Source organism: Hibiscus syriacus, unplaced genomic scaffold, assembly GCF_006381635.1.
Source record: "Hibiscus syriacus cultivar Baekdansim isolate YM2019G1 unplaced genomic scaffold, ASM638163v2 tig00116962_pilon, whole genome shotgun sequence".
NCBI classification, from domain to species: Eukaryota; Viridiplantae; Streptophyta; class Magnoliopsida; order Malvales; family Malvaceae; genus Hibiscus; species Hibiscus syriacus.
Window position 1 is genome coordinate 5548550 of NW_024063488.1, and position 69990 is coordinate 5618539.

General features: G+C 34.4%; 7 protein-coding genes and 1 non-coding gene across 9 annotated transcripts; 5 read left to right on the forward strand and 3 right to left on the reverse strand.

The window, feature by feature from the left end:
- Positions 1 to 6971: 6971 nt before the first annotated feature.
- LOC120189988 (ER lumen protein-retaining receptor A) lies at positions 6972 to 10669 on the forward strand. The gene is made up of 6 exons (XM_039193125.1): positions 6972 to 7185; positions 7535 to 7800; positions 8789 to 8904; positions 9903 to 9976; positions 10074 to 10137; positions 10218 to 10669. Exons 1-6 carry the CDS (start codon positions 7095 to 7097, stop codon positions 10252 to 10254), a joined length of 648 nt encoding a protein of 215 aa, XP_039049056.1. The 5' UTR covers positions 6972 to 7094; the 3' UTR covers positions 10255 to 10669.
- A 924-nt stretch (positions 10670 to 11593) lies between these two features.
- On the forward strand, positions 11594 to 14979 carry LOC120190533 (protein transport protein Sec61 subunit alpha-like). Its single transcript, XM_039193602.1, has 8 exons — positions 11594 to 11675; positions 12580 to 12934; positions 13106 to 13118; positions 13214 to 13441; positions 13527 to 13881; positions 13959 to 14086; positions 14219 to 14354; positions 14623 to 14979. Exons 2-8 carry the CDS (start codon positions 12595 to 12597, stop codon positions 14860 to 14862), a joined length of 1440 nt encoding a protein of 479 aa, XP_039049533.1. The 5' UTR covers positions 11594 to 11675; positions 12580 to 12594; the 3' UTR covers positions 14863 to 14979.
- A 3474-nt stretch (positions 14980 to 18453) lies between these two features.
- LOC120190146 lies at positions 18454 to 19938 on the forward strand. The gene is given in 2 exon segments (XM_039193272.1): positions 18454 to 18773; positions 18775 to 19938. Coding segments are annotated over 2 exon segments (1440 nt in total). The 5' UTR covers positions 18454 to 18465; the 3' UTR covers positions 19907 to 19938.
- A 271-nt stretch (positions 19939 to 20209) lies between these two features.
- LOC120190145 (probable alpha,alpha-trehalose-phosphate synthase [UDP-forming] 7) lies at positions 20210 to 38451 on the reverse strand. 2 transcript variants are annotated; one of them, XM_039193270.1, is made up of 5 exons: positions 38447 to 38451; positions 28581 to 28586; positions 21487 to 23483; positions 21134 to 21407; positions 20210 to 20911 (listed from the first exon to the last, which is right to left on the reverse strand). In XM_039193270.1, exons 3-5 carry the CDS (start codon positions 23472 to 23474, stop codon positions 20600 to 20602), a joined length of 2574 nt encoding a protein of 857 aa, XP_039049201.1. In that variant the 5' UTR covers positions 23475 to 23483; positions 28581 to 28586; positions 38447 to 38451; the 3' UTR covers positions 20210 to 20599. The 2 variants fall into 2 exon arrangements, with proteins under 2 accessions (XP_039049201.1, XP_039049200.1); XM_039193269.1 differs by lacking the exons at positions 28581 to 28586; positions 38447 to 38451 and adding an exon at positions 23816 to 24048 and having other exon boundaries at positions 21487 to 23598.
- A 6737-nt stretch (positions 38452 to 45188) lies between these two features.
- Positions 45189 to 47805, forward strand: LOC120190065 (ras-related protein RABA1c-like). Its single transcript, XM_039193191.1, has 2 exons — positions 45189 to 45522; positions 47218 to 47805. Exons 1-2 carry the CDS (start codon positions 45302 to 45304, stop codon positions 47651 to 47653), a joined length of 657 nt encoding a protein of 218 aa, XP_039049122.1. The 5' UTR covers positions 45189 to 45301; the 3' UTR covers positions 47654 to 47805.
- A 1192-nt stretch (positions 47806 to 48997) lies between these two features.
- On the reverse strand, positions 48998 to 50183 carry LOC120190534 (probable WRKY transcription factor 65). The gene is made up of 3 exons (XM_039193603.1): positions 49911 to 50183; positions 49691 to 49837; positions 48998 to 49556 (listed from the first exon to the last, which is right to left on the reverse strand). Exons 1-3 carry the CDS (start codon positions 50057 to 50059, stop codon positions 48998 to 49000), a joined length of 855 nt encoding a protein of 284 aa, XP_039049534.1. The 5' UTR covers positions 50060 to 50183.
- A 5587-nt stretch (positions 50184 to 55770) lies between these two features.
- Positions 55771 to 56846, reverse strand: LOC120190091. The gene is made up of 3 exons (XM_039193220.1): positions 56664 to 56846; positions 56418 to 56564; positions 55771 to 56344 (listed from the first exon to the last, which is right to left on the reverse strand). The coding sequence occupies exons 1-3, from the start codon at positions 56736 to 56738 to the stop codon at positions 56090 to 56092; spliced, it is 477 nt and encodes a 158-aa protein (XP_039049151.1). The 5' UTR covers positions 56739 to 56846; the 3' UTR covers positions 55771 to 56089.
- TRNAE-UUC lies at positions 55773 to 55844 on the forward strand. The gene has a single exon. It is a non-coding gene; the product is annotated as a tRNA-Glu (tRNA).
- Positions 56847 to 69990: the final 13144 nt, after the last annotated feature.

Here is a 69990-nt window from a genome sequence, read left to right on the forward strand (position 1 = left end):
AGTGCCTTAGGAATACCATTGACTATGGACTCTTTTACTGCTAATAAAGCTAGACTGAATTTTGCTAGAGTCTGTATAGAGGTTGGTGCAACGGAAGAAATTCCAGAAACAATAGAAGTTTTGCTTGCTAATGGTCTTTCCACTACTGTTTACGTTGAAGTCCCTTGATACCCTCCTAGATGTGCTAAATGTAAATCCTTTGGACATACAAAAAAAGGTTGTAAAGCCAATAATTCACTTGTTCCTCAAACCTCGAAAATATAGAGAAAAAAATTATCTCAAATGATTTAAACCCAATCCCTCCTTCCAACTTGAATCTACTAAATACGAGTGAGTCTGCTGAGTTTCAATCATTTGCAGAAAATTCCAATGATCAAAATTCACCTCACCGTGATGTTCCTGCTGAAGGTGAAAAACCAGCCCTATCTCACATAGCAAATGACGAAGATAATGGAACCCCTGCTCCTCCTAAACGAGGCAGAGGTAGACCGATAAAAATTAAAGCTAAAACTGTGTCGAGAGCACAACAAACATATTTTATATCCTAAACACTGTTGATGAGAACTCTTCTTTAAACGAGGTTCAAATAAAAAAAACAAAGACCTGTTGCTGCTGGAGTTGCTAAATTGATTAAGGAATTAAAATCAAAAAAGAAAGAAAAAATCTCCAAGATCTCTAGTACCTCAGATTTAGTTTTAGAGGACCAAACTGTTCCCCTTCCACAATGATTATCTGCTTTTGGAATATAAGAGGATTTAACAATCCTCAAAAACAAAAAAAAAGGTCCTCAACAGAGCTAATATTTTCAATGTTGATGTCTTATGCCATTTAGAAACTCGTGTTAAACCTGAAAACTCCGATAAAATTATAAATTCTACCTTTGCGAGCTGGAATGCCTTTACTAACTACGAGTTCACCCCAAACGGAAGAATTTGGTTCCTTTGGAAGAAAGGAATTGATATTTCTTTCTGCCATTCGTCTGCCCAAAGTATCACTGTTAACTTGTAACATCCCAAAATACGGGATAGTGACCAAAATTGTAAAATTTTAGAATATGGTGATGAAAGTGTAATAGTTTAATAGTTTAATGATTTGTTCTGAAATATTTCCTAAAAGTTTATTGTAATTATCTAAAGAATTAAAGGGCAAAATGGTCATTAGACTTGAAATTATAATTAAATGATATATATATGGATAAGGATGGAGATTTTTCCAGAAAAATCTCTTCTCTCTTTTCCTTCTTCATTTTCTCTTCTCCACGTGTGAAGCCAAGCAAAGGTAAGTTGTCTCTTGAGTTGATTATGTGCTGAAATTTAAGTTTAGTTTTGATTATTAGATGCTAAGTAAGATTAAGGAATGGTTACTTTGCTTTAAAACAACAAAATGAAGAGGTTATGAGGATTTAAAGATTATGAGTTTTTGAATGAAATATTGAAATAAAGTGTATATTGAGAATTGAAAGTTGAATTTGACTTGTCATCAAGTTAATTAAGGGATAGGAAGTGTTAGAATAGGAATTTGAACATGTTGCAAAACTAGTAGAATTTTTGTAATTACATAGGAATGACTAGATTTGAAGTTAAAGAAGTGATTATGGAATAGAAATAAGTTTATGTATGTGTATTAAAGTTAGGAGTATTAAAGGAAGTAAAATAGGAAGGTTTGAGTTGAAAATTGATGATTTTCGAGCTTAGAATGCAATTTCTGGGCAGAGGGAACCGATACCCTATGAATGGGAATCGATTCCCCCTCTTGAACGAAAAATTCCAGATTGTTCAGGGGGTATCGATTCCCCTGGGGGGGGTATCGATTCCCCCCTAAATGAAAATATAGAATTCGATTTATTAAATCGGTTTAAGTTATTAACATCAAGTTTAAAGTTTAGGCTTCTGATAGTTGTTTTGAAATGATATATTTATGTAGATATTGAGCCTAAACAAGTTCCGGAATAATCGAATCAAAGCAAGGCTAAGGTGAGTGCAATTTAAATTGTACTTATGTGATTGATCAAACATTGGCTTGCGATGAGTCAATGATAGAGTTACTATGGTAAGAAGTAACTTATATAATGTTATGTGATTACTCTGTATGCATTAGTACATAGAAATGGATGTATGTTTATATGTTACATGATTTACATGCTTACATGAAAATGCAACATATGATATTAGATATGTGTTTACACATACATTTGGTATGTGATAGAAGAGAAGGAACATGTGATTATGAGATCAAGGATTACACGTATATGTAATACGTGACTGAAAAGAAACGATATGTGTTTATAAGAGTAAGAATATGAATAAGTAATGTGAACGGTCATAAATGATAATGCCCATGTTATGTGATATGAGAGCTAGGGGTATAGTTGGCATGCCAAGGGTCGAGGGTTACCTATGTTCTTCGGGACATATGGACTGTTTACCTATGTTCTTCGGGACATATGGACTGTTTACCTATGTTCTTCGGGACATATGGACTGTTTACCTATGTTCTTCGGGACATATGGACTGTTTACCTATGTTCTTCGGGACATATGGACTGTTTACCTAGGTTCTTCGGAATCTATGGACTGGTCCTTCGGGACATTGATCGAGCTGTTGTGACAGCATAGTGGTGCACAACCTCAATGTACTCACATACCTTGAGTTCTCAAAAGTATACATGGGCTAATACATGGTCTTTACAGAGAGTAAATAAATAAATTGATTTGCTACTATGTATGTTTTGTTGTGAAGTAGTATATGTGTTACATGGTATGTAAAGGAATGTTCGATATATGTATTTATACGATAAAAAGGTATGAAAAGTACTTATATTATCTCAGGTTATCATGTATACTGAATTATATGAGACTCGATTGAATTCATATATTGAATGTTTATATTTATGAAAAATGCATTATTGTTATTCTGTTTTTTTTTTTGCTTCACTAAGTCTATGACTTAGCGTGTAAGTGATTTACACGTAGGTACTGAGAAGCAGAAGGATCAAAGCTAAGTTCAAAGTAACAACATATCTCTGCCCAAAGACCAGATCAGAAGTAAATTACACAGTATGTATTATTATGATAAATAGGTTGGCATGTAATTAAAGTAGGTAAATTAGGTATTATGCTCTGATCGAGTTTTGTAATCTTTTAAACATATATATATAAGTACAAATGCAAAGAAATGAACTGTTAAATTTTTACGAGTGTTATGTACAATTTACGAAAAATCACTGTAGCAGGTTACTGTATTACTGTTCATATCGTATTTCACCGTTCATAAAAACGTTTTTATCTCAAATTTTTATACAACACACAATTGAATAATATTTGACTGTATTTTCTTAATATAAATTCAAATGTTCAGTACTTTTACAAGAGTAAAGGTTTTGAAAAATGTCAATGTGACATCTCGGACCCGTATTCAAGTCGGGTACGGGTTGGGGTGTTACATAACTGCTCTTATAATGACTCTCACTTCATCATTACTGCTATCTATGGCAGCAACTTTGGTCCTACTCGTAGAACTCTTTGGCAAACTCTTAAAGACATTGACCATAAGTTTGGCTCATTGGATCCTAGGAGGGGACTTCAATACTTTTCTTGACTCCAAAGAAAGTTAAAACTCTGATCTCCTAGGTCCTTACATTTCTCCTGATATGATTGATTTTCAAAATGTCATTCAAGACCTTTCCTTACAAGATCATCAGTTTTTTGGTCCTACCTTCACGTGGAGCAACAAACAAAAAGAATCTTACCTTGCAAGGAAACTTGATAGAGTTCTCATCAATTCTCTTTGGGCTACCACTTTTCATAACTCTTTTGTTGAATTCACTGCCCCTGGGCCTTCAGATCAATGTATGGTCTTGCATAGGTCAACAAACAGATTCAAATCAACAAACCCAAACCTTTTAAAATTTTCAACTTCTGGTCTACCCACTCAAGCTTTCTTGAAGTTGTTCAACAGTCTTGGCATCAGCCTTCCCATGGTAACCCCATGCAGAAATTATTTAATAAGCTCAAACGTCTAAAACCTTGTTTTTAGAATCTAAACCACGATCATTTCAGTAACATATCCGCTAGGGTTAAACAAAAGAAGGCTGAGCTGGATCATATTCAAATTGAAACTCTTAAAGGTACCACCTCTATTGATAAATAATTGATTGCTCAAAAGGAGCTGAAGGATCTTGAGGACTTTGAGCATATGTTCCTTAAGCATAAATCCAAAATTCAGTGGATTAAAGATGATGATAAATGCACTAAACTTTTCTACTCTGGCATTGCTTCTAAAAACAAGAGAGATACCATCAGAGTTCTTGTTAACAATGATGGTAAAAGGCTTGATTCTTATGATGCTATCACCTTTGAAATCATTGATTTTTTTCGAACATCAATTAGGTACTACAGATCCTAATGTTCAAAATATTGATCTTTCCTACTTGAAAAATCTGCTCCATGTTAACTTACCTAGTGACACTAAATCGGATCTTATTAAAAATGTCACTACTGATGAGATTAAAGAGGCTTTCTTCAATCAAGGAAACGACAAAGCTCCTGGCCCTGATGGTTACACCCCTTTATTTTTTAAAATGTCCTGGACCGTGGTAGGAGATGACGTTATCAATGTTATTAAATATTTCTTTAAAGAGGCTCACATAAGCCCTGCTTTCAATTCCACAATAATAGCTTTGATTCTAAAAATTCTTAACCCTAGTAAAATAAAAAACTATAGACTTATTTCTTATTGTTTTGTGGTGTATAAAACTGTCACTAAAATCCTTGTCAAAAGATTGAATATTCTTCTACCTGATCTTATATCCCTAAATCAAACAGCTTTTGTGAAAGGTAGATCTATAATTGACAACACTCTCCTCACTTAAGAATTGGTGAAAGGTTATGGTAGGAATAACATTTCCCCTAGATGTGCCCTAAAAATTGACATCCGAAAAGCCTTTTATTCCCTTCATTGGGACTTTCTTTCTTCTATTCTTCATGCAATAGGGCTGCCCATAACTTTTATTAAGTTGATTGAAGCTTGTTTCAGGGAATCTAGGTATTCCATCTCCTTTAATGGGAGTCTGATAGGCTATTTTAAGGGTCAAAGAGGCATAAGACAATGTGACCCCTTATCACCAATCCTATTTGTTCTTGCAATGAATATTCTTTCTAAGTTACTTAACATAGCTGCTACCAGAGGAATATTCGGTTACCACCCAAAGTGCAAAAAAATTGGCATTACTCACTTATCTTTTGCAGATGATCTTCTAATTTTTTGCAAATGAAATCTTGAGTCAATTGTTGGTGTCATGACTGTCCTTAATCACTTTTATGATCTGTCTGGTTTAAAGCTAAACGTTTGCAAGACAGAATTATTTTCTGCTGATATCTCATCTCGAAATCTGGAAACCATCAAATCTGCTACAGGATTCAAACAAGGTTTCCTACCTGTTATATACCTTGGTGTTCCTCTTGTTACCAGAAAGTTAACTGCCAAAGATTGTCTGTCTCTTATTGAAAATATCAAACAAGGGCTTCATAATTGGTCTGGGAAATTATTGAGTTATGCAGGTAGACTTGAGCTTATTAAAACTGTCATACACAATGTCGTTAACTACTGGAGCAGGCAGTTTTTACTCCCGCAGAAAATCCTTAACCGATTGGACCAACTCTGTTCTAGATTCTTTTGGAAAGGATCAGGCAAGGCTGCTACAAGAGCTAGAATCAGTTGGGAGAATTTATGCAGCCCCAAATCCGAAGGCGGTCTTGGCTTAAAAAATCTCAAAACTTGGAATAAAACCTGCATGGTTCAACTCATCCGAAAAATTCTTGCAGGAATAGGATCCTTGTGGGTCGCTTGGATTCATTACTATGTGATTAAATGCAATAACTTCAATGATATAAATGAAAGATATTCTTATAGCTGGTGCTCAGGAAACTTATTAAACTCTGAAGCGAAGCATTTCCTATTCTACGCACTGGAATTTCGAAGACAAGAAACTTATGGGAGGAAATCAGAATCCATAAAGCAAAGGTATCGTGTCACAAAGTTATTTGGTTTCCTCTACACATTCCGAAATTGAGTATTATTTCTTGGATGGCTATTCTAGATCGTCTTCCAACTAGGGACAGACTATTTAGAATTGATATTTTTTTTAGATGATTTATGTATCCTATGTCATGAATCGCCTGAAACAAGAAATTACTTGTTCGTTGATTGCTCTTTTTCTACCTCTCTATGGAACTCTATCATGAGCCTCACTAATATGTATAACACCCATAATACTTGGGATTCAAGGATTCGTTGGGATTCGCAGGAATGGAAAGGTAAATCTCTTCTATCCACCATACTGAAACTTTCTTGGACAGCTTACATATACTCGATCTGGGATGAAAGGAATCGTCGAATCTTCAGAAGAGAAACAAGATCAACTGATCAAGTTCTCAAGACCATCTAGGACTATGTTCGAATCAAACTAAGTGATAGAAGCATCAATAGAACAGACTTTGCTAATGTAAATTTATGTAATTATTGGGGTATAGAATGATTTTTGTTGTAATTGATTTTTAACCCAATTGGGACGTTTTGATGTATCTTTCTACTTTGGATATTAATAAAATTTGCTTATCCAAAAAAAAATTATGGTACCATATAATAAGACTCGCTCGGTTGACGTTAGTTCTGTAAGTTGAGGGATAAATTTGCTTCATTTTCGGTGTTTAAAGGAATACTTAAAGAATTAGGTAACACCATAAATTTTTTACATAATTAGGTAGCGATCACGTGAAAAGAAGAAGATGAAAACAATAAAACGGCAATACCACGCAAAGGGAAAGAAGGTTCATGAAGATTTCAATGAAACCGCGTTGCATGGGAACAAAACCCGCTCACCCCGTCTCCGCGGTGAAAGCGAAAAAGGACAGATACAGCTATATAGCGCCACGTCATTTGTTTTGCATTATTTTATGAAAAAAATGACAATCGCCTCGTATTATTTCTGCCTTATTTCAAAAAAATTTAGGGATCGATCAGCCTAAATTCTCTCCATCTCCATTATCGGTTCCAAATTTGTTTTGAGTAGAAAGAACAGGAAAAGCGAATTGCGAAATGAATATCTTCAGATTTGCAGGTGACATGACCCATTTGATTAGCATCTTAGTGCTTCTCCTCAAAATCTACGCTACCAAATCGTGCTCAGGTAACTTTTCCGCTACTCCATTTTCCGTTTGGTTCCCAAGAAACCGCTAAATTTGATTTGGTAAAAATTTTAAGTATTCGAGCTTCTTTTTAGTGTAATTTTAGTTTTTCTTTTTCCTCCTGTAATTTATTCGCTAACGAACGGAAATTAAATTTTTTATTATTCTTACTTTGACCTTTTGGCCGCTTATTAACTGAATTTATCGAGTTATTGTTTTTTTTTGTTGAACAAATCTTGTTTACTAATTTTATATCTACTCGTTTCATTAACAATATATTGAAAAATATAAAAGATACAGAGAATCCTATTTTCTGTGCTCGGGTATTTGATTTTGCATGTTCATTTTTAGGTGTTTCGCTGAAGACGCAAGAGCTATATGCGCTGGTGTTTTTGACCCGCTACTTGGATCTATTCACGGATTTTATTTCTGTGTACAACACCATCATGAAGCTGGTCTTTATTGCCAGCTCTCTCGCCATTGTTTGGTGTATGAGAATGCACCGAATCGTGAGGCGTTCCTATGACAAGGACCTCGATACCTTTCGTCATTACTTACTCATATTGGCTAGCTTCATCTTGGCGCTTTTGATACATGAGAAGTTCACATTTCAGGAGGTGACTTCGTTGATTTCTTTAGTGCTTTAGAGAGCTTTATTATATGAATGTGAATATTGAGAATTTGGTACTAGTTTACACTACCATTCAGTAATGCTATCTTTTTATAGTTAGTTCCTGATTAGGATACTTATCTTGTCGTAATTACACAAGCTGCAAGCAAAGCAAACATAATTGTAGAAGCTGCAAATAAAGCAAACGAGCTGAATGCGGAGATAAAACCATGATAAATTTGTTCTTTCTTCATTCTGTTGGTTCTGGGTCCCTTTATTTGTTATGGTGAAACGAGCACCTTTGGTTTAATCAGCAGTGTTTGGTTTTGGCATGAAAGATATGTTACTCTTATAGCTGTCAATCTGAGAACTAGCTTGATCTTCCTCTCTTTCATTCTTATATGTTGAATTATTTGCTTATACAGCTCAACCATCCTTTTTTCTGGTATCAGTGAGAATGGATGCTGTCTGTTAATACTTAACATAAGTGTTTCATTGTTGGTAGTTCTTTGGAACTTGGTAGAAATATCACCTTTACTGTGGACAAGAACCCATTCATATTAGTAATTTCTTTGGGTGCATGCATTGGAGCTTTCATGTTATGTGGCATTTGGCATTTTTTAACAGTTTAAGGAAGCATATTGATGCTTTTCTTTTGCCTCATCTCATGGTTGCATACCCTCTTCCACTAATTTTAATAGTTGAACTTCAAAAGCTGCATTAGTTCGATTCACATATATTATATGTCCCATCATCTTTGGCTGTAAATGTTTATCTTGTGATGCTAGCTTCTAAGTCGATTTTGCACTTTCTGAGATAATTACTGGATATTCTGTCCCAAAAAGATTCCTCCTGTCCTGTCCTATAACTATGAACTTCATAGGTATATCTTCATCATACCAGGCAATTTCTCTGTTCTTCATGAATTCCTAACTGCAACAAGTTTTGCTGATAAGTTTTGTTTTGTTTACCTTTCCTTAATTTATTCATTGCAGATCTTCTGGGCATTTTCAATATACTTGGAGGCTCTTGCCATTCTTCCCCAGTTAGTTTTGCTACAACGAAGTGGAAATGTGGATAATTTAACTGGGCAATATGTCTTCTTTTTAGGGTAAGTCTAGTTTTTCATTCATACACTATCAGTACAAGAAAACTTTGTCTTTTTGCTAAGCAAGTAATTTATCGATAATTAATGGGGTACATCAGATGTAATTAAAGCCTAAAAAGCAGATTTAACCTCCCCCCTTCCCCCCCCCCCCAATAAACAGCTAGCTGATTCAAATGACATTGATCCTTCTAATGTCACCAGAACACAAGACACCAAATAACAACATCAATCAACAAATAAAAAAAATATTATGTTCTGGGCTTTCAATCTTATAATTGACTAGTACCTTTCCAGCTTTCCCCTTTGAAGCTTTCATCAATTGAGTAGAAAATACTTGTAAATCTCCTTTCTGATTCATGATTTTTTATTAACGATGTGAGAGAAACTATTAGAAGGTCACATTCAGAACTTTCTTATATCAACAGCCCCACTGTCTATTGTAGGGGTTCTTCTGGAATTCAGGACTGATTTAGATGTTAAATTGATTCTTCAGTTGTGTTGTATATTTATACTCCTGTCTGATTTTCAGAAACTTAAACACAGGAATCATAATGAAGCTCAGCTAGTTGTTTCCATGAAATTTGATAGGACTTTCAGAACTAATTAAAGCTACTGTTTCTTTAATTGCATGTTCGTTCCTTAATCTGTGATCCCGAACCTATCTACTTCCCCCTCCCATGTTGTTAACTTTCATTTCTGCATACCTTGTTGAATGACACTGGCATATTACCTTAAACATTCTAGTTGCATGTACATAATGTGTTTACAGTAATTGAACATTTTACTGTTCCTATGTCATATTAGACAAGAAATAGATTCCATGCATGTACATAGATGTTTTGAGTTGGATATGCATTTAAAGTTGCTCAAGCTTATGCTTCGTTTTGCCTTTACCTCTGTGTGTTTACCTTAACCTCTTTGACGCTTTTAAATTCGATCATGCAAATACATTACATCAAATAGCTATGTCTTGTATTAATCAAATAAATATGAATTTGCAGAGCTTATCGTGCTTTCTACATTCTGAACTGGATCTATCGCTATTTCACAGAACAACATTTTAGTCGATGGATAGGTGAGAGGCTAAGAGCAATGCTACTCGCCTACACGGTTGCTTTCTTATTTCTGCATATTGATATTCTGACTTGTGTGAATATTTTGTTGGTTTTAAGCTTGCGTCTCTGGTATCGTCCAAACAGCATTGTATGCAGATTTCTTCTACTATTACTTCATCAGGTAGTGAATTGCCCATTTTCAAAAGATGCATATACTCACAAAGTAAGCATGCGTGAAAGCAGTATTTTTTTTATTGGCAGTTGGAAAAACAATGCAAAACTGCAGCTGCCAGCTTGAGCCTAGCAATGCCAGTGTTGGAAGGCATTGGATGCAGTTCCCTTATTAAAAAGGTCTGTATGTTTTTGTTGATAGTTGGATCGAGGAGAAGAGGGAGTAGGATACGTGATTATACAGTTCTTTCTTACTTCCATTAGACAAGTCAGAGGCCATGATTGTGGCAGTTTCATCCACTTTTCCCAGTATTTTTTTACTTTGTAAAGATACTACTGTGTTTTGGGAGAGGGCGAAATCATAAACTGGAGCCAACGTTGACTGCAGTTCGGAGGTGGTGTCAAAATTACCTAAGTTTTGTTTTTTGGTTCATCCATCCTCTAACAATACACGCTGCCAAATGTATATAATATCATCTCTGATTTGTTTGGGTAACATTCTAAATCCGTAATCATATATATACTGAATAATTTTCAGTTCATTTGATTCACGTCTCTAAAACACGGGAATGCTAAAAAAGTCCATACACGGTATACTGTATCCTGTAGGCACTGGAGATGTGCTTTGCTCAGAGCCCATCAGGTGGTAGGTCTTTTTATGTGTACGTTGAATACGAAATAAAGCACTGGTTAACAAATATGGTAAATTTAATTTTCATAATGAAATATACTAAAATAATTATTAAATTACTATTTTAAAAATAAATAAATAAGTTAATAATTTTATGAAAACCCCAGCATAAGCAGAGTGAAAATAATAAAAAAAGAGGTTAGTATTAAATGTATTAGCTCATTAGCTTATCATATCTGGTTGAGTTAGGATCGAAATATCGAATAAAAACTCGATTAATTCTATTGTCGTCTTTTATTATTACATATATATTTTTTAATTTTACGAGTGGGATAGCAGAATGTTTTTTTCCAAGTATATTAGAAAAAAAGATCTTAAATAAATTTAAATAAATTGAGACTGAGAGAGGTTTCTCAAAGTTGGTTGAGTTTAAAGAAAATCTACACGAGATACATTGTTTGGTTTAACGCGGAGAAGAAGTTTACCAGTTAATCTAGATTGAACATTTGAGTCATAATTAACAATGTAATGTGGGTGTGTTCTATTAAGAAAAACAATATACACGTTATCAAATAATAATATATTAAAAAAATAGATATATTAAGATCTTTTTAAATTTTAAATTTTTATTTTAATAGTTATTTTTTATATACCTGTTAAATAAATAAATAATGATATAGTTAAACAACAATAAAACTATTAAAAAACTTTAATTTTCAAATAAAAACCCGGAGTCCAGATGTAGATAGGCCGAAAGAAGTAAGTTGAGGTCCAAATCCAATCATGAGCTATAAAGAAGTCGGAACTCAGCACAGTAAATCTTCAATTTGAAATCCCAAAATATTTTTTCTAAAGGAACTCTTCTCGGATCCCTTGTTGATTTTCAATCTGCTCGGATCGGCCCCGCAATCCTCACCGTATGCGTCCGATTCCTTTTTTTATATATCTATTTGCTATCTTTCTTTTTGTCGCCATTTACTGTTAGTTTATTGACTGTTCCTTTCCTTGAAAATGATTCGCCGAGATGATTCGGGATGTAGATTTGCGTGTGTAAAATATTATACAATGTTATTTTCTGAAATGTTGATTTTCCGTATTTGCTTAACTTAGTTGTAGATCTGCTAGTATTTTGATTGATATATCTTTAGGCGTGTGTTTATTTTGGTTTTCCATTTTACTTTTGCTGTTGTAAAAGAATCATCTCTAAAAATATCGTAACCGTTCATCGCCTGAATAACATAAATTGAGTTTACTTTATATCATTATTGTTGACAGTAGTATCTGACTGGTAAGTCGGATTAATATGTTTGCCTAATGCCTGTCAAATTAATTGTTTGAGTTAATGCTGGTTAATAGGTTATAATGTAATGAGAATGACAATTTGTTCTTTATAGCTTAGCTGGCTATAAAATTTCAAGTTTCTTTCATTTATTGCTTACATGTCTCTCATTGATTTGCTTATAGGAATACCTGCCTATAGAAAACGTTTTTTCAGTACTTGCACCGACCTAAGTAATAATTATTATAGTTGTAAGAATTGGATGAACGATTCAGAGATTGTTATCAAGTCAAATACTTACTATGCAAGGAGTCGTGCATATTTGTATTCTAATTATTTGCTGAAGCGTAGGAGCATGTTTCAACTCTCTCAGTTAATTCATGGGCATTGGTTGTTTATTGATTCTTATTATTAGTGAGAGGTCTGGTCTCACTAATATCTGCACTTCCTTCGTCTTTTATTTTCCTATATTCTTAAATGCATTATATTTGTAGCAAGATCCTTAACTAAACATCTATTGCTGAATGAATGGTGTAATTCAGTTCTGAATAATCAATATGGGAGGAGGGTTCAGAGTGCTGCATCTGGTTAGACCATTCCTTTCATTTCTGCCTGAGGTTCAGACCGCTGATAGGAAAATTGCTTTTAGAGAGAAGGTCACCTACACTGTCGTCTCCCTTTTCATCTTTTTGGTTTGCAGTCAGCTTCCACTTTACGGAATACACTCTACAACGGGTGCCGATCCCTTCTATTGGATGCGTGTTATCCTTGCATCAAACCGTGGAACTGTTATGGAACTTGGCATTACCCCCATTGTGACATCTGGATTGGTGATGCAACTCCTGGCTGGTTCAAAAATCATTGAGGTGGACAACAGTGTCCGGAGCACTCCTGTAAGTGTTTCTCACATTCATCTATAGCATGGTTATTTTCTATTTGATGGAATCACCTTTTAGCCCCAATGAAAAGGTTGATCTTTTTTTCTTCCGTTTTGCCCCATAGAGTAGATAAACTTCTAATTTTTAATTCGTAATATCCTACAACTTTTATGTTATTGGGCTTGTGCAGTGCTGATGAAGCAGTTGCTTGTGATTGCTCAGACAGTATTTTTACAATCTGTCCTTCATGATTTCTACATGCATGCTAAGATTTTGTGCTTCTATGATTGTTTCTCAGAAATGGGGCTCAAAAGCTGTTGGGCATCCTGATTGCTGTTGGTGAGGCAGTGGCATATGTACTGTCTGGCATGTATGGCAGTGTTGGTCAGCTTGGTGTGGGGAATGCCATTCTTATTATAATTCAACTTTGCTTTGCTGGAATCATCATAATCTGCCTAGATGAACTTCTCCAGAAGGGATACGGTTTGGGCTCTGGGATCTCCCTTTTCATTGCCACCAATATCTGGTATGTTATCACATTGTTTTCCCTTTTTCGACTCACTCAATGTATTCCAACACATGGTCATTCAAATTCTATTTTAATTGTGCAGTGAAAACATAATCTGGAAAGCATTCAGCCCTACAACTATCAACAGTGGTCGGGGGGCTGAATTTGAAGGTGCTGTCATTGCTATGTTCCATCTACTGATAACTAGAACAGACAAAGTTCGAGCACTTCGTGAGGCTTTTTATCGGCAGAACCTTCCAAATGTTACAAATTTGTTAGCGACAGTATTGATCTTCCTTATTGTCATCTACTTCCAAGGTTTTCGTGTTGTTTTGCCCGTAAGATCAAAGAATGCTCGTGGACAACAAGGGTCATATCCCATTAAGCTATTCTACACCTCAAAAATGCCTATCATCCTGCAGTCTGCTCTTGTTTCAAATCTTTATTTCATCTCCCAGGTATCAAGGGTTAATAAGAAAAGGCTTCATTTTACTTTTAATATTGAACTCCCATGACTGTAGTTATTTTTCTGCAGTTGCTGTACAGGAAGTACAGTGGTAACTTCTTTGTGAACCTGTTGGGTAAGTGGAAGGAATCTGAATATTCAGGCGGTCAGTTCATTCCTGTTGGTGGTCTAGCATACTATGTTACTGCACCTGCAAGGTTAGAAGTTATTTCTCTTCAATCTCTTTAACACAGTTCAGTACCCTACACATTTGGAATGCTTGATTTCCGTTTTTGGGCTATTATTTCTTCAAACGGGCTGATCCCTGGTTTTTCTGATTATTCTTGCAGCTTGGCAGACATGGCAGCAAACCCCTTCCATGCTTTATTTTATCTTGTGTTCATGGTTTCAGCATGTGCCTTGTTTTCAAAAACTTGGATTGAAGTTTCTGGTTCTTCTGCCAGAGATGTGGCTAAGCAGCTCAAGGTAAAGTTTCAAGTTATATAAACTTTTGCATTCTCATCCATCTGTTTGTTTGTCTGCCTTTTCTGTTAGGGTGTGTTACAATAGGTTTCATTTTCACTTTTCCATATGGAAACATTCAATTGCTGGTTTAGCTTAATATTGTTTGGCTTCCTCTTACGTGTATTAAATTTCTCGTGCTTTGATACCAAATTTAATGAGAGTTTTTAAAGGTCCTAAAATGTTTTACTGGGTGTATTTCTGACTCCCCAATGTTGTGTTTTCTTTGCAGGAACAACAAATGGTGATGCCTGGACATAGAGATTCAAATCTGCAGAAGGAGCTGAACCGATACATACCGACTGCAGCTGCATTTGGCGGAATGTGCATTGGCGCATTAACTGTCCTAGCCGACTTCATGGGAGCAATCGGTTCGGGTACTGGAATATTGCTTGCCGTGACAATCATATATCAATATTTTGAAACCTTTGAGAAGGAGAGAGCCAGTGAACTGGGCTTCTTTGGACTATGAAGCTTTTTTAGTCATGGAAATGTTGATGCTCGAGTTTTAATTCAAAAAATACAATTAGGTTTCAGGTTTTGGTAACATCCCGTGGAGATAGAAAATTGCGGTAAAATATTGTTTTTTTTTGTCATGGAAATGTTGATCGAATTTGAAATCAAAAGATATAAAAGTAGGTTCCAGGTTCTGGTAACATCCCATGGGGATAGAAAATTGTTGTAAAAGATTGTTTTCTCGATCTAATGAATCACTCTTGAATATGAACATGCTACCTGCCCCCAGCCTCTAGCCTTCTAAACCCTACTAGGGTTTAATTGTCTAAGCAAGTTTTGTTAATCATTTCATTTTGATTTTCAACAACAATAACAAAATCTTATTCCCATATGCAATGGGGTAAGGGGAGGTGAGGTAATAGGATGTCCCCAACGTCAGATTGAGAGCAGCTTTCGTGGAAGACCTCCGGTAGTAAGATAATTAAAAATAAAGATAAAATATAATGTATGCATAAATAAATCAATAAATACACAGTTGAACAGTCTTCATATGCAGTCTTCATATGCGCGTCTGTAATTAGAAGTAATCCCTGTGTAAAAATCTCTGCTTATAAACAGAAACGAAAGTTCTGGTTAAATTTAAAAAGAGGAAACATTAAGAGAATGATACACAGAAGTCAGCGATAACAAGCTACAAGAAGAAATAAAGTCAAAATGGGTTAAATCTTAAACTAAGACAACACTATTCCGTTATCCTAGTTCTAAACCTTCATAAATTCCAATGACATAAACATATAAAAAGTAGAAGTCATGGAGATTACTATAAATGCATTAAAAAAAAGACAGAGATGATACACTACTCTGGTACCTTGGTCTTGAGTCTCCATACTTTCCTATTAGAGGTCATGTTCTCGGTAAGAGTTAATTCCTTCAAATCAGATCTCAAACAGTCTACCCACTTCCTCCTTGGTTGTCCTCTCCTTCTGGCACCGTCGACTATAATCGACTCTACCCTTCTGACCGCATCTGACGGTTGTCGCCTAAGGACATGCCCAAACCACCGTAGTCTTCCCTCCCTCAATTTTTCGGATACATGCATCACCCCAAGGACTTTCTAATTGCAGAGTTTGGTATCATGTCCCACAGAGTCCTACCACATGTCCATCAAAGCATTTTCATTTTGATTTTATCTTCATAAATTCAATAAATCCTCATCACTTCCTTGAAAATAAAGGGACACAGTTCAGTTTCATTCAAGCATTCCTTTTTAATCAGCAGGCACTGCCCATGATGTAGCTGAGAATGTTTGCGATGTTGCCTTCCTTCCGTATCTCTTTTGTAACCTAAATTTCTTTTTATTTTCAAACAAGTCATGACATTATTAATAAATAAATAACTAAAATACAACGGTTTTATATAATAGTATTATTATTTATTATTACTTTGTTAAAGTGGTTTAATGCAAAAAGAAAGAAAGAGAATTTAGCCTGATTTTGAGCCACAAAAGTTGCTCTTTGTCTTTACAAAAGCATCAACATCCCAGACATTAACAAGACATGATCTTGATATATTTTTTTAATCAAATAATGATATATAATACAAATATTAACTTTTTATTCCATCGTTAGTATATGAAACGCATCAAACTCAAGACACTTTACCTTCGTCAATTTCTTCATACACGCGCACGCGCGTATGCAGTTAAATTAGAATTATTCCAGTTAATTTCTTCAAAAGTCTTCTACAGATACGATCTGATTTGTTAATTACACCAAGCAATGATAACCCTTAACTTTTGTTTCTAGTTGGATTACATTATCTCCTGCTTTACTAACCCTTTTTGGCTTTTATTTTATTTTAGTATTAGCTACCCAAAAAAGATCGACTCCCATCCCATCAAAGAAACAGGCTGCCAAAGGTGCTTAGCAAATACACATGTTGTCTCAACCTGGACAATTTAGGTTTTGATTCGAGTAACAGTTACAATCACATGAATTTTCCAGATATTTTTTGGCCACTGAAGGGATATGAATTGTCGTCCAATGGCTCCTCTCACAGTGAGAAGAAGCAGCGGTTTTCACCACTATATATCATTGCTGTTGTATTCCATATTTTACGACAAGACGTTTATGCTTGCCAAGGCTGAAAAGTTTATTGCACCACTAGTGGCATTAGTACAAGCAAGAGCCGCTGCTTGAACTTCTGGATCGCACCATCAATTTTGTTTGAATCGATTCATCAGACCCCAAAACAAAACCCTAAAGTTAAACTCAAATTAAACCTCAAATTACTCTAAACGTGTATATTGCTTTTCATACACTTGATTATCATGCATGCTCGTGTTACCCCCATTATACTTTCTTCATCTTGAATTCTTTAACATTTCATGCATACATGATTGCTTCTTGTTTAACCCCAAATTCTAGCTTATGTGTTTTTCTTTCCCCCCAAGTAGTGTTGTAATTTAAAAATAAAATAAAATGTTACGTATTAGCAAAATTTGAGTCTAACATATATACACTATTTCTACTCGGATTCAACATATATTATATGATAAAAAACACTATAAATATTTAAACGCACGCATGCCCTTGTCTAGAAAAGTTGCAAGGTTGAAACCTTTTTTATTTTGAGCGAATTGCAAGGTTGAAAATGATAGTAGTTTAATGTTTTAACGATTTGCATGCCTATATATATATATATAAATAGGCGTGTGTGGTAGATTTAATGATTATTAAAGACCATGTTTTATCCATGAAAAATTAATGATGATTGTTTGTATGATCTGCCTAACATACAAGCAACATTAATTATTTCTCATCGTGCAAAGCTATAAACATTCACTGTAGCGTCTCAAGTCTTGTCCCCTAATTGTAATCGGCGTCGTTGAAACGTAGATTATACGTGAATTTTAGTTTAACCTAATAAGAGAGTATTGTGAATTTCAATCGTTGATACAATTGTAAACAACACATTTTCATTTAAACCATAATATCTATAATAATAATCGATTTTTTCATATTTCTCGACCTTCACGGCTTCTCTCATCTTATCATAATATATTAAATAATTACTCACAAGAGCCAACACAATCTGTTCTGTTTTCAACAATTTAAGGCTAGTTATGGACATTGTAGTCGCCTATCTTCTTTCGGCCATGACCTCACGGCTACTTTTTATACAGTTAATAATTTTTTAAATATTTAAAATTACTTTTTTTATTATCGTATGAATATAGATTTGATAAGTTCAAAATTTTCTTTAGCAGTTTAAAATTAATAAGTCTAAATTTTAATCATATTATTTATATACATATTTTTTGAAGTGTTTAAATATCTTGTAAATATATATTTAAAGAGTGATAAAAATAAGACCTATTATTATTATTATTATTATTATTATTATTATTATTATCCCACTTTTGTCCTTGTTTTGAATCCCACCACCACCACCGTCTTTAAGTCCAGTCAAATACTGAAGGCTGTCTTCTTTTGTTGCTTTCCAAACCTATCATATTAACTTTCTTTTCCCTGATTTCCTTTTCTCTGTCACAGTAACAAAAAAAATCTGATCACTTTCATGCTTAGTTCCTTCTAAGTTCTAACTTCATCTCTCCACAATGGAAACGATCAAACCCAAATCAGCTTTAAGAAACAGCAATAACAAGAACAGGCTAGCAAGAACTTTCCAGAAAGTAATCAACCTAAGAACCGCTAGAAAAATTGCTTCCAGCAATGGGGTTGGGATCTGTGTTCTCACTACTTCCCAACACAAACTCCCACACCGCAAAGCTTCTTCCCAACAAGGGGACTGCTCCAAGGTTAGGCAAAAAGCTGTGTCGGAAGCGCTGCTTGCCAAGATTTTCGCCAGTGTTACTTATATCAAAGCTGCTTACGCCTAGCTTCAAATGGCTCAACACCCTTACAACAGCTATCCAGGCTTCTGACCAAGCTCTTGTGGAAGAGCTACGAGCTCTTTCGGAGCTAAAGCGCAAGTTCTTGAAGAAAGAGCTTGATCTTTCACCTCAGGTCACTTTGATGCTTGCTGAGATTCAAGAACAACAAAGCTTGACGCGGACTTACGAGATCACGATCAAGAATCTGAAATCCCATGTTGAAGAAAAAGATTCAGACATTGCTTTACTTCACAAGCAGCTTCAAGATTGCACTGTCTTCAACAAGTCCTTGGTAAAGAAGCTAAACGCCAGTGAGCCTTTGTCGATGTTTGATGATGTCCAGATCGCGACTTTGAACCCGAGTCATTTTCTGCAAGTTTTACACTTTTCTTTGAGATCTGCTCGCAGTTTTGTGAAGTTGATGGTCAGGGAAATGGAGTTGGCAAAATGGGATGTCGTTGCGGCCGCTGAAACCATTGAACCTGGAGCTGTTTTCGCAAAAGAAAGCCATAGGTGCTTTGCATTTGAATCTTTCGTGTGTAAAACGATGTCGGAAGGCTTCAACTCCCACGATTTTGGGCTCACAGAAGATTCCCTCACAAAACGGCTCGACTCGGAACAGTATTTCAACGCATTCAAGAACCTGAAATCTGCTGTCCCAAAATCATTTTTAGCTAAAAACCCAAACTCTTGTTTTGCTAAATTTATCAGAACCAAGTACCTCCACCTCGTCCATTCCAAAATGGAGTGCTCATTTTTGGGCAACTTGAACCAAAGGAAGGTAGTAACCTCTAGTGGGTTCCCAGATACAGCCTTTTTCACAGCTTTTGCAGAGATGTCTAGGCGGTTTTGGCTCTTGCATTGCTTGGGATTCTCAATGCAGGAACAAGTTTCCATCTTTCAGGTGAAAAAAGGTTGTGGTTTCTCCGTGGTGTACTTGGAAAATGTGAGTGACGAATCACTTTTATCGGGTGAAATCAACGGAGTGCTATTTTTGGTCACACGCACCGCTAGGGTGAAGGACCGGAGTGCTATTTTCAAGTGGGTGTTTGTGGGGTTTTCCACTTTCGAAAGTGCAATTATCTCCCATGTTATGGAAAAGACATCGGAGCGTGGGATATGGCGTCGTTATTGTCGGTGGATTAATATTAACAGTAGCTTGTAGCACCAGTTTCTGAACCAATACCCCAAAGAGCAAGAGGATGTTAAAATGCTCTAAATAAGTCTGTATTGTTTAGCTTGATTCGATTCAAAAATTATAAAATAAAGTTTGATTCAATTCAAAAATTCACGAACTTTAAATTTTCAAACTCTACTTGAATCCGAAAGTCTAAATCATGAGTTGAAACTCGAAAAAGTGTCGAGTACATAATAATTATATTGTATTTTTAAAAAAAATCAATACATGAATATTAATATTATTAATAATTTAATTTTTTAAAAAGAAATAATATTTTTTTTTGAGTTGCTTGTGTATTTTCGAGTCGAATATCAAATAACTCGTTTTGACTCGTTAAAAATTCAAAGTAGTTCTCAACGGGATGACTTTCAATCAGTTGAGACCTGTTCCATCAGCTGGAGGAGTTTGATCCTTTCTGGCTGTACTGCAATTGTCACAAAGGAAAGCTTGGTAACATTTCTCATGCTTTTATTTTCAGCCTCATCTTTTCCATGAGTTTTAACACTTCCTTTTCAAACTTCATGTGAAGAAAGTTTCCAATATCTATGCCGCCAACGGCCAAATGATCAGACACTACGCCCTGGAATGCCACTTTTCATCGGACAGGCATGGCCATTCTTCCCAACTGGCTGAAAGAATAACAAGCACAAAATTTTATATAAATCCATGGAGGATATTTCAAAGGGAGCGTTCTGATCTGGTATCTGAGGAGGGTTCAGGATCTGAAACTTCTGCAAGAGATTCGAGCATGTTTACAACCTCAGCTGGGTCATCCAAATAATACTTGGCTTTGCTAGGTTTCTGACCAACTGTGCAGGCAAAAACCGATGTATTCGGGGAGAGAACACCACTGGAAATCGCACTACTGATGACCTCAAACATATCCTCATCAGATCTGTCGTCACCAATGCAGAGAACAAAATCAGCCTGCTTTCCACTCTCAGCCATGGTTGTGAAGATCTTTTCGGCAACCACACCTTTACTGACTCCCTAAAAGCAACAGTAAATGTTTACTGAACATCATGCATTCATCCAATCGCAAAACCAAAAGTTATTAGATAACAAAATAACCAGTAAAAAACCGAGTTTTACTCGTTTCATTTCTATTTAATGTTTTTCTTACCCTTACTGCCTCAGTAACCTAAGTGATCTAATACATTTACAATAAAAAGCATGCTAAAGCAAGTGCCAAAACAAAAATTAAGTAGATACCTGTGGTTTCACTTCGACAATAAACTGGCCACTTTTCACAGTCACAGGTTCATTGGCTAATACGCTCTCAAGATGGTCCAACATCTCCTTGGCCTGGCTAGATCCAAAACCAGGGTCTGCATCGCTATGGTGCCAGACCAAAGCACTCTCCTTGGTTTCAATAGTGGAGCCATCGGTGGCCTCTGTATACAATTGCATTACAGGCTCAGCTATCTCCTTCCACCCAAATTCACTATTCTGCCCACAAACTTCCCAATCATCAGCAGCGGACCACCTGAAACATCCTCAAAATGAGTGCTGATGAAACACTAAGATGGAAAAGAAAAACGAAATAGCAAAAGAAAACATCACACCTCATGAAATAACCATGTTCAGCAGCAATTCCAAGTTTTTTACATGAAGAAAACCATTTGGCTAAACTTTCTCTTCCTCTTCCACTAACAACAAAGACAGTATTCTTGGCATCACCAGAGAGTGTGTTTATGATGGAGATAACCTCTGCACTTGGAGTCTTGTTGTGTGATGTTTGAGGCATTACTGTTCCATCATAGTCCAATAGTATAGCCCTGTTTTTAGACCTCAGATACACAGATACAATGTGATCGATAGACAACTTTCTGAAGTTAGGATCAAGAGCTACAACTCTGAATCCAAAGCTCAAACCGATTCCCCAACAGCGTCTTCTGAAATGGTCTTTACATGTCCTTTCCATATCTTGGAAGAAGCTTCGAGACCAGAATGCCACATCGTGTGAGCTAACATACCTATAATGTTTCTCATGACGAAGCTGTTTCTCAGCATCAGCCATAGAGATTGCCTCATTCATTGCTTCAGCACTTGCTTCAATATTCCAAGGATTTACCCGAATTGCACCACTGAGTGAAGGAGAGCAACCAATGAATTCTGATACAACTAGCATGCTCTTCTTGGGCCCACTTGATTCTGAGGAAGGCTCTGAATCAGATATGCCCTGCTGACACACAATGTATTCATAAGGAGTGAGATTCATCCCGTCCCTCACAGCTGTGACTACAACGCACTCAGCTACACTGTAGTAAGCAACCCTTTCACTCAGGGATACAGGCCTATCAATGAAGACAATGGGTTCATAACCAGGTTGACCAAAAGTCTCATTAATTCTCTTGCAGCTTTCCTGGATTTCTGCTTGTACCTCCTCAAGATCTTTCCCTCTTCCCCTAGCAGGGTTTGCAATCTGTACCAGAACTGCTCTCCCCTGCCACTTGGGGTGTTGTTTCAGCATCTGCTCCATTGCCAACAACTTCAACTTGACACCTTTAAATACATCCATATCGTCAACTCCAAGCAGTACAGTCTTTCCCTCAAACTGTTGTTTAAGTTCTCCTACTCTCCACTCCTTATCTGCATGTCTCAGGACAGACACAAACTGCGCCATGTGGATTCCGACAGGCATGATCTTTATCCCAATTGTCCTTCCATAGTACTCCAGCCCAATGTAACCCCTCTTTGACTGATATTCTAAACCTAGCATTCGACTGCAACAAGACAGAAAATGCCGAGCATAATCAAAAGTATGAAAACCAATTAGATCTGAATTCAAGAGTGCCTTTAGGATCTCTTCCCTCACAGGTAAAGTCCTATATATCTCAGATGAAGGGAACGGACTGTGAAGAAAAAACCCCATTCTCAATCTATTAAACCTTCTCCTCAAGAATGTAGGCAGCACCATCAAATGATAGTCATGGATCCAAACATAATCATCTTCTGGGTTTATAACTTCAATAACCCTTTGAGAGAAAAGCTTGTTTGCGGCAACATATGCCTCCCACAAAGACCTATCAAATCTGCCTCCATGATTTGCTGAAAATGGAAGCATATAATGGAATAGTGGCCACAACTGCTGTTTACAAAAACCGTGATAGAACTTGGACAAAATGTCAGGTGGAAGAAATGCAGGGACACACTTAAACCTATCTAACAAAAGCTGTGACACGTCATCTTGTTCATAGGAATCAACATCAACCTTCAAAGAACCAACATACAAAACCTCCATTTCCTCGGGCAAGCCATCTTTTAATTGTAATAACAACGAATCGTCATCCCAACTAAAACTCCACCCTTTATTATCTGGTCTACGCTTAGCTTTAACTGGTAGTTGATTAGCTACGATAATAATTCTGTCCTGAAGAACCGAAGACTGCACATCTGAGGCCACACTGTTAGCTTGATCATCGTCTAGCTCTGAAATAACCCCCGGAACGGTCATTACTCGTGGCAGTCGTTTCTTTTCACGAGGCTGACCCATTACGGGGAAATTACCAGATGCTAGATCTAAAAGATTGGTATACGACCTTGACATCATCTTTAACCTCTCCCTTTAGTTATTACCCTCAACAAGAATCAATCAAAAATACCTCAAAACTATTAACAAGACCCCTCAAAAATTTTGTTTCTCTTCCAATATTTCTCTTTTAACTTGGCATTTTCTGCATTATCCATCATCAAAACATTAACTTTACATAGACAATAAACAAGAATACATAAAACAAAGTAAATCAATGAATGAATTAGATCTTAATTTAAAAAAAATGCTAAGAATACTAATCCAAACGAATATTATATCAGAATTTAATCTATAGAAAACCCAGATGACTCCAAAATAATGGGGGGAAATAAGAAGAAGAATGTAACACTGAAACTAACCTTTCGAAGTACAAAGGTTGTGTTTTTAATGGAACCCTTTGTATCCAAATACGAAAGCAAGAGGAAAGATGGAAGTTGCTTGAAAGGGGTTTCTTTTGTGAAAGAAAGAAAAAAATCTAGGGTTTGTTATGGACCTCTCTTTATCTCAAGGATCCACATTTAGACTCCCCTCTTTTTCTTTCCTTCTTCATATCTTTTTTGTTTTTCTTATGCTTTATCTCACTTGCAAATTGCAGATGGTGGTGATGCTGTAATGCCGTTTGTGAAAAAGCCATGTGATGTCCGCCATTTATCTGTGGCCGTTCGATTTACCAAAATTCATGTTAGCCGTTCTTTTTCAAAACACTTTTTTTTTATTAATCTTTATTTTAAAACTTATCTCTACTGGTACGACGCACAATCTAAGGAATATTATACCATCTTATACTAAACCTGTAAGTACCATTATTTGTTACATTTGTAAATGAAAACTAAAAGTTTATTAAGTTGTGTATTAAAATAATGACAGATGTCTTATTTTTGTTATTACAAGATAATTAAGATATTATTCGTTCAAAATATTTTTAAGGGTTAATTATATTATATGTCTTCAAATTATAACTTTTATTTTAAATTGATTCTTAAATTTTTGAATATTTTAATTTCATAGTCTTTCAACTTTTGAACATTCTAATTTCATCCTTAAACTATGACTTTCTTTCTAAATTGATCCCCAACTTTTGAATATTTTAATTTTATCCACATATGTAACTAATTTCAACCATAGTTTAACCTAATTTTTTTCAAACATATAATAATATAACTTGACCTGGCGATTTTATTAATGAGGGATGCCATTAGTATATACATATAGTTTGGGATGAAATTGGAATGTTCAAAAAGTTTGAAGATTAATTTAGAATGAAGGTCATAGTCTGGGGATGAAATTGAAATGTTCAAAAGTTGAGGACTAATTTAAAATGATATTCACAGTTTAGGGATGAAATTAGAACATTTAAAAATTTAGGGACCAATTTAAAATAAGCTTCATACTTTGAGGACATGTGATATAATTAACTCGATATTTAATTATTTAATAATAAATACTTATACATCCATATAAACAACGTGCTCGAATCTAAAACCTCTAGAAATAACAACCATCTCCTTAATCACTAAGATTGTTTGGTTTCTGCATCACAAATATCTATAGAATAAATTTAAAAATATATTAAATGGACATTTATTGGTATTTTAATTTTATTTAGGATAAATTACGTGTTTAATATCCTAATTATCATTTTCATTCTAGTTTGGTCACTTAACTATTTTTGTTTCAAAATCACACTTGACATTACTTTTTGATTTTATTTTGATCATCTACCGTTAAAAATTGAATGATAATACTGATGTGTCATCATAAGATAATATCACGTCATCATTATTTTTTTTAAATATCGCGCCAGTAGTTCTATTAATTTTTTAACGACATGTAACCAAAATTTAATGTTGAGTATGATTTGGAAAAAAATAATAGTTTAGTGACCAAAACAGAACAAAAATAATACTTGGGTAGTAAACATGTAGTTTACCCTTTTATTTATGAAATTTTATTTCATGGATGGCATAAAATTTATTTATGGAGCATCAACTAAATTATTAGAAGAGACCTGGATAACTCTGGGTGGTCCAGAGCTGTTGCCTGATATACCCCATGTGGGGAAAGAGCATGCCGAGTTGCCATTTAGTAAACTTGAATAATTCTGATGTACGACAGTCATAATATACTATATTAAAGAAAGGTTTTATTGAAAATGATTGTCGGAAAACATTTATTTTTAATTTTAAGTGTAGTTTTAGATTTTATTAATCAAATTACAGTTGTTTTTGAATATTTTTAGAGAAACTTTATTTAAACTATTATACGGCTAATTTTCTTAGCGACCCTTTATTTAAACTTGTGTAGAATACATAATATAGTGATTTAGTTTTTAAAAGTAACAAGTCAGTTTCTAACTCCAATACTTTCATAAAGAATTATTAACTCCGTATTACTTAAAATCATATACCAATTAATGAAAGGCTGACATGCGAATTCCCAGCAATCTAATTTCAACAAAAGTTTGTTGATTCTAACTAAAATCAATGGCTTCAAAGAATGAGAAACTTGCTGTTGAGTTGGCCAGCTAGGGTTATTGGCAATGGCAGAATGACACTTGTCAATGGATACACCAATACTCCAGTTAGGAGTGTATTCAGTTTGGTTCAATTCAAATTTTCAATAAAATATAAATTGAATTGTATTTTGCGAGTTTTTAGAAATTGAAATCGAAATCGAAATCGAATGGTATAAGAAATCGTGTTTTTTGATTCGGTTCGGTTCGTTCAAGTTTACGATTTTTGATTAATTATTATTTTATAAATTCAACCTCTAAATAAAACAAATTTAAAGCTTAAATCGAGTGCAAATATAGAAAATTAAATACATAAAAAATACTATTAATTTTAAAATTTTATTTATTTAAGTTTATCTTATAATAGATTCAAAATAAATTTGTTTTAAGTAATTATTTTCTTTTTCTTTTTTTTAATTATGTTTGATTTAGAACAAACGGTTTTCATATGAAAATTTTGAAACTGAACCGAATTGCATAATGATGTTTTTAAAACCAAACTGCAATATGAAAAACTCGAATCGAACTGAACCACATAGTTTGATTCGGATAAATTTTCTATCTTCTCGGTTTATTTACTCAATCCCACTCGCAGTTTTTGTCACACCAATTTTTAAATTGATTCAAAAATTATTTATTTTTTATTTTTAAATATTCAATTTCATTTAAGTTTTGAGTTCAAATTTTAATATCGAGTCAAATGTGAATTGTAAAGATTGAATTATCCGAAAATCAAAAATTAAAATCACGTCATTTGGTTTTTAGTCAAGTATTTTAACTATTTCGTGATTTGGTCTCAGATTTCTTTGTTTTTTCATTTCTTTCTTTGATTTAAGTTTATTTTGACCAAATATGTTCTTAAATCACTATAGAATTGATTCAATTTATCTTTTTGACAATATTTTTTTTCCTTTTTCAATTTAGTCTTTCAGTTTCACATGATTTCTCGATTTCTTTAATTCCTCGTCCGTTTTAAGTTTATTCTTTAACCAATTTTGAATCATATGCTCCTCTACCACCATAGAACACCTATGTAACTTGGCCTCTATTTTTGGTAATAAATTTATTCTTTTTGCAATTCAATCTTGTAACTTTTCATTTAGATAATTCAATTGTAATTTTTTTTACAAATTCTTTGTTTCCATCTATTTATTGTCACCTTTATACTCTTATCAATAATTTATCCTCAAGATTTCTTATTTTAAAAAATAATACTATAAATATATTTTATAATTTCAAAGGATATTTGATTTATTAAATAATATTATAAATCTACTTATACGTTTTAAAAAGAATATGAAGAAATATATATATCTTAATGATTCAATAAAGTTATTTAAATTTGAATAATTTCATACCAAAATATTATAAATAATTATAAGTCAATTAAAATAAAATATTGAACAATTCAATTCGACATGCTCGACTTGAATTTTATAAAATTGACTCAATTTAAAATGCTTTTAAATAAAATATAAATAATTAAATAAGACTTATCAATTCAGCTAATTTAATTTTTTTTATTATAAAAAAACTAGTAGTCAACCCCTACCTAGGAGTGTTCAAAATTCGGTTTTAACCGAATTAACCGACCGAACCGAATTAGTTCGGTTAATTCGGTCGGCCACCGAATTAATTCGTTCGGGGAACGGTTAATGATTTTTTTGGAATTCGGTTAACGGTTAATTCGGTTCGAAATCGGTTAATTAACCGAATTAACCTTTAAATATAATTATATTAAGAGGCTCAATCTATTTAAAATCCATTTAAAACTCAAATCAATATTAATTAATTAAAATAATATCAAAACTAAATGCAAAATGTTTGAATCAAATTAATTAGATATTATTTATAATTAGATATTATTTAAATTAATTGTAAAATGTTTTTTTAATTAAAAAAATATTAAATTCTAAAATTCTAAAAAAATTCGGTTAATTCGAAAATTAATCGAATTAACTGAAATTTATTCGGTTCGGTTAATATTTTTGAAAAATGTTCGGTTAACGGTTAAAGAAAAAAAAAGTTCGGTTAATTCGAAAATAGTAATTCGATCGGTTCGACCACCGAATTAACCGAATGAACACCCTACCCCTACCTAGCAATCTTCTAGCCCTCGCTTTCTATTTCAATTTTTTTTTTTTTTTTTTTGGGCTTTCCATGCTTTAAATGAACCAGCACCAAATAATCAAAATTGCAACGCAAGGTATATGGCAACCATTCACGAGTTTGGCGTTTTGAACCTCTTAAAACATCGATAACCCATGTTATTCTCAGTACATCTGAAAATGATTTTTTGAAATGGCAGGTTTTCATCGTGGTAAGTCACCCTCAACCATTGCTGGCGCCGTATATGCTCCTGGAGCGGCCTCCGCAAGCTACAGTACTTACTCTTAGTACTTTATTTTCTCCTGTGCAGGATAACATTTCTTGAAAGAACAACCAAATATCACTTGCCCTTGCTGGTTTTTTACTTCAATCCCCAAGTATTCATAGATTGGTTTGCGGCAGAGAAGAGGAAAAGAAAGCAAAATGAGATGACAGATAAAACGGAAAGTTTACAACAACAGTTCCAACCCCAGTGATTGTAACATTCTGCCCCACTTTTTTACCTTTTTCTTCGGCTTCTTGACTTTGAAGGGGATTACTATTGCAACATACCTAGATTTACGTGTCTCATCTCAGCAATCAAATAAGGCTTAAAAAAAATACTAAGTTTAACTGTTCAAGCAAGATGATAAATACTAGCTAGTAGCTACTAAACCAAAAATCATTGTTGAATAATGAAGAAACAATTCCATGATGCAGATTTCTTCGGTTTCTAAAAATTAGATGACCAAGGTTCGAATCTCTTTAGAAACAAACCTATTCTTTATCTTATAATTTGGAGTTAGAGTCAAACACATGAGTCTACATCCGCATCAAGAATGCATATTGAGATAATGAATATTCAAGGGTAAATATCCGTATTCACTTCAAACCTGCATCAGATAATAAATTTAGCGTCAGAATACACAAATATCAAATTAGATATCAGCAAATATTTTAACATGCAACCGCAAGAATGATGCAAATTTGTGTAATGGATATTCAAAGATGATTATCAATATCCGATTCGAATCCGCAATAGGTAGTAATCTTAACATCCGAGTCCGTAAAAAACATATCAGATATCTGCAAAACATTTGAATATGCAATCCAAATTACCATCCTACCCCAAACCAGAGTTGTCCATTCTTGTCGAATAGACCATGAAATCAACTTTTGCCTTTCTTTTTCGGAAAGCAACTTTTGCTCTTTCTTCTTTCCGCATATATCATTTTGTTGGTCTATTTCAGTAGGAATGGTTGCATGGTGATCTTGGCTTTACATTATTGCATACTTATTTAGTGGCACAGTTTCATCTCTTGGATGTGGTTGTTGCTGTTGCAGGGTCCGCCATGATTGGAACACTAAAATTATTCTTTTTTCATATACTAGTACAACGTTTCTCACTTTCTCTGTAATGCGTAATTGCGTTTTATCAAGCTGTTTCTGAATTTAGAGCTTAAACCTAGAATTAATTGCGAATTTTCTCTTCAACATTTATGCTCCCAATCTCGTTATAGAAAGAAAAAAGATAGGATAAAACAATACTAGCAGTTATCAACTGTTGATGATGATTGATGAGCATGTTTCTCGCCAATGGTGGTTGTCACAGATCAAAGATTCGGCCGATTGTTGGTCGATTGAACCATCAACATACGCAAAGCTATTTGGTACCATATGTTGCTGTTTTCGCAGGTCACTGGTGGTTTTGTGGAGCCCTTATGTTGGCATGGACAAGGCAAAATGACGTTGGCATTTTTTTTATCAATGGCGGACACGACGCTTTTGAAATACGATATTTGTATTAGTTTATCAAAAGGATTAATACCGTCATCAACCACTTCTTTTTCCCCCATTTCCTCGCAATCACTTTAAACCATAGCAGCATTCTATTATTGGTTAATGATAGATTAACACGACCCAAATGCAGAAAAAAAGAAGTTAAAAGACGGTATGTCAACCATCAAATCAAAGCTTTAGGACACAACAAGATCATGTAATCTCTGTGGTTTTGCTGTCGTGTATGATACAACATATCTTTTGCTTTTACTTTCAACCTCGTATATCTCATTTGTAACTTATCACGACTCTCTGTCAAGTTTCAATTGTTTATCAGTTTTGTGAACATAAGTAAAGCTCTTTGCAATTCTCAGTTTGTTTGTAGTAATTTTCACTGTGATACAAGTGCTTTAATAACACTGGTTCAAGTCCCCAGTAATTGCTCCAAAAGGTAAAATCATCATCTTTTAACTTTATGTTAATGGCATGCCATTATATCAACATGATAAGCAGAGCTTTCCCTTCCATTTTTCTTTATATCCTTTTCTACCTTTGTTGGTATTAGTATTGGTTGGCAGCATGGACAAATGCAATATTTTATATATGAAACGGATTTATAAAATTTTAAAGGTGAAAATATATTATAAAAATATAAATAAAATACTCAAATTATATGAAATTTTGAATTTTTTAAGGTGTGACCGTCCTCACTAACTAGCCCCCTCGATCCATCCCTGCTTTAACAACTTTGTGCTTGGAATTGTATCCATTGTTGAACTTGAACATGGACTTGGAGATAGATAAAGGGGATTGAATATATACTTGTAAAAGACAGAGACTTTGATATGTGACTGTAAACCATCATGAAGACAAAAGCATGGATCAAAGGGATATAACAAAACCAATCCCAGTGAAATGCTAAGATTTGAAAGAAAGAATAAAGCCTCAGTACGTACTGACTGACTAATGACTATACACTTCGTATATATGGGTACAAATACAATGGTGATCTAAAACCTAATCAGAAAGAACAAAAGAAACAAATAATCAAAATTTCTTTGACACAATAATACTCAAAAACCAAAGAAAAAGAATGAAAGAACCCTACGCATTAATGGCCTGCGCCAGGGCTTGGAACAGACCGAAGGATCCGATCAATGTCAGCAAGGTGGCGGGCAAAGAGCTTCTCGTTATCGAGGGTGGCGTGGCCCTTCTTGCTAGGAGCAGAAGGTGGTACTGTACCCTTTGGAAGGGCACTCAGCACCAAGCTTGCAAACAAAGAAGGAACGTTTTTGTTGCTGTCCCCTGTGTTTAGAAGGTTCCTACTTTCCATTTGCGGTACAAATGAAGCAGATATCACCGAGAGAATGATCAGCAAAGAACTGAAACGAGCCATGAATTGGCGTAAGAGTAATTGCAGGAAATGAAGATGGAAAGGAAGAGAGAAGTGGAATCTGGGTTTTTGGTCGTGAAGTATTGGAAAAAAATAGAACTTTAAGAGAAGTTGTACTGCGGTGCTTTGTTAGATGCGTTGATGAGTGCACAAATATATAGGGAGAGAAAGCAAGAAATCATGCAATGAACCGACGCGTGACGGCTGGAGGTGAGAGCGTGGAGATCAAGTTAGAAGGGGACATGTGGCATGGCTAAGTCAAACATTTTAAAATCAAAGTTTGAAAAATGAAGAGAAACATGAACAAGAAAAGGAAATTTTTAATTAATGGAGAAGAATTCAACTATACATGTAATGTTTGTAACATTAATGTGGTCTTTTTACTAATAATTTCGGATACTAAAAACGAGGCCGCGTGCCTGTGAGATTGAAATAAACCCGCCGGACAATTTCTTGGCAATTTCATGCACCGTCAACACTTCAAATTTTAAAGTCCAAACCGAGACAGTAATAAGTCTCGACACCCACAGTTGTTTCTTATGTTGGATTTCACGTGTAAAGTCTTTGATCTATTAAGAGAGCATTCACATCTAGGAAAATAATTAAGATTAGGATCTTCAAGGTCCCACGCAATGTTGGATTTGGAAAAGTGCGTATCTTTAGGTGACAAAAACCTTCAAAAAAAAAACATGGCAATCGTCTTTTTAATGGTCTCTCAAACGCTGTGTCAAAAGGAAGATGGAAATGTTTTTAGTGCAAACCCAAAGAAAAGAAATCCGGGAGGAGTTTGTTCTTACATCCTTAACCTCATCCCTAGAGTGCCGAGCAGAAAAGCCAAATTAGATTAATTAATTAAAAGGTGGTTGAAAGCTGGGCTCTTAACAGTTCTTCCAGTGCTAGTTTTCTGCACGTAATCGAATATAAGCTGCCGTCACAGGCCTGTTGTTTGTCTGATTGGTTACCGGTATTAAAATATATTTAAGAACAAGTTTCGGACATTATGTGTTTACTTGTTCGGGATTAAAACTGGTCTCGGGATTACAACGTTGATCAGTAAACTGTCATGTATCGAGAAATAATAAGCTCTTATTGTTAAATTAATTGGTCTTCCCTAAACAGCCCTCTTGCTTGTGTCACGGGCTATGAATTTGGGTCCGAGACATTGGTGCAACCAGGCTTGTCCCATCACTTGGATAATGTGTTGGAGTCCGTTCACATTGGCCGTGCAGAAAAGGAAGGTGTCATCAAATCCGAAGATGATCACGAGAGCTCAATAAATATGGTAAGAGATAACAAATCAGGAAAATATTGTGAGAGAATCTTACCATATTCGGTGTGAACACCTATCCAAAGAAATAATCCTAATAATTGATGTAATTAGATAGGATTGGGTTAAAATTCCTTGATTTTGGGGATTTTGTATTAATTGGGCAGATCTTAGTCGTTGATGTAAATTGATCTAAGCCATTGATTGAGAAAGAGCTCAACTATAAATAGAGAGTATCTCCTCATTTGTAATCATCCATTACATTTATTATTTTCGGAGATAATAAAGCTCTGAGGCATTTACCCTACTTTCAGTATTCTTTGTTCTTTATTCTCTTAGTGTTGTTGTCTATCTTGGTGGTCAGGAGTAGTCACACTTGTGTTTGCACTTCCACACAATAGTCCAACCTTGGTGGCTTGGAGTAGTCAAGTTGGTGTTAAAGCTTCCGCAATCCTAGAAGCCTTGAGGGCTTGGTTCCAACCTTTGTGAGTTTGCATGCTCACTAAGCTTGGGTAAGGCTTACTTAGTCGTAGAGAAGACTAAGAAGTGTCAAGAAGCGTCTAAGGTCGCACGACCCGTCAGATCTTAACTCTAATATTAGACAGTTTGGGCTTAATGGTTTTAAGGGTGTGACAAGTGGTATAAGAGCGAGTCGTTGTGGGCAGACAACAATCGTTTCGTTCGTGTTTGGTGGAAGGTGTGAAACCGAGTAAGTTTGATTTACTTAATGTTCAATCAATTTACTTTGGTAATTGACCTGGCAAAGATTTGCGCTCGAGCTAGTCAAAGGTGAATTGAGCTAGTTCATAGCAAATTTAATTGAGATGGGGCACAAGAGAAAAGGGGTTTCTGTACGCAAAGGCAAAGAGTGCCATGGTGGGAAACGGGAAGAGAGTTTGGTGGGCTCGAGAGCATCGTCGGTGTCCAAGCATGGGATGCCATGATAAGTTCACAAGAAATCCTTGGGGCGGTGAAAGCACACCAGGAGGGGCTAGATCTCGAGGTAGAGAGACTCAATGGTTGAACTCAATGCATATTTGAGTGAGACAACATGTCACTGATGAAGACGAGGAGAGTCTTAATGAGGAACAAGAAGAGAAACTGACAATCTACAAGAAATGGGCTTATTTGGTGGAAGGTTTGGCTTTGCACGCATGGAGGCTTATCAAGTTGGAGCAGATCTTAAATTCGTGGGAAAAGATGGTCAGAAAACTTGAAAAAGAAAAGGAAGAGGCCAAGGAGACACAGGGTGTTATGGAGTCCCGACTTGATAGATTAGAGTCCATAAAGGACAGGTTCAAGGATGAGATGTACCAAGTTCTCGCTGAGTTAGAGATGGTTCGAGGGAGTAATGTCCAAGAAGTCTAGGTGATGGCTTTGAGAAATGAGGTGGATGAGCTCAAGAAGGAGCTGCTCATATGTAAATGAGCAATGAGTGAATGAGGTGCACTCAAGACCTTCTTAGAATGACTTAAACTAGGGGTGATGCTAGGGGAGAGCAAGGAGATACCTAGAGACTTTCAGAGGCCATAGTTATAACCGGAAAGTTGACTGAGCTTGCGGGAGACAAGCCAACTAGCGTTGTGTCGTCCAGGCCCATGCCTAGGGATAGTGGAAATAGTGGAGAGACCAGGAAGAGGTGCAATTGGGGGATGATAAAGGAAGCTCTTCGAATAGCCAAGTTAAGCCGTTGACTATTCGTAGCCAAGAAAAACCATCGAGAAAGAATGGCAAGGCTAAGTCCGGTGTGAAGAAGAAGGCGAGTAAGGAAAAGCTCAAGTGTTACTTATGTGATGGTCCTCATTTGATTAGAGGATGTCCCGAGAAACGTCACCTTGCAACCATCATGAAGAGGATGAGAGAAGGAGAAGTAGCAGGAATTGACGCGGTTGCAAATGTTAAAGCTGTCAAGCCAGGGAAAAGACTTGGTCCGATTAAGGAGGTCAATGCGGTCAAGTAAGGAATAAGATGAGGTATGACTGTTGATCTTGAGGTATCCAAACCCAAAGGAAAGCCTGGCATGATTACAGATGTCAATGTTGCTAGGCCAGATAGTGATACAACTACAAGTTCTCAAGTAGTCAATCCAAGATCGAGACGTGACGAGACTGCAGGTGTTAAAGCTGTCAAGGACATGAAAAGACTCGGTGTGATAGCAAGTGATAAAGCCTTCAAGCTGAGGGTGCAGAGTGAGCAAGTTCTCTCACAATATGCCAGGATGGAGGCGTGGTCTAAGTTGAGGCATCTCAGACATAAAGGGACACTTAAGGAGTATGTGAGCCGATTTAGAAAACTCATGCTAAAAGTCCAGAGTTTGACTGAAGAAGATGGGTTCTTCACCTTCATGTTTGGATTGAAGTCATGGGCGAAGAAAGTTTTAGAGCGAAGGGAATTCAATGAGTTGTCTAAAGCTTTGATAGCTGCTGAGTCCATCAAAGAATTTGGAGTCAAGAAGAACAAGACTTCCAATGCAAAACCGAAAGCCGAAGGTAGTGGTAAGAGAATTCGTGATGAAGGCAAGTAAAAGGATGAGGAATGTTGTTCCTCGAGTGAAAGAGAAAGTTCCCTCAATGATGAACCATATAGTGACTCCGAAGAATATGTGTGCAGACTTGGCACAAGTTCAAGTGTCAAAGATGCTAAGCCGAGGGTAAGAGTCGAGCAAACGGAGGGTCGTCGACTTAAGATGCCAGAAGTGTTGCAAGATTACCCTAGGGGAGCCGAGTCATCCAAGGTGATGGATGAACCCATGATCGAGTTGTCCATAGAAGATGATGAACCCATGATAAAACTTGACTCAATAAAGTTTATTTCTGCCAATGCGAGTGGGGGTCAAGTGCAGGAAGGGTTGTTCATGTCCAAGGAGCTTACTGAGCAAGTTCTTGTAGAGAATATGACTTCAGAGACCATTATAAGAGAATGGTCGAAGGAAATGCTTACCGATGATATTCAAGTGAAGAACAGTCCTTCAGAGACTATTAGAAAAAAGTCTAAGGGGGCCAAGACGTTGAGAGACAAGGCAACCATGGAGAAACTACCCATTTGTAAGGTGGGAAGTGAGCTCCAACCTTCGTGTTAGAAGGGATGATGTAAGAAGGGGCATCAGACTTTAACGTGAGAAAGTGTCGATGCATGGTGACGAAAAGAACTCCAATGACAAGGGTTTGATGCGAGGAGTGTCCGACTTCATAGAGTAAGAAGGGCTGACGTAATTTTGAGTAAATGCCACAAAATCAGTGGGAAGCTACATCTCACAAAATCAAAGGGAATGTACATCTCAACACTATCCTAGTGTTTTTTTTAGTTTGATTTGTTATCTTTAGTGAGTGTAGGTCAAGTAAGACCCAACCTTTTGCGCGGAGGAAACAAAGTTTGAATGGGATCCAAGACTTTGCTGCAGGGCTAGGAGGGTCCAATCTGAGGCAAATCAAGACATGTAGGAAATGGTACCTGCGATAGAGATGCACTTGTGGGCGTGTTAGCCCATTTCATCACTTGGCAACAAGAGCCAAAACAAACACAACCATTATGAGAGGTCGAGTCCTTATGGGGGGACATGAGCAAGTGGAGGCGTCGAAAGGCAACCAAATTGATATAAATATGGCGCGAGGGATCGTGAAATACATGCGACAGAAGCCAAGGCAAGCAGTTCGCATGAGAGGATTGCAACAAGCCAAGGCATGGAGAATTATCCAATGAGATGTTTCCCAAGATCGTCGAGTCAGCGACGAGGGCGTCACTAGGTTCGGTGAGGGAGAATGTCACGAGCTATGAACTTGGGTCTGAGACAATGGTGCAAGTGTTTGACAAAGAGGTTCAAGATAGAGTATCGGGCTTGCTAAGATCACCAGACTTGGCCCAACACTTAGATAATACTGTGGAATCCGTTCACATTAGTCGCGCAGAAAAAGAAAGTGTCATCAAATCCGAAGATGATCACAAGAGCTCGGTAAATATGGCAAGAGATAACAAATCAGAAAAATATTGTGGGAGAATCTTACCATATCTAGTGAGAATACCTATCCAAGGAAATAGTCCTAATAATTGATGTAATTAGATAGGATTGGGTTGAAATTCCTTGATTTAGGGGATTTTGTATTAATTAGGCAGATCTTAGTTGTTGATGTAAATCGATCTAGGCCATTGATTGAGAGAGAGCTCAACTATAAATAGAGAGCCTCTCCTCCTCATTTGTAATCATCCATTTCATCCATTCTCTTTGGAGAGTAATAAAACTCTAAGACATTTACTCTACTTTCAGTGTTCTTTGTTCTTTATTCTCTTAGTGTTGTTGCCTATCTTGGTGGTCAGGAGTAGTCACACTTGTGTTTACACTTCCACACAATAGTCCAAACTTTGTGGCTTGGGGTACCAAGTTGGTGTTAAAGTTTCTGCAATCCTAGAAGCCTTGAGGGCTTGGTTCCAACCTTTGTGAGTTTACATGCTCACTAGGCTTGAGTAAGGCTTACTTAGTCGTAGAGAAGACCAAGAAGTGTCAAGAAGCGTCTAAGGTCGCACGACCCGTTAGATCTTAACTCTGATATTCCGACAGTTTGGGTTTGATGGTTCTGAGGGTGTGACACTTGCATGGAGTTTGTCCATACCGTACTCTTTCCCAAGTAACTGCATTTGTTAGCCTCATTTTGCAGGCAAAATTGAATATGGTCTATGATTAAAACTTTATTTTTAAAAAAAATTATAAACTGAGATCTTGACTACAATTGGCAAAAAAACCCATGGGATATAATTGTGTTAGGGTTTTCGGAAGCTTGAATCGACAATCGGAACGGTTTGCAAAGAGGGGTCGGAACAGTTTTGTGTTTAGGGAGTAAGGAGATTGAAAGATAGAGAATTGCACAACGATTTATAGTGGTTCGACTTTCTCAATCAAAGTCTACATCCACTACCTTAGCTCCTCACCAAGGATTTTCCAACAAATTCACTAATTTGTTCTTTCTTTTGAGGATAAAGAGTAACCTTACAAACTCCCTTGTTTTTCTGGGCTAAACTAGAACATTTCCCTAGCTTTTACACGGGATTAGCTAGAACCTTTCCCCTTTACAAAAGGATAAGAAATGTAAACAAGAAAACCTCTCTAAGGTAGGTGTTTACAAGATTGAGCTCACAAGAACAAAATATATACAGGAGAAAGATGAAATAAGAATGAAAAACTCTTCTCTTGTGTTTGATTGGTTGGATAGTTGTTCTCTTATTTCTTCAAGTGTCCTTAGCTTGTATTTATAGCTTGGAATGTGTTTGAAGTCATATCTAGCCGTTGGGGATGTTTTGGAGCCGTTTGAAAATGATTTTTCTGCAAAAATAGGCTGCCCAGAATAGGGGGAATCGGTACCCTTTCATAGGGAATTGATACCCCTTCATAATATTCAAATATTATGACCGTTGGGCTGATGAACAGTGAGGGAATTGGTACCCCCTTGGGGGGAATCGGTTCCCCTTTTACATACTGGAATTTTTGAGCCTCGGGGTACTGTTCAAACAATGATTTACTGTTTAAATAGTAATTTACTTTTCAAATAGTAAAGTACTATTCATAAAAACCATTTTTGTGCTCAATTTTAAATTAAAAGAACTTTGAATTTTTTTTGTAAATTTTGAATAAATTCAATTAAGTCCAAATACATTTTGTAAATTCAATTCAAGTCCAAAAACTATTTTGCCTTAAATTGTTATATCGAAACATAATTCAACAAATTGTATATTTTTAAGTTTTAATTACGGGTGCTTAATGGGTTGAACAACTCGTGAGCAGTTTGAACTTGACTCGATCAAAGCTCGATATAAATTCGACTCGATATGACTCGACTCGAGACCTTAACGAGTTGATTCGAGCAAAGTCCAATTCGACTCGATAAGTTTCCGAGCAGCTCATTAATTTTTTTATATAATTTTTTCAGTAGTTATCTTAAAAAATTGTTTCATTAAAAAAATACTAATTTACTAATATATAATAAAAAAAGATGATGAATTACTAATCTATTAATTTTCTAATAAACAATAAAAAATACTAAATTATTAAGTAATATTTTACTACACTAAAAAGTCAAACTATATTTATTATTTTAATGTATTTGTGGATTGTTATTTTGGAGTTTAGATTTTGAAATTATTTCATACATTATTTTGATAATATTTGTATTTAAATTTATTAATTTACGTTTATATTGAACTTTGTATAATATTAGTAGATTTTACCTATAATTAAAAAAATAAGGTAAAAATTTCGGTGAGTTTAACGAGCAATGAGTTGAGCAACAAGTTTTTTTTTAACGAGCACGAGTTAAACAAAAATTTAACGAGCTTAACGAGCAACGAGTCGAACAATCAAATTTTTTAACGAGCACGAGTCGAACACTATCCAACTAACGATTAACTCGCTCGATAAGCACTCCTAACTTTAATTAATGTAGCGGAGGGCAGGGGCGGCGGGACATACCAATAGCATATCAATTCCAATATTAAAATTAATTTATTTGAAAATTACAATGTATAAATATTGTATATTAATGCATGTTTCAGTTTCCCAATGAAATCAAAACTCTTGCATTTCAAGCAAAAGAATGGTTTGACAAAAAGGTAAAATGATTTATACATATATCATATTTTAAGCCTGTTGTGTTGGAGTAGTTTAGCAATTTAATATATAGCTAAAAAATTTATTATCACCTACATCAGTTTTATATCAAGAGTTGATCATTGGTTTTTTTTTTTTATAGATTTTACTATATTTTTTTCATATTTTTTATATATCTAAATTATGTTATTTTGAATTAGTATTTTTTTCATATAAAAATGATAGATGATTTTATTTGTTTTTGTAACACATCTTCTACTTTTTTTAATGTTTGATTTAATGTTGTTTCTCTTATAAATATTTATCTGATTATATTAATAATCTGTTTTTTTCTTTGTACTCTCGGATTAGTTCTATTTTATTGATAAACGTTCGTAATCACCCAAGCTAGATTGCAATTGAATTATGATAAATATAAATTCGTCAATGTGTCATATTGCCATATGCATTTGCAGCTTGCAAGAGTTGATATCTATCTTTTTCTGTCGATTGTAGTGTTCATTTATATCTAATATTTTTTAAATTATTTAAATGATTATATTTTTTTGAATGATCATATTTTATTCTTTATTGATTAATTCATGTTATTTTATGAGTTTAAGAAAAATTATCAACTAATATAATTTAATTTATTATAATTTTGTAGACTCTAATTATAATTTTATTGTATTTTTATTCAATAAAATTAACCATCATTATTAATATTAAAATATATATGATCCCTGCCAACTTTTCACCAAGTGCATAAACTGTTTGTTTGGCATGATATACATAATATTAACGTTGCTGACTTTATTTATTATTAGTTTTCATTTTTAAACAAAAAAAAAACTTATATTAGCACATATCTGGCGACTAAAGCAATTATTATTAATTTTAAATTAAAAAAATTAAAAGAGAAAAGGCCGGCCTGTATCTAGGGATCGTCATGGGTCGGGTTTCGGTCAACCCCACCCGACCCAAAAATTTTACATCATTCATCCGATCCGATCCGAAACATATATACAAGAACCCGACCCGAACCCAACTTTTTGAGATAAAATCTGAACTCAACCCGACCTGAAATAATAATAAAAATATTATTTTTATTCAATAAAAATAATGATTTAATTGAAAAAAAATAATATAGAGAGATATTATTATAATTATTCTTAAATATATAGGGTAAAATTATTTTTTTTGGGTCGGGTCGGGTTGGATATTTTTCACCCTAAACTCAAATTTGACCCGACCCAAATATCACCTTTTAAAAAATCCGAACGACCCGAACCTAATTTTCTAAAAAAAACCAACCCGATCGGGTATGATCGGATCGGAACCCGTCAAATTCGGGTCTCATGTCCATCCCTACATGTACCTGACAAATAGGGATTACCAATTAGTTTTAAAAGAAAAAATATAAAAAAGTTATTTATTTATGATGAAACTTTGAAGCAAATGATATAAATGGATTCATTATCCAATTGTGGAGCTTATAGTGTAACTGGGTTCCTGTAGCATACTGGGAAACCATGAACATTACGGTACTATAATTAATATTTGATAGTTGACACTGGCATTAATTTATCGGAGGCTCCAAACAACAATTATGAAATTACCAACAAAAGCAAAAAGTCAAAGGAATAACATGTGACTTGACGAAGCCTTAACTACCATTACATCATCGTCACCTTCCTTAATCCTTAGCAACTAAAACACTTCATTATCATTCGTTCATGGCTTCCATTTTTACACAATTATCTAATTCAAACGATTATTTTCCCACCCATTAATTAAATAAGGTTAGTTGGTATTTGATAACACATGGAGGAAACGAAGTGCATTGCATGGATAGTCTCTAGTGGATTTCTTTTGTTACATATTTTTTTAATAATTGCTTCTCTATTATCCTATCCTCGCGGCTCTCGTTGGGCTTTTAAAGACGGTTTTGTTTTGTATTAAGAAAGTCAACAAAGAGCCCTCCATGGGAGGGCAACCCATCATTTAAATAAAGCTTTTTTTTAGTTTCTTCAACCGTAAATTAATTATAAACAAATCTTGGGTTCATGGTACAATGCTTAACCAAATGCTGCTAAAGGCGTGAAGCACTTTGCAATATAATACATTATATGGACTAATCATGGAGACTAAAAAAACTTATCATCCAACAACAACAACATATATAGACTCTTAATTTGCATATAATTTAATAATACGAAATTATTCAATATTACAAACTACTATCTTTAGTGTATGTATAAGCCTGTAAACGAACCGAACGATGTATGTTTATATTCGTTCGTTTAACTTTAACCAAACAAATGAACGAACACGAACATAAATGAACAAAAAATTTCTTGTTCGTGTTCGTTCGTTAAGGAATGTAACTTGTTCGTGTTCGTTCATGTTCGTTCGTTTAAATGATAAATGAACATAAATGAACGAACATAAATGAATGGATGTAAATGAACATAAATGAATGGATGTAAATGAATATAAACGAACGTAAATGAACACAAACGAACGAACGTAAACGAACACAATAAACGAACGTAAATGAACGTAAACAAACATAAATGAAAATATTTTTTTTCTTTCCTAACAATTTTAGGATTATATCTTATTTAATTGCTTGTTTGGGGATTTTTTATTTGTATTTAAAATTAATTGAATTTTAAAATATTTATGGGTATCAAATTAAAATTTATTGAGCTTTAATATTTAAAATGGGTCTAGAGATATTGAGCTAAACATAAATGAACGCACATAAACGTAAATAACGAACATATTATCGAACATTCATGAATGTAAATGAACGAACGAGCCATCTGTTCGTGTTTGTTCATTTAATTAAACGAACACAAAATCTTGTTCATATTCATTCGTTTAATAAATAAACGAACAAAAATGAACTTCCCGCCGAACAGTTTACGAACGGTTCATTAAACATTCGGTTCATTTATAGGAATATGCATGTCTTAATAACGTGAGACTACTTAACATTACAAACCACTAATATATACAAAAAGAACATTATAATTTGTTTAAACTTTTATTCGAGTAAAAACATGGACGAACATATGATTTTATATCATGAGTGCAAACTTAGAAAGATTATAAATTTAAATATACGAGATTACAAAGTTTCAAGAGATAAAAATTATATCATAACAAAAAATACACAAATTATACGAAGATTTAAAACTTGTAGGGTTACTATTGCATTCTCAGCACCCCTTCAATCTATTTCTTAGTAAAAAAATGAATAATTTTTTTTTAAGAAAGATGGTGAAAACCATGGCTCATATTTGAGTTGGTCTCACTTACCATGTTCATACTTGACAAAGTGACAGTCCGTTTCGATGAATGCAAACAAATTGGTGGACATTGTTGACTTGAACCATGTTTGGGAAAACAAAAAGTAGAAACATGGTCCTGAATTGCCGACACAAGGAGGGAATTGAAGCAAAACCACCCAAAAATCGTGTTATCGAATTAAACTGTCGGCATTACACTAAATTAAAAGAAACGTTTCAACATTAGAGGGAAGATGTTTTGGCGGGGCATAGGGTGTAGAAAATGGGGGGGCTCACCCATGTCAACAGCTCAGGTGTCTGGCGAGCAACAAGAAGAACCGATGCATGGGCGTTGTTGTCTCACAAAGTTTCAAACATCAGAGTCAGAGACATAACCTTGTGCTTTCAGATATTGCTATTATAAACATCTCCATTTGACTTTCCAAAACATATTATATACATAGGCCTACTCAGAGAATAATTATATATAAAGAATTCAAATTTTAAATCAGTTGATATTCTTTACCCTCTCTCTTTCTCTATAGAAGTGAGCACGTAATTCATGCATGGGAATGCACAAGTAAATGTGTTGATCAACCTCTTTAAAAATATTAGTTAAACTTAAAATGAAATGGATTAAAAATTATTATTTTTATTTTAAATGGAATTGTTGACATAAAAAAATAATTAAAATACATTACAAAATATAAAACGAGTATGGCATAGATAGAATGTTCATTGGCAATGCATTATAGCTAAAAAAATTGTAATTCCTACTCAAGCCCATTAGAACCCAGGCTCGATAAGTGGGAATGATGAATAAACCATTTTTATTATTTTTAAAAAATATATATTAAAACCCCATTAAGCCCATGAGAATCTTGTTACTTTCTTTTGTCTCTGCAATGAGGACAGTAACAAGTCTTCACATTTCCAATATTTTCCTTCAAGGGCAGCAACATGTCTGCGAAAAAAAATTGTTCAAAACATCTATCGTCAATCCTCAACAGGATTTAAGTTCCACTTCTTGACATGAATAATGAAAACAGAAATGAATCCAATCATACACATTGGGAAAATATAGTGTCATGCACTGAAACAAATATTATATCTCCTACGACGATGTCGGTCCATTACTCTTTGGAGCCTTCGGAGCATTTCTTGTTCAGTGAATATTCTACCAGGGTAGCTTAAAATGACACTTCTTTGAATCGGAGGAGACCAAATTTCACTCCTTGAATAATCGAAGTTGAATTCAGACACATCAGGAAACTTCTTGAGAAGGCGGTCGGATACATGTTTAGGAACCACTTGAACCTTAACAGGAGATGGGAGAGGCAAATTAGAAGGTGAAGATGAAAAGACTTCAAAGCTTGACATTGATGGGAAAACACAACTGAGCACAAAAATAAGCTTCACAAAGAGAACAACAAGATACTTATGTTCCTATATAAGATTCAAATCATCCTGTTGAATTTATTAACATGATCATTATGTTCAGGAGCATGGCCTGCAGATTTTGACACAGAAAATTAATTCTGCTCACACTGCAGGGCTGACATAGGAAGATTCTAGAGTTGCAAAGCTAAAGACCAAAAGAAATTAAAAAATGTGTGCAGTTAAATGAGTTCCATTGTTTTCTTCTGAAATTTTGGAGCTCTTGTGTACGTTTTACCAAAAACAATCTTTTTTGTGCAGGACCTTACAGGTTGAAAGTGGGAAGCGGTAGGCCCTTTGCATGGCAACTTATTGGATGCTGAACTCGGTGAATCTTTTTAAGTAGGGACACTGAACACTGTCCCTGTCCAAAGAAAAACACAACTTAGACTTGGGAAAACCATTTTCTCCCACTTTCTGAGTTCCCATCTGTTAAGCAAATCTGTTTTTCTGAGGCATGGTACTCATCCGGTTGCAATTTTGCATGGGATGAGTTTAGCGAAACTCTAGTTTATAAAACAAGGTTACGGGCCAGGCTTGATTTAGATGTCCACCCAGTATTTAGTCCTGACCTACCCATTTAAGTTTTTATTATTATTTTTGAATTCAGAAAACATTAATTATTTATGTAGTACTTTAGTAAGTGTCACTGCGTGTAATAAAGAGAGAGAAAAGGTATGGTGGTTTTCTAAAAGAAAGATCAAAGTTGTTCCAACAGTGAATATGATGGGTGATTACTTGTTGTAGAGTGCCCATGCTCATAAAGGTTCATTGCTTAGACCCTTCAAATTTTAGCTGTCATTTGCTCCTCCAATTACTCCAAATAAGAGCTATGTATATACTTTAATTGTTTAATAATAAAGATGGTATATTTGATGATAACAAAGATCAAGAACATAGATCGAAAAGCAGAGTACACTTAACTGGGTAACCAAACAGCAAGACTCGTGTTCTTAAACCTCAACATCCATTTCTTTTTCAATAACCAACAACCAACCCCATTTATGCACAAACTAAAAACACAACAAAGATCTCAACATCAGCATTCAAGTCACTTTAAAAACCTTCAACTTGAAGGTTCCATTTTCTCTAGATAGAAGGACCAAAACCAGCAACAAATTGTGTGCTGTAAATACTTTTAACCCATCTAAAAAACACTGTAGAACATTCTTTCATTTTAACACCTAAAAACACATTATTGCACACATTTTTAATAAATTTATGTTAAAAGTTAAAGACCAAGATGATCAATTCAGTCTCCAATTTCCACTCGGGAGTCAACTCCACACACACAGCGAGTGGTCTTTTACACCTCCAAATTCTAACCCGAATGGAAAGGGAAAAAGTATATATTTTATATATTTTTTTTCTAGGGGAGATCTTAAAGTTGGAACGAAACCCTCCTTCACACACTCTTTCTCTCTCATATTCACTCGAAACTAAGTAAAAGGGAAAGTGAAGGAGGGGAAATAGTTATAGCAGTGAGTTTTGAGGAGTGAAAGATGGCTGGTTACAGGGCAGAGGATGACTATGACTACCTTTTCAAGGTGGTGCTGATCGGTGATTCAGGAGTAGGGAAGTCTAATCTGCTCTCTAGGTTCACCAGGAACGAGTTTAGCCTCGAGTCCAAGTCCACTATTGGTGTTGAGTTCGCTACTCGTAGCTTGAATGTTGATGGTAAGGTCATCAAGGCTCAGATTTGGGACACTGCTGGTCAAGAAAGGTCTCACTTTTCCTATTTCCTTGTCTTTATTTATTTTTGGACTGAATATGCTTAGCTCTCTGCTGATTTGCGAATAAAGGTTAGCAAATATAGAAACGGATTTTTGTTCCCTTGGCTGTCTGCCTGGGGAAAGAAAGCAACTTCGATACTGCTAGACATTTTTTTAAGGTGATTCTGCTGGAGTTTGATTCGATCTGAAATTGGATTCAGCAAATTTCCTTTTAGCTTTGCAGTAGAAAAAAGGAAGTTCTTGCTCTAGCTTATCTTGATCTGTGAGCAGCCTGTGTTTAAATGGTATTGTGGTTGCTTTTATTTTACTAATCTGTTGTTAGATTTAGTTTGTTTTCCTAATGCTAATGTGCTTGGTTTGCAAATAGATCGAACATAGATTTGAGATTGGATCAGCAGATCTAGAATTATCTTCATATCGTGATCTTTTTATATGAGCTGTTAGTATTTTATAATTGTTATTAATGGCTTTGACAATGAGCCAGAAGCGAAGTGATCATGCTTTGCAGTAATATGTTTGCTTCCTACTCGATACAATACATGGTTCAACTTTATCACAGGGCTAAAATTGCAGTATAATAATCTAGTTAGCTCGTCAGAGTTCTGCAATAAGTTGGGTTTAGAGAAACTGACAACTGTATCCGGCTTGATGATAATGCCGGTTTTTCTTTGTTACTTGCCTGCTTCCCCATTTTGTAGTAATAAAGAACTGATGATTGCTTGTTTCATGAGTGTAGGGAACCTGCTAATCTAGTTTAGCATAAAATCTTGTTTGGTGTTCAAGTTGTGACAGGGAATTGTAACTAGTTTTTGTTTAATTGGTGATGGAAGTAATGGCTTGAAAACTAAATAGATGTCAGTTGTTTAGAGGGACCTTTAAGTCATTGTTCGTATTAGTATCCAGGATGTTGCAGGCAAGGATTAGTGCTTTAGTAAATTGTTTTTTTCTTTTGTTCTTTGTGATTTGGAAGCTGTAACTTCTGTTTCATATGATTTCTTTTGCAATGTGGAAATTACTATTTTTTACCACTCGAGTTTAAGGGGCTTCTAGCTTTTTTTAGTCGAGTAATGTTGTAGTTGAGCACCTAACTATTATAATCTGGGTGAGATACTTTGTTGAACAATATTGATTTGACAGTGTGTTGTTAATTTTAGTTTATGAAAATCAAACATTTCCCATATGAAAAGTCACTTGGATCCTAGGGCCTGAGCAAACTCCTCATTCATTTCTTTGAAAATGAAAACGTAAGGTTCTCACTTCATCCTTGGAATAGCAGGAAGACTGGGTTAGGTAAACTTGATAATAAGCCCAGAGGAAAAATAAAAACATCCGATTTAGCAATTTTTGTGCCGATATATGTAATCTCTGTATAGTTTGGATTCAGATAAAGATTGATGAAATTGCTTTCACATCAGCTGCTCTACTGTAGTTTTTATCTCAGAATGAAGAGATGCATGAATGAACCCTTGATTTCTAGGGGAAATGGGTATAGTGTTAATCAGGGTTGATGAGGTTAAATGGCTGGATAGTTCTTGCATTTAAAGTCCAGTACTTTTGCACTCAGATGAGAGTTTCGGATAAATTTGTTCTAATTCCAGATTTCTGACATCTTGTAGAATCCATCTGCCCCATGCTATTCTGCTTCTTTTGTATTATTTTCTGAACTCCTCTGCTCACACTGTTAGGTATCGTGCCATCACAAGTGCCTATTACCGAGGAGCAGTTGGTGCGCTACTTGCGTACGATGTTACCCGACACTCCACATTTGAAAATGTCGAGAGGTGGTTAAGAGAGTTGAGGGATCACACCGATCCCAACATCGTGGTCATGCTCATTGGCAACAAATCAGATCTTCGACACCTTGTGGCTGTGCCAACCGAGGACGGGAAATCCTTCTCGGAGAAAGAGTCCCTCTACTTCATGGAAACTTCAGCCCTGGAAGCTACTAATGTGGAGAACGCGTTTGCAGAAGTTCTTACGCAGATTTACCATATCGTAAGCAAGAAGGCGATGGAGACCAGTGATGAAGGGGCTGCTTCAGGTGTCCCTTCCAAGGGGGAGAGAATCGACGTTGGTAAAGATGTGTCTGCAATGAAGAAAGGGGGTTGCTGCTCAAGCTAAGGATGTAACATTAGAATCTGCAATATATGATGCAAGCGATGGGATTTCTTTGTAAAACCTTGGGTTTTGTAAAATTTTTCTAAAAAATGGTACCTACAGTGGACCGGAATTGATTTATTTTTACATTAAAAAGTTTTTCTAATGGCTGTTAATTTTAGTCCATACTACTTATGAAGAAAAACGCCAGCATATGCAATTGCTGAGCGTTGTAGATTGGCACACACATTAATTAATTAATGGCTAACCCTTTTATGATAAGCCATCTTATGCTGGCATTTGTCGTATTTTATGTGCGCAGTAATGGAACGGATGGGAAGAAATTTATTAAAAATAGTAAAACTTTTATATACATCATCATAGCTCATTGCTGACGTTACCCCTCCTCTATAATATGTTTAGTTGCAAAATCTATTACTAATACATTTCAAATTACATAATTAAAAGAACTTTTATATTAAATTTGGCTTAATTTCAATTGTTAACCAATTAAAAACAATTTAAACGTTTGATCTTTAATTAAACATCAACTTGGGCCCCTCTTCAACCCCTCCTATACTATTATCATAATTGAATAATAACAGGAATTATAATATTGCAAATTTCTTTGGCTCGGGTTTAGCAGGGGAAGAAGCTTAAGATACAAGCAAAGGTTAGCTTAATCTAAAATAAAATAAAAAAGTTGAGGTTTGAAAGAATGATAAGAAAATATTTTTCAGATGATGAACAAACTTTTCCAGGCCACAGCATATCGTAAAAGTCAAAGTTTTTGTAAAGTCCCAACTTCTAAAACTCGCTCAAATATGGAATTTCCAAGAGAAACTCGGTCAAAAGTGGTTATAGGTTTATATGCCTCGAGATCCGATTAACCTTTTTTTATTACTCCATTTGACAAGGTGTGAAAAGGAAGAGGTGAGGAAGAAAATATGAAAATAACAAAGTCTAAAACGGCTAACTGCCATTATTTGTTTTCTTAAGAAGAAAGATAGGCTGGATATTTGAGAATAAAGAGATGCTGCTGCGAATCCAGATAGTTTTGTTTCTATTCAATCGAGTCCCTTAGAGCTTAAACGGACGGCAACGGCAAATATTGGTAAGCCACAACAATATGACGACGTAATTTGGAATTTCGGGACTATTATTCATATACCACACCGAAATCAAAGCCAAATTAAATTGTGAAAGGAAAAAAGATATATCCAAAGAAATTCTAAAAGGGGTAATAAATGTAAGAGTTTTTCTGAAAAATGAAATTTCGTTTTTTTTCCCTGTCGTCTCCGTTTTGTATTTCCTATATAGATGACGATACGCACCGCACGACGTTGAAACCAAGGAATCCTCCGCCAATTACAAATTGTTAATAATCCACGTGTCTGTAGATCCCGACCTGTGGTCCCACATTCGGCTGGACACAAACGAGCACTCGGGCAACTCGCCGAGATCGGCGAATAACGACTCGTCCTCTTCCTTCATTGGGAAAATCATCGCCACGTCGGCATCGCAGTTATCCCTTTCCGTGAACAGCGGGCTCTCCAAAACCGTCGAAGAGGTCGTTTCCATTTCCCCAAACCAAGCAAATTCATCCCCTGTTGTAAGAATGGAGTCGTCCGTCAAATCAGCGAACCTCTCTTCCGTCCCTGATTCCTGTTCCGTATCATGTTGCGACGTAGATGGCTCGGACTTTACAGCGGTTTTAGTAGTAGTTGGTGTCTCCTCTACAGCCACCGCCGCTGACGCGGCAGCAGCAGCAGCTTGTTTAGCGGCGGCGCTGTTGTTTCTAGAAGCGGGCCAAGGGTGATTGTGTTCGCAGGAATAGGTGATCACTAACATTTTAGGGTCCACACGACTCCTCTCAACTTGTTTCCTCGCCGGACATCCTTTCGAGCTACTACAACGATAATATCCTCTGCCGGCCGTAAGATCAAAAAACAGAAACCATAATCAAGGGTTGGTAATTTTAGAACCCTAAATTTTGAAATTTATTTCCTTCGATGCAGAGAAACGTTAGTTAATTTTAACTGCTAGTTACTTCGCCTTTACCTGGGATAAGGAGAGCCTTTGATGGGTTTCTGGCCGTACTTTCGCCAAGCCCAAGAATCGGACGGTGGAGCACTCTCACCTTTATAGCGGGAACCTTCAACGTCCTTGATCGGCACTGACAGTACTCTTTTCTGTATGGATCTTCTACTGTAATAAAAACCCCATCACGTCAAAACAAAAAAATTAAAACATGCAAACAACGTACGTAACAGAAGTTTACCCTTTTTTATGCGAGTGTTTGATGTCGTTGAGCGTGGCAGAAGGAGGAGAATCGACGCCGGTTTCTGATGAAACGTTGTTATCTTCAAATTCTTGTTCAGTAACATAAGGGTTACAAGCTTTGTTGAAACTACTATCACCACCGTCCATGACTGATGATTGAGCGTTGATTAATCCCAGAGAGTGGTTGTTAGGCGAAGAAGAAGAAACAGAGAGGGTGGCTCTTTTAAAAATGGGGGGAGAGAAGGGGGCGGCAAGTTGACAGATTGGGTTTGGGCATTAGTTTATAGAGGACGTGCAAAGCAAATTGTTGATATAAATCCTAGCTTTTATTAAAATACGACATGAATATGACACGCTTTTTAATATATTATTTTATATCTTTATTACATCTGTTTGGAGTTTTCCCACTATTTATCGCCTTTTGTTTATGTAATTGATACAATGTAACTACTCTGGCTGCTTTTGTTTAGGATAGACCGTGGCTTGGAATGGATCTCCGTTATTTCTTATGTATACTGTATCTAATTCGAGTAATTTTATTATATTATAATTTATTTAATATTTTTAATATTTTATTTAAATTTAAATTAATAAATGTTTTGGGTATTTATAAGCCAATCGATTTTAGCGTGGCTAATTACGATTTAATTGATAATATTATTAATAATAAGAAAATGAGTAACGAATTATAGTATAGACAACAAAAAATAAGTGTCAATGCCATTTAACTATTAGAATAATAAATCTATTGATCATTAAAAGTATTTCTCGGCTAACAATTTTTTGAACTAATGTTTCTTAACTACATTTAACTTGGGCTGTTGGAGCTTAATATGCAATATATTTTTCTTCCAAAATTAGCTATGAACTACCCATTATTAATAGTTTTGGATACATATAAAATGAATCAATTGCTTGTTAATTTTCTTTTTAATTTTTTGTTACTAGGACGCGATGTAAGTTTTGATGTTGGTTGTCTTCGTCGGTTTTTGTTTTTACTTTTAATTTGTTTTTTTGTTTTTATTTTTAATAATTCTGCTTTTATGTCACAATTTTTTCTGTCTTCATGAAAAATTTTCTTTGCCTTTACGCACATTTTCAATTTTATTTTTCGGTTTTTTGGTCGTCTTTGTCGTTTATTTTTTCTCAGGGTTAGATTCGATGTCGTCACAACTGATTAAGATGTCACTCATCTGTTATCCCACTTATCTTTCATGTTTTGAACCATTGAACTAGATTGGATACATAACCTACGTTCGTAGATGTTTTTCTCACGATGCTTGGATCTGATTTGTGTTTATCGGTGGTCTTTCAATAGTTTATTCCCCTGTTGTGGTTCATTTGCCGTAGCAATCAGATCTATTCGTAGCTTCCTATTGTTCGAGTTTTTTTTAATGGGGTTTTCACATTCACATTGTATGGTTTATATACGATCTTAAGTTGTTTCGTTTTTTTTGTCTTAATGTTTATAGAAGAATATATTGATTATGAGGTTTAGTTTATGATTCTTATTGTGAGTCCTCGTTATAATTTAGATATTTTTTTCTTAATAAAATAAGTTGTTTTTTCTGAAAAAGAAAAAGAGTTTTGGCTACATATACTCATATGCTTGAAATGCAAAAGTATAATTATTTAATTAGGGTAATATGTATTCCAATTAAGGAGAAGAGAAAAGTGACGCAGGTATGGCCTCTGGTTGATTAGTTAGGTTAAAAATTGAACTTTTGAGAACGCCTTTTCCTTTTTATCTCCTTTGCCTGTTTTTTAAATCAAAAGTAAACTAAAATTGGTATATATTCTATTAGTTATTTTGGCATCTATTAACTAAAGAAACCATCTACGTACCTTCGATCTTTTCAAAATCAAACCCACAAAAAATCAGAAGAAAAAACACACACACTTTTGTCAAGTCTCACGTGGTGTTTTCGTAACAATCGAGGAAATCAAAAGTTATCCATTTGCTTAATTAATTACAGATTTATAGTTATGTAATTATATTAATCAATTATAATAAACACGATAATTAAAGAATAAATAAATATAAATGTTTTAATATGGGTGGAGACTTTTATCAACCTTGGGCTCGTCTTAGTTCTTTACATCAACAACACCTTGTTAACACCGTCGCTCCTAATAAACTAAAAACACTAATGCCTTCTCACTTAATAATTAAAGAGACCCCCCAGCTGAGCTATCACTACATTCGAATTAAAACCAAAATTTTCAAGAAAGATTTCACTTTTCTAACTCACATCAAACGCAGTTTGTCTGTGATTACAAGCTAATGGATAAAAGAATACATTTAATGATTTGATCGTCCATGTTTTGTTTGATTATGAAGAGGATATATGTCATGCAAATATAATATTTAAACATTTTTTCTTCTCTGTTGGGGGGAAATCATGGGAATTTACAACATATACGATCATGTTTCAGTGTTTTATGGTTGTATTACAAACTAATACATTTTTGAAATCCTACAATTAATATCGTTGACTGATTCAGTAATTGAGGGAGAAATAATCATTGTAGAGTTCATGGATGCGTGAAAGCAACGTGATTGTGATTCCTTTTTTCTTATTCAGAATTCATATCAAGTATAAAGGTATTTTTTATCATAAGCATTGAATGAGTGTTATTAATTACGAGCATTTTAAAAATCTTGCCATCTCTGACTTCCCATGCCTACGGCATCACCCTTGCCACCCCTCGATCCAGCCTTCAATAAATAAACCTGCTTTTTAGCAACATGTATGGATTTAAATTAAGGAACAGAAACTTCCCCGTGCCTTCTTATTTACATTTATTATCTCTTGGAAATCACTCCTAACTGGAAGGAAAAGAAAGTGCTTTATATTTCATAAAATCGTCAGTGGGATCTCAACATCCAATGGAATGTAGTCCACATGCTTAATTGTTCAGATCCATGTAATATGGGATCCAAAAGTTAATCCAATCGACGTGGATAAACCCTGCTTAATTACTTCCAAATTAATCATGAATTTGGCAAAATAATATGGGATCTCAACATCATGAGTTTATTTGGTAAAATCATCCTAATAAGAAATATATATATTTTTTGTGTCCGTTAATGACATAGTGTTTGAACTGAGGGGCACATCTAAATTTAAAGTCCATGCAACTTTGGTTAATTGAAACTCCATTTTTGCCCGGTGGGAACTACTCTAACTCTAATAGCTTCGTTGTTTTAAGTTTTATCCATAGGAATAAGTGCAAGTAATTGATACATAATAACTATAGATGGACCCCATAACCATTTAAGAAGTGCACCAAACCCTCAAAGATAATATAAATATAGAGAGAGACGTAATGAAATGTTTTAAAAAATTGGAACAATTTTATCATCTTCTTAATCACGTTAATCAATGTTTAAATAATTGGATAGTCAACGAGTTTACAAAATATCTAATATAGACTTTTCTTTTCACTTAACATATAAAACTTTAGACTTGTAAGAGAAAAAAAAGAGACAATTTTTAGATCGTTTAATTCAGTTATTTTAATGATATGAACTTATCAAATGATTTCGATAGTTAAAAAGTTTCGTATGTATTTTTAATAATAAAGAAAGATTCTGAACAGATATTTCGTTATAATTTCTCTGAACTATTCGAAAAATTATATCAATAATCTTAGTTGAATCACACCAGATTCTTCAACGTTTACAATAGTTTAATTTTCCACGGAATTGGAAAGTTTCATATTTGTTTATGGATGACATTTTTGTTTAATTGTCGTGTTACATCCAGATTGTTTTTATAATTCGATTTAGTTGAATTAGTGTTCCTTGTATGACAAAAATATTGAATTACTGAGCCTTGCATAAATCGAGTGTTTTTAATGGGTCGGAAGTTGCCCAAGTCCAAAACATCATTTCAGCCCATTTGTTTGCCAATATTTTTTTTAAAAATAAATTTGCTGTTAAAAATATATTTTAGTATTGATTTTCTGTATTATTATTTGGGTAACCTACACATTTGATCACTTTTGTTTGAGATTTATAAACCTATGGTCCCTGGATTCAAAAACCATAAGTTTTGGTCATTTACATTATAATTTTATCAAGAATTGGTCACCAAGACGTTAGTTGTCGTGAGTTGGATGACATGACACGTTAGTAAAAAGTTTTAATTTTTATTTTAACCCTTGAACTTTAGATAAATTACTAATTATGGGTTTTTTTGTAAATCCAAAATAGTTCGAGGATAAAATATAATTTAACCCCTTTTTTCATATGTTTTCTTCCCCAAACCTACCTTCTCCGCCGCTTCCCCTACTTCCTCTCTAAACCACTGGTAACACATTTAGCTTTTGGGAAAGCTTTTCGTTGGAAAACAAAAAGATATTGTATCAGTGACCAAATTTTAATAAAACGATAACGTAAATGACCAAAACATATGTTTTTTTGAATCCAATGACCATAGATTTATAAAACTCAAACTAAAGTGATCAAATATGTAGTTTACCCTTATTATTTTATAACATAATTTTTTTTTATTCAATTAATTAATTAATTAATTAATCTATATTAAAAAATTATTAAGATTCATTACGAGAAAAATCTCTTATCTCAATTTGTTTTATTTATAACACCAATATTTAATTCTTAAATATTATTTAAGAGATATAATATCTCGTCTTACTAAATTAATTAATAGTTATTTTTTTTTCTTTTACGAGCATATTTCCAATTCCTTATATTTTAGGTAGAATGGTGTTTAGACATCCATTTTTCTAGTTTAGTTATTTTAAGTACTAAAATTTTATTATATCTCTTTTGATTGTTTACTTTATTTTTCCTTAAATTAACCTAAATATAACATAACAATAACGGTGTTATTAAAATGACGTTAATTATTTGTGATTTTCTATCACATCCCAGAAAATGAAAAAAATGATTATTTGACTTTATTTAAATACTAAAATGAGTTTTCTTATAATATTTTTTAGCACTTTTAATGTTTTAGATGACGCGATAAAAAAGAAAATAGATGATGCTAATAATTTAATAAGAATAAATCAATTGATGTAAGATTAATGACTCATTTTTTTACAACTCATTTTTATTTTATCACATTTGGGCTAATTTAACAAAAATATAAAAGATTGAACACTAAATTAACTAATTGGTAAAGATGAAAGACTAAAAGGTCGTTCTACCTATCTTTTATTTACATAAAGGTGGTATAAAAAAATTATGTACATCAAGGTACGAGGATTTACAAGTAATCAGGGGAGGAAATAGGCGATAGAGTTGAGGAGGTCAATTTAAAACTTTTTTTAAAAAAAAGAGAGATTTAAATTAAAATTTTCAAAAACTTTGAAGAGTTCAGTTTTTTCTTTCAAAAAAATTGGGGTCTAATTAAAGTTTTTAAAAATTTGTGAGGCTTAATGAGAATTTTTAAAATTTATGAGAAGTGTTTAATTAAGAATATTCAAAAAATTTAAAGCTTAATATGAATTTTTTAAAATTTCGAGGGGTCAATTTATTCTTTTTGAAAATTTTAAGGATCTAAAACTAATTTTATTTTATTTTTTGGGGGCATATTCCATCCCCACTTAGTTCCGCCACTACAAGTAATATATAAGTGAACAGTTTTTTTTAACCTTTTACTAATTAATGGGTGGAGGATGAAATGTTTTTCAAGGGAATATAGATTGTAAAAGAAAGTAAAAAGTGTGAAATATGAGTGAATTTCACTCAATAACAATGCTTTAATGGTTTATTTTCATATACTTTTATCACTCATAACAAATTGCTAGAAAAGTCTATGTTGCTTAAAACTTTATAACCTAATATTATAGATTATATATTAACAAATGTTAAGCATTTCAGGTATCCATTGTCGTCCAGTGGTTAGGATATCTGGCTTTCACCCAGGAGACCCGGGTTCAATTCCCGGCAATGGAAAGCAATTCTTTTGTTAATCGAGATGCATACCGCAACTTTTATACCTTTTAAAAGTTTTATTTTTTAATCTTTTACTACCTGAGATGCATACCATACACACTGAATCAGACACAGATACCATTACGTTCTACATTTTAAAACCCCATGTATACGGAGATGCATACATGTCTAGACTCTAGATATCATACACTGTATGAATCATAACTTTTGCTTAATCTAACATTAGTATTCCCCGCAAAATCTTTCTATATATTGTCACCTCCTTGCTTTTCAATGGCCTTAAGGATAGCTTGAGTAATATCCTTGATATCGGTAGTTTGCAGGTCTTGAGCCTCAGCAATGGCTTCCATGGCAAAGAAATGACTGCAAGAAACTTTAGCTTGAAGAACGTTAAGACCCAGTTCTTCAAACGCCTCTAGAATTGAGATCAATTTGTCCCCTTCTTTGTTGCAACTCACTTTCACTATCAACTCTTCCCCAACCTTCTCCACCTTCACTTCCTGCTAACACCCCATGAATTATATACATGAACTTGAAAAAAAAACTGCTTAAATATTTGAAACCATAGATTACCTTTGGGATTTGTATATGCTTCAATAGAGTGAAGTATTGGTTTCTGATAGCCACAAGATTTTCGTACTCTCTGTGTATTTCTTCCAACTTGAGTTTGAGCTTGTGACACTGGAGAAGAACATTTAAGACGATGGACCTCCTTTTAACCTTTGAAAACAAAAAAACAAAAAAAGGGTCAAGTTCTTTTTCCTCTGAATAATATTAAAAGATCTCAAAATATTAAGACTACATATATATTTGTATTACAGATTTGGAGTTGTAGAGAGTTGGCAGAAACTGAAGCTTTCTGCGAGATGTTCTCCTTTGCAGCTGAGTTACCATTCTGAAACTTATCTTTGGATGTGTAAAATGTGAAGTGGTAGTAGTAGTAGTAGTATGATCTGAATGAAGTTGCCTAGCTTTTATAGGATGGGAAAGGGATGAGTAATTGGGAGAGAAGGGTAAGTTGGGATCCATAAATGCCTTTGCTTGTCTTATATGAATATTATTATAATATGATTAAGCAGGTAAAAAAAGCTTTATGATATTTGGATGCAACTATTGTATGATTGCTTTGATAACATATTAGGGTTGCTCTTATGTTCCATTTTTAACAATAACAAATTCTCTTTAGTGTTTCTTATATTTGATTATAATCCAATTTAACAACAATGCTATTTTTTATGATTCGTGACTATAGTTAGTGTGTCTTTACTTTTGGAATGTTAGAGTGGAATATTTGTGGAGTTGTGTAATTATTCTTTGTTGCTAACTTGGATTATGTTATTATAATGGAATGATTTTGAGCTACTTAATTAGATATTCACCACTAGGCATGTTTAATCATGTGACATCCTAACAAGGTCGGAAGCAGTTATGGAAACTATATAAAATAATAAGAGACGGAAAATATCATTAATTAACAGTGATATTAAAATAAAGGGTATACAGATTGTTATATGCTTCTCCTCTTTGATTGGTTAAATGACAGCAATAAAATAAAACAGGAAAAGGGCGGACATGAAGCCTGATGACAGAGTGATATTAGTGATTAAAATAAGGAAAAAGGGGGCCATTAAAGGCTAAAAAGAAATGCCAAAACGATAAGGCTAAATTGGAATGATGGATGAAATGGAGTAATGTGGTTGTCATATTGTCGTTTGGGTTGGCAATATTTGCATGGGAATTGAGAGTCAGATGAATGAGGAAGTAGATGGTGAAGTCGGGATCACATGCACAGGCCATCGATAGAGCCAAAAAAGGTAGAGTCAGACAATGTTTGTGTATATGTCTATGGCTTGGTGATGCTGAGGCATATTTGCAGAGGCTTCACGGGCCATTCTTATTGGTTTCTCCTTGTTTGTCCCCGGCAAGCAATCCCCTTAACTTGCCTTTGCCTGTCTGTGCCTGCTTGTGGCTTTGCAACCTCACATGCTCTCTCTGACACTCTCACATCTGTTTTATTCTTTATCGTTCTTCCTTCTTCTGGGGTTCATCATTTCCACTTTTTAAAATTATATCCAACTCTCTAGCTTTTCTGGCTTTCAAATTTCACCTACTTGCTTTTCAGGTTTGAAAGGTTGCATCATTTTCATTTCTTTAAAAAAAATAAAAAAATGATTGGTGGACTCAACAGTCACGAGTCTCGACTTTATCAAAAATAAAATTATTCCAAATTAAAAAGAAATACTCTCAATAATAAGCTAATTGGTCGAATGTATCTAGTATCGGACCAATCACCTAGTATCGTCAGAGCATGTTCAAAGCCTGGTGGTGATATTTTCCTATGCTTATGTTTCTGAATTGGAATGGTATTTAATTGGAATGCCCTGTTCATTACTATTTTATGCGTGGTTGGTTCTGGTGTCTTTTTGGGTGCTGATAAAACCTGTGAGCGTTGCGTTCGTCCCCTGGATCAACAAAAAGACCAAGTGTACAGCAGAGTACTTTGTCTGTCATCAATTACATTACTTTGTCCACTTCTCTAAAAGGTTTTATCATTCCTTCACAAGCATGCATCTGCAAGCTTCCATGAACACATAAGAAAAAGTGAAGATGTTAATAAATTACGGTATCCTGTTGGGAATTACCGAGTGTTCCTTAAATCACTCTAACTCTAGTGTAGCGGCACACCCACTCTCCTTTGAAACCCACTTATAGGGGTCCCTTTTATCTTTGTAATATAGTTGAATGCTTTGATAACAAAATCCATCTGTTTTGTTTGTCCATTTCTGCCTCTCAGTTTGAGAGAGGAGAGACTACTTTTTATGTATCCTGGCATCCAGGGAACCAGGAATCACATGAGCTAACAATGCAGCCTAGGCGAGCACTATACTAAAGCTTTTTCTTGTGAACAAATAAACAATTGTTTAATGAAAACAAGGGGCTAAAAAACCTTATGCAAGCATGCCTTATGTTGGCGTTCGGTTCGATATTGTTCCTTTTCTTCTTCTTCCAAGAATTCCTCAAGATAGCTATATTTGTAGGCTTTGGAAGTATATATCTGTAGAGACTTGAGATGAAACCTCCTTTTTCACGACATTGTTGGGATACGTTGTTTTGTTTGGAAATGAAGAATTTCAATTCTGTAGAAACTTATCAGAAAGCTGAACTAGTCTATACGTTTACTCTATGGCCTGCCTTCCTGCCATTGTAGCAGTAAGCAGTGTCAACAGTTTTCCTGCAAAACACAGGACAATAACAAAATTCAACACGACAAAAGATAATCCAACTCATCCTTGATTGCAGTGCAATCAGAAAACACCGGTTGCTGCCATTTGTCCGGTTAAGTTCCTATACAAAAAATCAAATACAACGAATTGAATTTTTTTTTTAAATTAATATAAAAAAACTTTATATTATCACTATAACATGAAACATTTATATGTAATTAATTAAATATTTAAGTTGACTTATTTCATAGATATTTATTTTCATATTTACGTTTGATTAATTAAACATATTTTACGCAATTTATTAATGATATTGAGTTTATTTCATTTATATTTTAAAATTAAAAAAAATGAACTAAATTAACCGTTAAAACCTAATTTATTGAAAGCCAATTAAACTAAAAAATGTTTTTTAAATTAATTTGGTTTATTTGATTAATTTGACTTAATCAATTTCTTACTCACCCTGTATAAGATAAAATTATAGGGAATAAATTAATTAACTTTAAAACTAACAATCTTAAAAAAAATTAAATTTAAAATAAAATTAAGACTTAATTCATCTATTTTAAAAATTAATATAATTCTAATAAATATTTAAAACAAAACCCAATAGTTTGGGGTGGGGGCAGCCGGGCAGGGCTCCTCCCACGTGATATAAGGTTCCGTTCCTGGTCACAGGCTTTACGGCCCAAAATCTATCTAATTCAATTATCTTTATGTGAGTGTATTTTAGGCCCAAAACGTTATTCACCCCATATTGACAGTTTACCCGAACTTGGATGAGCTTATTATATAATCCCTCCTGCCCATCAAAATTATTTTTTTATTTTAAATTTGTCCTCTTAAAATATTTTATTAAAAAAAATTAACAAATAATTACATTTATATTTCATTTCCCCCTTATTCTTTTATACCCAACAAAACAAATATGTCATCTGTTAAACCTATTGATCACTTCTTTTAGAATAAGTTTATCGTTTCTCTCATTTTATATGACTTTACATATGATCAAATTTATCTCTTAAAATTACGCATTTGATTAATAAGAGACAAAAAATAATGGGACAGAGAGAATATATTCAAATTCAATTCTTATTTAATTTTTGGTTAGGTTGCTACTGTTAATAACCAAGAGGTCCATTCAGGATTTTCCTTTATTTTTTTATATTTAATTTTGAGGAAAAGTATTTTCATAAACAAAACGGTAGTCACAAAATGTAGGCTGGTTTTGATGTTGATTTTAAAATCACAAGGGTAAGTTCTTTGTGGTAAGGCCGACTGAAAATGCAGCCTCGAGTTTCGGCATAAATCAGCTTTTGGGTCCATTGGGTGAGGTCAGTTGACTTCAGCCTTACAGAAGGGTCGCCATGTACAGAACATGCTTTGGATCTTCCATTAGAAGGCATCCATCACACCTTATTCTCACACCCTTTTCTTTCCTTCCTGAAAAATGAGATTTAGGGTTATTACGGAGTTTCTTCATCGTATATGCTTCAAGCTCGATTTAGATTTGAATATAAGATATTATTAGACAATTGAGTGAAGATTTGATGCTAGTATGTTTACCTTTTCTTAACAAAAATATTTATTCACATAATTCATGTCCATCAACAGAAATCAAATACAATCAATTAAAAAAATTGAGGGAATTTGATAATATAACATGCTAAAATAGAATTGGGTCATTATGAATTAAAACAAGCAAGGGACACATATCGAAGTGAGACTATCCCGATCATTAGTTTCTTACTTTTCCTTTTCAAATTTTCACTGGAAATATGTGGAATTTTCAAGATAAAAATAATCAAGTGGCTGCGGTTCACCCAAGAAAAGAGCAAGCAAAGGCATTGTTCCAATGGATATGCTTGTTTCAAGGAGGGTATATAAGTAAGGCAGTAGCAAGCAACTATCTAGTAAGGCGAGTTTCTTGAGGTGCAACTGCAATATTACAGGGCAATATCTCCATTGGCAGGCAGCCACTTAGACATGCATTCATGTACGTAGTGTGCTCTCTGCCAAAGGAGATTTGCCCGGCAATTCTTTTGCACTACCATTCATCTCTCCTTTTTCTCAATTATTGTTCCATTGAGATTGCAAATATATGAACACTTGTCATTATGTTCCTGGCTTTTTCCTTACAGCTTCTAAAAGGTAAACGTAAGCCGAATTATATCTGCTACACCATGTCTTCGAATTAGTTTCTGATTCTGACACCAAAGTATTAGTTGATTTGTTCCCTCGATTTCCAGGTTTTTCAATGATCCACATGCACAATATCATGGTGAACAAGGCACACTGTAATCCATAGCAAAGCACAATAAACAAATCAACAAGAAAAAGCAAGATATGGTACCAAATGTAAATTTTCGATCTCCTTCCATAGGCAAGGAGTCTAAGCTCATCTTCTCGCTTCAGTAGAACTAAGTAATTATAAATCTGGTTTATGGTTGAAATAATAATAATAATAATAATATATTTTGATCAGAAATATATATTCAGTGGCCTTTTGTTGGAGTGTAGAGCCGGTTTACGTTGCTGCTGCTTCATTGAAAGTAAAGAAAGATTGCTACATTGTGATGACAGCTCAAAAAAACAGCAGCATCTTCCGTTTTGGAAAAGGTGGTACTTATAGATGCTCGCGATTGCATGCGTGCTGTTCAACGTTGATTGATGCGATGAGTTATACAGCATATATACTCACAAGGCAATCGACTCCATGTATTTTACCTGCAGTCGCATACGGTACGAGTAATTCAAAGATATGATTATGTTTAATAAAAACCCATCTAATATTTGGAGGAGTTTAAATAAAAATATTGGATTTGTAATCTCCACATGATTTTATGCATTTAATAATGAGAGAAAATAACTTCAGTGACCGAAAATACCTTATAATATACGATTTTAACCAACTTTTTTTAGATTTGCGAAAATAACCAACAAATTCGTAACGCGATCTCAAAATGACACGCGAACACCATTTTCGCAACACAGTTTTCAAACGTTTTCGCAATGCTAATTACCGATATAGGTAAACACGTAACTCAGTTTTCAAATTCGCAACGCGATTCTCCAAAATCGTAAAGCGAATTTCATTTTCGCAATGCTGATTACCGATATAGGTAAACACAACTATTCGCAACTCAGTTTTCAAATTCGCAACGCGATTCTCCAAATTCGCAATGCGAATTTCATTTTCGCAACTCGAATTTCGCAACGGTAATTTCGTTGCGAAATTTGCGAATTCGAGTTGCGAAATCCGTGTTGTGAAAATGAAATTCGCGTTGCGAATTTGAAAACTGAGTTGCGAATAGTTGTGTTTACCTATATCGGTAATTAGCATTGCGAAAACGAAATTCGCGTTGCGATTTTAGAGAATCGCGTTGCGAATTTGAAAACTGAGTTGCGAATAATTGTGTTTACCTATATTGGTAATTAGCGTTGCGAAAACGAAATTCGCGTTACGATTTTGGAGAATCGCATTGTGAATTTGAAAACTGATTTGCGAATAGTTGTGTTTACCTATGTCGGTAATTAGCGTTGCGAATTTGTTGGTTATTTTCGTAAATCCAAAAAAAATTGGTTAAAATCGTATATTATAAAGCATTTTCGGCCATTGAAGTTATTTTCTCTAATAATGAATGTGTTTAGTAGTATAATGTAATAATGAATGTGTTTAGTAGTATAATGTAATTTTATAAAAACAAATTTATTGTTGTTATATGTAGTATATAAAGTTTATTTTTTTTATTAATATAGGGTAAATACAATGTAGTATCTATTAATTTAATATGTTCAAAGATAATTCTAAACCTCTCAACATTGAACGCTCATACTCCTGACATCTATAGTGTTTAAACCCGGGTCTTCAAGAAACAAAAATAATTTTTTTATCACAGGAGCCTCTTGGTTCATATTGATATATAAAGTTAAACTTGTTGAGTAATGCTCATTCGCTTTCATAACATAATTATAGTACAAGTCATGAGTGTAAAAAATAAGATAACGTTTACAAAGTATAATATAAATGAGTGAGAATAAATGAGTAAATATCGAAAAATAATAAAAAGACTATGAATATTCATAGTAATTTATATTATTCACAACAATCATCTTATTTTGACCGTATATTTGAATACAAATTTTAGATTATTATCCTAACTGTATAATATTTTAACCTAATGAGGATTAAGTAATATAGTAAGTACATTAATGGTATATTAGTAATTTACGATGTCTATTAATTTTTAGGATAAATCACGTAAATTGTCCCCTGACTATTGGGTACTGCTATGTTGAGTTATTTAATTATTAAAAATTACAAAATTTTCCCTCAATTATAGGGCTTTACTTTTTTTAGTCAATCGACTATTAAAAGTTACAAAATGGTCAGTCAACTATTCATATGTAACAAACTTGGCATTTTTCATTAAAAAAATTGATGATTGTTTGAGCTAAACATTAACACATTGACTGAGATATGACAGACGTTTTAGATTTTGGAATCAGATTTTATCATATCATAGTTAGCAGATTAATGTCCAGCTTAGACATATGAATAGCCAATCAATGTGGATGGTGCATTTGACTCATTTTCTCGTATGGCAGCAGTAGGTGTGGTTGCTCATGATTCTTCCGGTCAGGTTCTGGGAGGTCTAATGTCAGCATCTCCAGGGTGTGGCGCGGCAGGCCTTGCTGAGATTCATGCTTTCCTTGTTGGTCTTCGGCTTGCGCAAGAGAATTCTTGAACACAGGTGGTCTTTGAGACCGACTCTATCTTACTGGTCAATAAGATTTCACGTAATGGGGCTGATCTGTCTACTTTAAGTTTCCATCTCTGTGATGCTTGTCGGATTTTGGCTAGTAATGAAGGTGTTGTTGTTAGGGCTAGAGGGATTTTTAATGAAGCCCGTTTCTTAAAAAAAAAATAAAGCCCTTCTGCATCTGCATTTTCTAATCACTAAAATATTCCACTGATCATCAACATTACCCTTGAAATGATTTTCAATACGAAAATTACAATCCTTCTTTCTACTACTGTCCTTAATCTTGTGCTGCCATGTGCATGTACAAGGGAAATATATTAACTTGTCCAGAAAGTTGATATATATCATATATTCATAATATTATTATTAGAGTTATGACCCAATTTTTTCACAGATCGGTCCATAAAGTTATAATCAAAACAATGATAAAAATGTGAGGCCTATAGAGTTTAGGGTTTGTGATGCAACACTTGGAACAAATCTTGTATTTTTTTCGATTTAATGAAAGTGTTTTCTCTTTGATCTGTAATTTTTTTCTTTTGGGGTTTTCTACATAAATCTTAATATTCTTCATTTTTTTATTTGATCATACTTGTTTGCCGTTGATCATTTTGATAATCATAACAATTATTAAGTGTAGTCTATTCACTATTTGACTAACTTTTGGATCTACGAATGGCTAATCTTTTCCAGTTATTCATTAATACAGCGTAAGCTTATTCATCATCAGTTTTTCAAGTTACTTGGACATACTCGTTGCAGGCTCTAAAAGCTTCACCTACGTTTAAAAGCCACGTGTGCGCGTTTATATTCTTTTTGTGTTTTCGTTGCACTTAAGCCCCGGTTTATATAACTCTGAAAATTAACAAAAAAGAAGACCCAGAACCTCTTAAAAGTAGACATAAATATCAGCATCTTATGACTCAGAACTAAAGCGTTGGGAACGAGGAAAGCTTCGACATGATTGCATCAGAATTTTTGGAGAACGAGTTACGAGACAACAACTTTATTGAAGCTCAATGTTGACAACATCTGCAAATAAAGCAAGCAAATCAATTAAACAAATAAGGAAAATATAAATAAATTAATAATGTTTCAGTGTCGAGAAAGAAAGCTGAGCGATGCTTGTTTTCCAGGACAAATATGATAGTCATTGAATTGCAGGGCAATTCTCCTTTGGCGGATGATTGCATTATTTTTTTCCCCACAACTACAAGTGCAATGTGTAATATTTCTGCCAAAAGAGAACTGCACTGTTATTCTTCTCTACCCTTAGAACGTCTTCGATGATCACAGTTGTCCTTGTTTTTTGCTCGGTCGAGTCGAATTTTCGTCTTATATATCTGCATTATTAGCATAACGATATGGATATTCCATGGAGTTCAACTGGTATATGCCGAGGTTCATTCCTATAGAAAAGAGTGATCATCTATCTACTGCCATTGCCATAATGGTCCCCCTTCATCAAGCTTCTTTCAACAGCCTTTTTCCAGAACTTAATTCTGTACTATAAATGAATTTATATTTATAAGCACACTTCTAAATACGCACTCTTAGGCACAGTGAAACAACTGTCCAACTTATGATGAAAAAGAAACATAATATAATTGTACATCCTTAAAGGATGCTTCTCCTTGACCTCTTCTTTCAATGAAATATAGCCTTATAAAAGCAAGGGCCACATATAGTGCTGGACCACATCAATGGAATATTTAGGGTTATATCTATCTACATCAATCTGTCTCTGTGATATTATAAGAATGACAAAATAATTATTACAATAGATGTCAGTTTAATTAGCTAAATGCTTTTTATTGTGCGTAAGGCTGGACAGAAAAGAATAATACGTTCTCATCATGAAATTTATTACATCGAAATGGAGATTCGCACAGTTTACTCTGACATTGCATTTTCTGCTTTATCCATGACACAGGAATACAACTTCTGAGCGTAGGAATAAATTCTGAAATTTGTTTAGGCTAACTACAATGGCAATTGTTTTACCACTCTGATTTATCAAGAACTTAAAGATATATTACTCAGTTGCAGGCACTATGAACGAAACAGCGAATCAAGCGGGAAAACAAAGCCTTCCATGTTTGATTGATAATACTGCCAGTATCGGTTCAGTGAAAGCTAGCAAGCATGAAACTGAAGACTACCTTGATCCTGATAGAACTAAAATCTGCATTCATAGTCTGCTTTACTGCAAACAAAGCTAGTCATATTATAGTGAAACGAGAACATTATTAAGTGAAATACTGATTTAGGACGTTGAATCATTGTGTGAGTGAATGGAAGGGCAAATCTCCTTTGGCAAAATCGAATTATGCAATAGCATATCCATTTTTTCTTAAGGAGACCTGCTCTGTTATTCCTTCAATTCTACAGCTATCTTGCTTCCATAAACTGATATAATGCGTCTTCGGCTGATTGTAAAGAGGGATTCAAGATCAATATCTATAGTGCGGAAACACTATCCTTTCAAGGAAATAGATGACACTTATCAAGTAAACTATTTTGGATATGCCAATGTACGGAATGGCATATGCCAAGTCAAAGCTGTCAATATTCCCCTTCTCAGTCATGGGATAGTGGTCCAACTGTCCAAGATCTTATGTATCTGCTTTCTCTTGCAAAATTGATGCCATTTCCCCCTGTATTATTACCATTTTTTTTTTACACTTTTCTTCATTAAAGATTAATGAAAAAGGAGACAACTACATGACAAACATGAGTATATTAAATAATACTAATTATAGGTTGCCAGTAATACAATAATGTTAAACAAGCTGGTTAAGGTATTGCATTAAGAAATCTTCCATCCATTGAAAGTGTTTTTTTGATCTTTCAACACTTTTTGTATTCCAAATTAATCTATTATTATTATCAATTATAAAAAAAGTTGTCTGAGAAGATGAGAACAGTTATTAAGGAATATTGTATAAGCATATCAGAGATGGATGCATATATGCTAATGGAAAGAAATTTTGACATATTCGGAACATGCATGACCACACGTAAAATCATGCAAACATCAGAAGAAAACGTTTCTTCATTTCCCCGTAAACACAAAAGCAATACAGATCAGATAGATAGGCAAATAGAACATGCCACTGGATCTTCCTTTTCTATGCTTTATGAGTTTTCCTTTTCTCCTCCATCTTTTTCTTAACGGTTCCTAAACATTATTGAGACAAAATCACAAAAAGGAAGAACCGGTATTTGATGCTTACCTTTACCCTAAATCCTGTATCTGCAACTTGTTATGACCCTTAGAGGAGTGAAGGGGCCTTACAACGAAGGACAACATATGAGTCGGGAATGTTGTTGAGTCGTAACTCGTACGTAACATTATGGTAACATTTTGTATGATTTTAATAGACTGTAATACGATTTATATAACTTTTAATGTTATATTGAGAGCCATTTATAATTTTATACCACTTTTAGAAGGTCTAATTTAGTTTTCATCGTGTCACGGAGTCTGAAGGACAAATTAGAACTCATAAACAACCTAATTACAATATCTTCCTTTCCGTGTGTCCATTTAATCTTATGTGGTTCGTAGACAATGACAGAACTCACCTTCATTTTTGAGGTCATTTAAAAACTCTAAATGTATCGGAGAGAAAATTTAAGAAAATCTAAAGTTATGGAGACCAAATATATAAATATATTTTTTTAAAATTAATATTATTTTAGGGAGGGGGCAACGGCCCTTACTGGTCCCTCTAACGTTTGGTCACAAATCCGAGGGGTCAAATGGATAAAGCTAAGAAGATTCTATCTGCAGGGAAAAACCAAACGTTTAACTGGCCTATAAATGAAGATTGAATTTTGGAAGTGTTCATCAGCTCAAATTGTACTTTCAGGTACCAGGTACAGATGCATTACTAGGCAACTCAACTTTGGCACTATGTTACTCGGGGCTGCTCATAGGTCGTCGGCTTATGAGACGGCAATAGGAGTAAATCTTATTGCCAAAGGAGATTTGCCCAGCGATTCAACTGTACATTCTTTAGTCTACTTAATGTGCATAAGTTCATGTTATTACATCCTAAACTCAAAGAAACTGCGTTATACTAATCCTTATAGTTCATTTTATATTTCCGTGTATGCCCTGAATTGTTCAACGAGGTTCCTACTGCTTAAAATATGAGCATCTCAACCAATACATGTTGTGTTTAGTGATAAGGTACATTGTACTTTTAAGAAGCGAATTTAAGTTTGAACTTTGGAGATGATATTTTTAGTAAGGACAGACATGAACTCCATGTTAGAGTATGCCTAAAGAACAATCATGAGATGATTGTAATGATATATTTATTTTACAAAAATCATATTGACTTCAAGTGAATTAAAACCAAAATTCATTTGCATATTTTCACCACTGGTTAGCTCCAAGACATTCTTTCTAACCTTGAAGAAAACATAGGACAGAAATCAATGATTGGTTGGTACGATTATCAACTCTTGTCCACTTAATAAGCTTTATTATCATACATACATACATAAGATAAACAGATACCATTAGGGAAAAGCTAGAGGCTAAAGGGGAAAATATGAACAATTTCTTCTCTTTCCATTTCTTTTAGTTTAACAAACAGAATCAGTTTCCTGCTCTGCTGATGTAGTGAAGGGATTGGCAAGCTCAGATACCATTTATTGTCTTTCCCTGTCTTAAACAACGAAAAAGCTGCAGCCGCTATGAGGTAAAAACTTATTATCATTCTGTCGAAAAATATAACTTTGCAGTTTCTGTGGAGCGCTACTTGATGTAAGTAGCATGTCCAAGATGCAAAAGGCAATCCTAGAAACAATTAATTTAAAGCTGAACAGTATATGTACATGTCGATTCTGGAGGCGAGGCTGATGAACATTTAGACATCAAATGCTTCAGCAGAGACTAATCAGCAACTACCCTCCTGCATTAGGGTACTATAGAGATGATAGCCTGAAGATGAAGCAACCTTAATATCATGCCGGGAGTTCCATTGAGCCTGACGATGTTTAGAGATGTTAGTGAAATGACAAGATTCATTCTGATATTTCTTCCTTCCACTTTTCACTATATCAGCGTGATATATTTTGTTCAAACCTTGAACCATCAATTCCATATATATAATAAGTCTAGCTGTTAACCTGATCAGTTCTCTGAAATCTGCTTCTAGTCTGAATTACATAGGGAACTTCTCAAACTGATAATAGCTACATGCAAACATTAGTTGAAACAGATTAGCATTGACAAAGTGGACGGTACCTATAAGTAGAAATCCTTAAACAAAATGAGCCCTGCATTCAGCAAATTGAGGACCAAATGAGAAGAGTAGCATGTAATATGGTAACTGCAGGAGTGAATGGCAGGGCAATTCTCCTTTGGCAAAGCTAGAAGTTAAAAAGCATCGCATGCCATGTTCTTCTCTGTGCCAAAGGAGGATCGCACTGTTATTTCACAACTGCACATTTGTGTTTGCTTTCTGTCAAATTGGTCGTGTAAGTACAGTAATTCGAGAGTCCACTTTATATCACCTATGATTCGCACCCGAATATGGATATGCTGGATGAATTCATATTTTGGGCTTCCTTTTACGTTAATGGAGTTAAGGTCCCCTTTATTTTCTCACAATTGATTCTGTCCTGAAGAACATTGGGGACTACTATTCAGTCCCCTCAAATAAGAGGATTGCATGCTATTTTATGGGGCAAAATTTGCTAGGAAGAAAAGTGGAGGTAGGGACCTAATACATGTCATTAGCGACATTAATCATGTATGATTAAAATGAAAATAGAATTTATTTATATGTTTAGGGGTGAGTAAAATTTGACTCGACTTAAAAAATTGATCTTTTTTACTCTATTCAATTCGGAAACAAAATTGACTCAAATTACTCAACTCATAGTTTTATAAACTCGACTAAAAAAAATTCCAAACTCGAGCAGAGTTTGGAAATTAGAACTCAAAATAACTCAAAAATTTTAGTAATTAGTGAATTCATTTTTAAATTTGAGTCGAGTCTCTCAACTTTGTATAATATATATATATCAAATATGAAGAAATGTATATTTATTGTGCATGGTTATAGAAAATCGTTTAAATTAAAATCAAATAGTATCATAATATTATAAATATTTATAATTAAATTTAAACAA

Excerpts from the sequence above, each read along its gene's own strand:
- LOC120190145 (XM_039193270.1), bottom strand. The coding sequence starts at position 23,474 with ATGATGTCAAGGTCGTATACCAATCTTTTAGATCTAGCATCTGGTAAT. Across the intron at positions 21,408-21,486 it reads GAACATGGTTATTTCATGAG|GTGGTCCGCTGCTGATGATT; the intron begins GTGTGATGTTTT and ends AGGATGTTTCAG. Across the intron at positions 20,912-21,133 it reads TTGTCGAAGTGAAACCACAG|GGAGTCAGTAAAGGTGTGGT; the intron begins GTATCTACTTAA and ends TGTTGCTTTTAG.
- LOC120190091 (XM_039193220.1), bottom strand. The coding sequence starts at position 56,738 with ATGGTAACTCAGCTGCAAAGGAGAACATCTCGCAGAAAGCTTCAGTTT. Across the intron at positions 56,565-56,663 it reads CTCTCTACAACTCCAAATCT|GTTAAAAGGAGGTCCATCGT; the intron begins GTAATACAAATA and ends TTGTTTTCAAAG. Across the intron at positions 56,345-56,417 it reads AGCATATACAAATCCCAAAG|GAAGTGAAGGTGGAGAAGGT; the intron begins GTAATCTATGGT and ends GGGTGTTAGCAG.
- LOC120190533 (XM_039193602.1), top strand. The coding sequence starts at position 12,595 with ATGGGAGGAGGGTTCAGAGTGCTGCATCTGGTTAGACCATTCCTTTCA. Across the intron at positions 13,442-13,526 it reads TTCATTGCCACCAATATCTG|TGAAAACATAATCTGGAAAG; the intron begins GTATGTTATCAC and ends TTAATTGTGCAG. Across the intron at positions 14,087-14,218 it reads TATGTTACTGCACCTGCAAG|CTTGGCAGACATGGCAGCAA; the intron begins GTTAGAAGTTAT and ends TTATTCTTGCAG.
- LOC120190065 (XM_039193191.1), top strand. The coding sequence starts at position 45,302 with ATGGCTGGTTACAGGGCAGAGGATGACTATGACTACCTTTTCAAGGTG. Across the intron at positions 45,523-47,217 it reads GACACTGCTGGTCAAGAAAG|GTATCGTGCCATCACAAGTG; the intron begins GTCTCACTTTTC and ends TCACACTGTTAG.
- LOC120189988 (XM_039193125.1), top strand. The coding sequence starts at position 7,095 with ATGAATATCTTCAGATTTGCAGGTGACATGACCCATTTGATTAGCATC. Across the intron at positions 9,977-10,073 it reads ACATTTTAGTCGATGGATAG|CTTGCGTCTCTGGTATCGTC; the intron begins GTGAGAGGCTAA and ends GTTGGTTTTAAG. Across the intron at positions 10,138-10,217 it reads TTCTACTATTACTTCATCAG|TTGGAAAAACAATGCAAAAC; the intron begins GTAGTGAATTGC and ends TTTTATTGGCAG.
- LOC120190534 (XM_039193603.1), bottom strand. The coding sequence starts at position 50,059 with ATGGACGGTGGTGATAGTAGTTTCAACAAAGCTTGTAACCCTTATGTT. Across the intron at positions 49,838-49,910 it reads AAACACTCGCATAAAAAAGG|TAGAAGATCCATACAGAAAA; the intron begins GTAAACTTCTGT and ends TTTTTATTACAG. Across the intron at positions 49,557-49,690 it reads AAAGGCTCTCCTTATCCCAG|AGGATATTATCGTTGTAGTA; the intron begins GTAAAGGCGAAG and ends TACGGCCGGCAG.